Below are 72,089 nucleotides of genomic sequence, written 5' to 3' on the forward strand. Positions count from 1 at the left end.
CCCCACCCCCATTACCCGGTGGGCAGCTAACCTTAACCTCCCACCCCCTTACAGCAGAAGAGCACCCGCTATAATACTGGGTGCAGGGGCTACCAGTCATGAGAACTGCAGCTACAAATAGCGGGTATATGAGCTATTTGTAGCCGCAGTTCTCATAGCGACCAGCCCTTGTGCCATATTATAGCGGACGCCCTTTTAAACGGGACGCCGCCTGAGTTCTTTTCAACTGCTCCGATATTGAGACCATGTAGTGAAATATCTTAATAGTTTAATTTCATAGCTTTATAGCCCAATTTCCAATTTATTACAAATTGCTATACAACAGATCAACCACTATAATAGTCTTGTTATAGGGTTTATTACGGGCATTTCTGCAACTGACAGCACACACTTTTAAGGCCCTGTAAAATAAAAATATATGGAATAAATGACAGCATTCATACAGATTCTGTGCAAGGCAAAAAGACTTATGAAGAACTATTAAAAGTACACCTGAAGTGACAGGGACGTGGAGTCTGCCATATTTATGTCCTTTTCCACAATACCAGATTCCTGTCATCCTGCTGATTTCTTTGGCTGCAGTAGTGTCTGAATCACACACCTAAAACAAGTAGCAGGCTAATCTAGTCAAATTTCAGTCAGAAAATCTGATCTGCATGCTTGTTCAGGGTCTATGGATGAAAAGGCAGAGGACCAGAAGTCCAGCCTGCCAAGGTTCATTGTTTAACTGCTTCCGGACCATGGTCATTGAAATCTATGCGGTTTATGGCAGCTTATTCCTGCTAGGGTGTAGATTTCAATTACCTCACCGCACATACCCGCCAATCTCCCGTCGCTGCAGGGCACTAGCTCTGCCATTGCTATAAACAGCAGAGCTCTGTAGACCAGTCAGGAGCAGATTTCATTGGCTCCTGACCCTGTGATCACTGTGAGCCAATCTCATTGTTGTCAGTAGGCCTCATTTTTTGGTACCAGCAGACTCTGGTCCTCAACGGTATAGGCATAAGGGTAAAGTACAAGTGGTTAAAGGGACTCCAAGCTCTAAAAATAAAACGAAGTTGGTACTTACCTGGGGCTTTCTCCAGCCCACCGTAGGTCGGGAGGTCCCCAATGACCTCCTGGCTCCTCTCCCGGTCCGCCACAAACCGCACAGACGACACCCGAGGCGGGTGTCTGGCTTTCACTTCCTTAACGGTGACGCTCTTAGTCATCACGGCCAGCATGACATTACTGCGCATGCGCGGTTTAATTGCATGCGCAGTACTGTCACGCTGGCCACCGTGATGACATGCAGTGATGACGAAGAGGGTCACCATTAAGGAAGTGGGAGACGAACACCGGCCCGGGTGTCGTCGGTGCGGTATGCGGCGGACCGGGAGAGGAGACAGGACGTCGGGGGACCTCCCGACCTACAGTGGGCTGGAGAAAACCCCAAGGAAGTACCAACTTTGTTTATTTTTAGAGCTCATGGTCCCTTTAAAGATAATTAAATGTCAGCCTCTATAGCCCTCTTACTTCAGGTTCCTTGAAGTTCTGCCAGAAACTTTTTTTGATACACCTTAACCCTCCTGGCGGTTTGCAAAAAAAATCGCCAGGGGGCAGCAAATCTTTTTTTTTAAATTTTTTTTTTTTTTTTTCATGTAGCGAGACAAAGTCTCGCTACATGATAGCCGCTGCTCAGCGGCATCCCCCAAGCCCCTCCGATCGCCGCCGGCGATCGGAGATCCGGAGATCCCGTTCAAAGAACGGGATCTCCTGGAGGGCTTCCCCCGTCGCCATGACGTCACCGACGTCATCGACGTCGTGACGTCAGAGGGGACTCCGATCTGCCCCATAGCGCTGCCTGGCACTGATTGGCCAGGCAGCGCACGGGGTCTGGGGGGGGGGGGCGGCCGCGGCGAGAGGAATTGCGGCGGATCGGCGGGTAGCGGCGGCGATCGGGCACTGCACGCAGCTAGCAAAGTGCTAGCTGCGTGCAGCAAAAAAAAAATTATGCAAATCGGCCCAGCGGGGCCTGAGCGGTGCCTTCCGGCGGCATAGCCCGAACTCAGTTCGGGCTTACCGCCAGGAAGGTTAACCAGCCTGGCGTTCTATTAAGAAGTTGGCTGCAAGAAAGCCCACTAGAGGGCGCTCCTAATGCGTACTTCTGATCGCCTCCGGCGATCAGAAGTAACAAGGAAGGCCGCGATGAGTGGCCCTTCTTGTTTTGCTTTCCTCGTCGCCATGGCGACGAGCGAAATGACGTTATGGACGTCAGCCGACGTCCTGACGTCAGCCGCCTCCGATCCAGTAGAGATGCGAAGTTCGGATCTTTTCAATGATTCGGATGATTCGAATCGGATCATTGAAAAGATCCGGATCTTTGATCCAAATCTCGGATCATTTTACTATGGAAGCATTCGGGGGGTGAAATGACTAGCAGGACAGGACTTTCCCTGCAGTTGACAGACAAAGAAGGGGAGGGTGGTGGACGGACGGACAGAGAAGGGGAGGGGGGTGGACAGATAGAGAAGGGGGGATGGTGGACAGAGACGGGCAGGGAGTGAACAGAAGGGAGGAGGTGAACGAAGAGGGGTGAGCAGAGAGCAGAAATGTTTTTTTGCACACAATACCCAATTGCAATCATATGCTTTACATATATTTCACCTATATGTTCATCTGTATACTCTGAATGCAAATGTCTCACAGTGAAAGAAAGCATTCCCCTTTTCTCACCTCGAACACATCATAAATTTATGGAGAAGATAAGTGCAGCTGTTTAGAGCAGTGCAGGAGGATCATATTGCACAGCAATCACAGTGCCTGTGTTCCAAGCTGTCTGCAGAGTTACTGAGTTGTGCTTCTCAGCCAAAAGTTTACCATTTGTTCACAACTACAACAGACAGCCTATAATCAGCACCACATTGCAGCCAGCAGTGTGCTCCACACATATCTGGCAGTGGCACCCATGTCCCCTTTCTCTCATCTACCTGTCCCTGCAAGGCTGGCTCCCCTTCAACAGAGCGATCCATCTCCGCTCTGCTTCCAGGACCCCGCTGCGAGAGGGGGCGTGCCGCTCCTAGCTTCACCCCTTTTGATCCGAATCTGTTCATTTTGATGATTTGGATGATTCGACTCACAAAAAAGATTCGGATCAAAGATCCGAATCGTTCATGATCCGGACAACACTACGATCCAGCCCTTAGCGCTGGCCGGAACTGTTTGGTCAGGCTGCGCTGGGCTCGGGCGGCTAGGGGGACCCTCTTTCGCCCGCTGCGATCAGTTAGCACACGTGGCTGGCAAAGTGCCGGCTGCGTATGCTCCTTTTTATTTGATGAGCACAGACTAACCAGCAAGCTCATGGTGACCCAGAACTCATTGGAGTGTGTAAGGGACTACAATGGTCCTAAAAGCCCCCTTACTAAGATGTTAAGAAAAACAAAAGTTTGCTTTCCTAAAACAGAAAATTTGCGATAATTGAGGTTGGAGTGAGCTTGAGATGTCTCCCAGAGCACCACTGCTGAATATATGCAAATTAACTATTGTACCCTTAGAAGCTGAACACACCTCCAGAACCGCTGGAATGCAATGATGTCAGCTTGTTAATTTGTACAGAGTTGGATTATTATGGCTCTGTACAAATTAACAAGCTGACACATTGCATTCCAGCGGTTCTGGAGGTGTGTTCAGCTTCTAAGGGTACAATGGTTAATTTGCATATCTTCAGCAGTGGTGCTCTGGGAGACATCTCAAGCTCACTCCAACCTCAATCGCAAATTCTTTCTGTTTTAGGAAAGCAAACTTTTGTTTTATTTGATGAGCGGCAGCCTCCGGCGGTAATGGACGTGCTGAGCTCGTCCATACCGCCAGGCTGGTTGATTATCAGTGAGGTTTTTCTTCTGAGCTGATGCAAATGTGGCTGAAATTGTAATGATTTTTATAACCAATGTGATTTGGTAATGTTGATTTGTGCCCCATGGTTTCATATTAAAGTTCACTTGGACACCAGAAGTCATACAATAAAACCATTTTAGTCAGAATAAAAGAAACAAGTCAGACAAGTGTGATATAAGAACTTTACTAACGGACGCACATTGGCAACCACAATACTCCAAGCGAGGACAGCGATTACTGATTTAGACATCTCTTTTATAATTTTTATATCCATTATAAATTTACGATAAAAGACTCTGGCGCCTTCGGGTGGCGCAAGGGGTGTGGTCAGGATCTGGCAGACACCATTTTACTCAGGCCGGAGAAGTAGGATTTCTCACGTTCGCTCATCACCTCGAAGTGCAGTGGCTGGCGGCAGAAGTTACACTCGCCGGTGGAGTGCGGCTTTAGCTCCAGGTCCACCTCCTTCCAGGTCTGCAGAAGTTTCTCTGTGAGGGGAGCACATGGATTAGTAATAAGCAATATACAGTTAAGAGAACAATCCTTTCCATTTAGCAGAGTACAGTATCTCATGGAAAGCAGAGCAGATAACCTCGTTAAAGAGAATCCATAACATTAAATAATAATAATAATAATAATTATTAACCATTTAATGACACCCTAACGTAATAAAATGTCATGCTTTACCCTATTAACAGCAACATGACGTTTTAATACGTTGCGCGTTCCCGCCGCCGATTCCGCCGGGATCCCGTGCTAAGTGATTGGGGAAGAGGACCGAACGGTCCTCTACCCAATTGCAGTGCCTGGAGTAAATGGACGTGATCGCGAACAGCGGCTACGTCCATTCACAAAAACAGGAAATTGTTACTTTTCAATAAAGTGTAAGAAAAAAAAAAAAAAAAAAGTGATCACTTCCTATAACGTTCACTAAAAAGTATATTAGACATACAAAGTACATACATACACAATTACATACACATCATTAATAAAATTACACTTACAACCCTCCCACCCAAAAAAAAAAAAAAAAACACTTGTAAAAAAAATTCAGCTTAAAATAAATAAATAGTTTCCTTATGGACTCAGCTTTTTTAATCTAAATTTTATGGGGGAAAATTAATTTTAATTTATTACATAGGGGCTTGTAATTATGGCCAGAACAAAAAAAAAACAAAACAAAAATAACACTTATATTTCAGAATAATATACTGTCGCCATACATTGTGATAGGGACATAATTTAAATGATTTAATAATCGGGACAGCTGGGCAAATAATATGTGTTTGTTTTATCCACAGGAGAATGTTTAATTTTAAAACTATAATGGCTAAAACCTGAGAAATAATGATTTTTTTTTCTTTTCTTTTGTTTCTCATTAAAAACGCATTTAGAATAAAAATATTCTTAGCAAAATGTACTACCCACAGAAAGCCTAATTGGTGGCGAAAAAAACGAGGTATAGATAATTTTCTTGTGATAAATAGTAATAAAGTTATTAGGGAATAAAAGGGGGGAGCACTGACAAGTGAAAATAGCTTTGGTCCGTTAGAGTAAAAACCCTTGGGGGTGAACTGGTTAAAATAAAAATAAAAAACCTGATACCTCGGGAAGGGGGAAGCCTCTGGATCCTAGTGAGGTCCCCCCTCATCGTCCTCAGCCAGCCTCATCCAGTGCGCAGACCCCCGAACTGACAATATCATTCGCAGCTGCGCGCAGAGCTCTGGTGGAAATAGCCAAGTCCAATCTAGTCTGCTCTAGTGCGAAAATGGCTTGCACCTGCGCAGTAGAGCGGATCCCTTAAGGCTCGACTATTTCTGCCGGAGCCCAATCAGAAAGCCGTTAGTGCGCCTGGAGCCTCCAGAGCTGGAGCCTCTCTACTGAGGAAGACAGGGGACGCCTCTTTAGGATCCAGAGACTTCCCCCTCCTGAGCAGAGTACCCATTAGTGCCACTTTTTTTCCCCTTCATTTTGTGAATACAGATTCTCTTTAATGTGAAACTGAAGTATAAACAAACATCCCTGCCTGTTGGGGTCATCTCCTAGCCCCCTCTGTAATATTTTTGCTGCTCTCCACTGCAATAAAGAGGGTAAAAAAAACTGTTTTATAAACGGTTTTGTAAACAAAAGATGACCACCAAAACAGGAAGTACATCAGCAGAGCAGTGAACTCCGTTAATACTCAGTAAGTACACAGAATTCAGTGAGTTACACATTGAATTCAGTCTCCAGAGGTTATGTGCAAGTTTTGAAAGAGCTCTGTGTCAATGAAGCATTACAAGCGGTGTCTTTAGAGCCTGTAGTCTCGGGCCTGCACTCGTGTCAGCCTGAAAGGCAGCTTCCTCCTCAGCCAGCTATTCTTTGTTCAGTTTATCAGTCTGTGTTTATCAGCCTCACAGATAGCAGACATGCTGACAGTCAGAGCAGGCACATTGTCTGTGAGGAATAATCATCACAGGAGCACTGGAGGGGCTTGGAAGGAGTTAACTTGTTCACATTACTGAAGAGTTGGCAGCCTTCCAGACACAGGCGACAAATCCGACAGGGGAAAGAGAAGTTGATTTATTACAGAGACTGTGCAAGTAGAAAGTGCTGCAGTAAGCCAGAGCACAATGGAACAGCCTTAGGAACTTGTAGGATAGGACAAATACTGCTAAAATTTTTGTTACAGAGTCTCTTTAAGGTGAAAATGACACTGGTGCGCAACTGAAACCTCTACTGAATCCTTAGTAGTATCACTTGTTATACCCAGATGTTTAGTTTGGCCACACCCACAGTGGGATGTTCCCTAAACATGGCTTGGAGGAATCAAAGATCCCCTATATTAGCCACTAGGAGTAGTCCATCATTACACAAGTATATTCCAGGCCGCAGTGATCATATGCTTGGCATGGAATATACTCAAACTGGTATGATGTTCGAATACTCCTAGTGACTAATCTTGGATTCCCCCAAGTCAAAAAGAAGTTTATTAATATTTATGCACCCTGTATGTATTTGAAGAGTTTGGCCTGTGTAATTCCCCCTCATTTGTGTCTAACCACAAGCTGTAATTTGATCCACCCCTGTGTCACATGACTGCCTATGGCAGATAAGCCCATTTGAAAGCACAGACTGTAAACAATATGTCCGCTTCCATGAATCAGGAAGTAGAAACTGTGCAGATTTTAGGATTTGTATCAGCTGTAACAAAGAATTTTTTTTGTTTAAAAGTTATTATGCTGTTGTGTATCTTTTAGAACAGAAAGGAGTTTTGAGTTCAGGTCCAGTTTAACAATTCACATGGTCTCATTTTGAAAAAAAAATGATGTGGAGCTTAGCCTGGCTCTTCCTGGTATCCACCAGGTAATGTCATTACTTTATTGGCTTGTGAATGATGATTGTGAATGATCACAGTGGTCTTATTGGCAGTTTGTTTTCTGCCTTTGGTTTATGGACAGCAGGAATACTGTTAAACAGACTCTTCAGCTTGCTGCTGGTACTGGGTGCTCCCTAGGTACACAGGAAAGGGTGTAGAATGTAATGTAGGTGCCTGCAGTCATTTTATGGTACCTTCTTTTATAGCAGAAGTATGGAAAAAGGCAAATGCAAGAATATAGGCTTGGGGCTAGTGTACTTGGAGTTCTGAGATCGAGGACCAAGGGGGGGAAATCTGTGTGTGACACAGTCTGTAGTGTAAGACTGTTAGTGATGCAAGGATTGGCGGGCGATAATGGTAATAACACACTTGCTCGCCCTTTAATAATGAATGTCAAAAACTCTGCCTTGGCTGGCCGAATCACTGTGGCCACCCCCACTGCCACATCCCAAATCACTGTGGCCACCCCCACCTGCGCTGCCACATCCCAAATCACTAAGGCCACCCCCACCTGCGCTGCCACATCCCAAATCACTAAGGCCACCCCCACCTACGCTGCCACGTCCCAAACCACTGTGGCCACCTCCACCTGCGCTGCCACGTCCCAAACCACTGTGGCCACCTCCACCTGCGCTGCCACGTCCCAAACCACTGTGGCCACCTCCACCTGCGCTGCCACGTCTCAAATCACTGTGGCCACCTCCACCTGTGCTGCCATGTCCCAAATCACTGTGGCCACCTCCACCTGTGCTGCCATGTCCCAAATCACTGTGGCCACCTCCACCTGCACTGCCACATCCCAAATCACTAAGGCCACCCCAACCTGCGCTGCCAAATCCCTAAGGCCACCCCCACCTGCGCTGCACACATGCCAAATCACTGTGGCCACCCCCACCTGCGCTGCCACGTCCCAAATCACTGTGGCCACCCCCACCTGCGCTGCCACGTCCCAAATCACTGTGGCCACTCCCACCTGCGTTGCCACGTCCCAGATCACTGTGCCCCCCCCCCCCCTGCGTTGCCATGTCCCAAATCACTGTGGCAACCTCCACCTGCGCTGCCACGTCCCAAATCACTGTGGCCACCTGCGCTGCCACGTCCCAAATCACTGTGGCCACCTGCGCTGCCACGTCCCAAATCACTGTGGCCACCTGCGCTGCCACGTCCCAAATCACTGTGGCCACCTGCGCTGCCACGTCCCAAATCACTGTGGCCACCTGCGCTGCCACGTCCCAAATCACCGTGGCCACCCCCACCTGCGCTGCCCGCCCCCAGCTCGGTAGCCACCAATAAGACTGCAGCTGCTGAGCTAGTGGCGGGCTGTGCTTCAGAATACTTAGGAAACCAGTGATTTTTGTGGGGCGGAGCTTCACACATCTAATGAATTATGGTTGAGCGGGTGGGTTATTAACACTAACACCCGTCGATCCTGGTAGCACAGACACAAAGCTGTACATGAACTCGTACATGACATGAGTTCATGTCCCGGCTAACCGATTTCATGGGAAACTGGAGGCTGGATGTGAGACTCGTGGGTCTAGATGTCGCCAGTTAACTGTATTGTGGTGAAAGTAGGGGTAAAGCTCCCTATGACATGATCAGGGAAGTAACAGGTCTTCATCATGACATTGGGGGTAATGATAAGAGAAAGACAATAAGAGAAAGTGAAATCTCACCAAGGAAGTAGCTCATCATCTGCGGTGTATGGTGTGGGGTGGGGGCAATCCTCAGCATCTCTTCTCCACGTGGCACAGTGGGGTAATTTATAGCTTGTACATAGATATTGTGACGGCTCATCATTCTATCGCAGATCTCTGTGTTCTTGGCGGCGTCTGAAACCTGAGGAACAAAAACCGTAAATGACTGCACAGAACACCTATATATGAACTACAGTCAAATGAGGCAAATATACAGCAGAATCCCTTTATAGTAAACGCCAAGGAACCGGGAAAAGTGGTTTACTATATCCGAAACTGTCATACCCAAGCACATAAAGCATACTGTAGTACTGTATTTTAATTAAGTCAATAATTGGGGGACATTTCTTTCTTGTGAATGCTTCAGCAAGTTAGCAGAGATAACGTTTAAAGGTAACCTAAACTGAGAGGGATAGGGATGTTTCCTTTTAAACAATACCAGTTGCCTGGCAGTCCTGCTGATCTCTTTGGCTGCAGTAGTGGCTAAATCACACACATGAAACAAGCATGCAGCTAATCCAGTCTGACTTCAGTCAGAGCACCTAATCTGCATTCTTGTTGAGGGGCTGTGGCTAAAAGTATTAAGGCCCATACACACGTCGGATTTTAGCGAACGACTCGTCGTTTGAACGTTCCGTCGTTCGCTAAAATCCGACGTGTGTATGGGCCTTTAGAGACACAGGATCTGCAGGAGTCAGGCAACTGGTATTATTTTAAAAGGAAAAATCCATATCCTTCTCAGTTTAGGTTCCCTTTAAGCTAGATCAAAATACACAGTGCTCATTATGCAAGGATTTATACACAATAATCACACAGCTTGCACAGGAAGCACAGGTCTCACTAGTTAATGCTGGTACAGTACTGATAGTGTGCTCCTCTGTCCACAATTCTGTGCAGCCTGGATGATACTGTAGTGTTGCAGACATGCACAAGCAAGTTACAGATGACAGGCAATTCCCTCAGTAGTCAGGCAAGCAGCTTGCAGAGGAAGCAGTTCTCACTAGTTAACCTTCCTGGCGGTAAGCCCGAGCTGAGCTCAGGCTATGCCGCGCAGGAGGATTTCTCAGGTCCTGTTGGGTCAATCTGCATCATTTTTTTTTTTTTTTGAAACACGCAGCTAGCACTTTGCTAGCTGCGGTGCATTCCGAATGTCGCCGCTCCGCGCAAGACCGCCGCTAATTGCCATGCTGTGCCGCCCCCCCTTCCCCCCAGACCCCGTGCGCTGCCTGGCCAATCAGTGCCAGGCAGCGCTGAGGGGTGGATCGGGACTCCCTTAGACGTCACGACGTCCATGACGTCATCCCGCCCCGTTTCCCTTCAGGAAATTCCGTTCTTTGAACGGGATTTCCTGATCAAAGATCGCCGGAGGCGATCAAAGCGGGCGGGGGGATGCCGCTGTACAGCAGCTATCATGTAGCGAGCCCTAGGCTTGCTACATGATTTAAAAAAAAAAAAAAATTTTTAAAAAAATAGTGCTGCGCTGCCCCCTGGCGGTTTCTAATAGACCGCCAGGAGGGTTAATGCTGGTACAGTACTGATAGTGTGCTCCTCTGTCCACATTTCTGTGCAGCTTTGATGATGCTGTAGGGTTGTTTGATTAGAAGCCACCAAGCATAATTAAGCTGCTGGTGATTTGCATTCTCTCCGCTGACTGTTTGAAGAGGGATAATGACTATATGCTGTGACTGGTGTGGCTGCAGAACATGAAGAGTCAGCCAGGAACACGTAACGTAATATACTGGGAAGGCATTGTTACACAACATATGTAAGGCAAGTCAGGCCCACACCTGGGGCTTACAATAGGCCAGAACTGAAATGCTCACATTAAGGAAACAGGCACATAATACATACATTTATTTATGTTTAATAAAATATATGCTTGCTAATCACTTTATTAGGAACACCTGGACTCCTGCTCTTTCATGCAATATTCTTATTAGCCAATCAGGTGGCACAGTGCATAAAATCATGAAGATGCAGGTCATGAACTTCCATCAATATTCACATGAAAAAGTGGAGTAAGGAGTGTATATATGCAATTTTAATGGTTTTAACTCCTGGCATGATTGCTGGTGTCAATTAGCCCTAGTTGAGCATTTGTGTAACAGCTGATCTCCTGCACTGCGTTCTCTAGAGTTTACTTAAAAGGAACCCGACGTGAGAGGAATATGGAGGCTGCCGTATTTACTACCTTTTAAACAATACCAGTTGCCTGGCAGTCCTGCTGATATCTTTGATTGCAGTAGTGTCTCAATTACACACCTAAAACAAGCATGCAGCTAAAATCCGGCCTGCATGCTGGTTCAGGGTCTACGGTTAAAAGTATTAGAGGCAGATAATCAGCAGGACATTCAGATAATTTGCATTGTTTAAAAGGAACAACTATGACAGCCTCCATATCCCTCTGACTTCAGATTTGCTTTAAAGTGGTGCAACACGGTGGCGTACTTGGAGAGTGGCGTAGTGGTTAGCACTCTCGCCTTGCAGCGCTGGCTCCCCGGTTTGAATCCCAGCCAGGTTAACATCCAACGCGTTTGTATGTTCTCCCTGTGTCTGAGTGGGTTTCCACCGGGCACTCCGGTTTCCTCCCATGTCCCAAAAACATACATACATACATACATGTTAATTGCCTTCCCCCTAAATTGTCCCTAGACTATGACACATGCACTACACGATACATACATAGACATATGACTATGGTAGGGACTAGAGTGTGAGCCCCTCTGAGGGACAGTTAAGGGACAAGACAATATACTTTGTACAGCGCTGCCTTATAAGTTGGTGCTATATAAATACTTAAATAAATAAAAATGAAAAACTAAGTTGTGTCAGTTCTGTAGACAGAAATACCTTGCTGATCAGGTCAGAGTGGTTAGAGAATGGCGAGACTAGTTTGAACTGACAGAAAACCTACTACAGCGCACCCCGATATTAAAGAGACACTGAAGCGAAAAAAAAAATATGATATAGTGAATTGGTTGTGTACTATGAATAATTACTAGAAGATTAGCAGCAAAGAAAATATTCTCATACTTTTATTTTCAGGTATATAGTGTTTTTTCTAACATTGCATCATTCTATAATATGTACAGATTACACAACACTCAGCATTCAAAATGAGTCTTTCAGAGCAGTCTGTGAAGTAATGACCTCTCCTCTAGCAAAGGAAAAGTAAATAGTCCAGGAACAGTTGAGATAATAAAAGTCAGATAACAGCCCTCTCCACGACTAACTTAGTCAGAGAGCTTAATGGCTTGTTTGCATAGAGAACAACTGGAGTTTCTCAACTCTTCCTGTACTGGAAACAATTACACTGATGTATCTGATCTTAATGTTTTATTTCTTAGCTGTGCTACACATACAAATCATAATATCATCTTTTTTTTTTCGCTTCAGTGTCTCTTTAAAGCCAGAATCCTTTTTTATTTTATCACATTTTTTCCATCATATGTCGTCAATGGTTTCAGGGCCTCAGTATGGTCCCTTTCTGAAGCAAAAAGGATATAAAAGAAATTTGTAATTCCCATCTGCAGCACTTTACAGAGGATACTGAATAATTCATTTCATTGTCCCTTTGAAAGGCACTCACAATGTACTGGTAATATCCCTACCAGAGTCAGTATAAAACCTCATAAACAGTAGCTGTAGCTTAGCAGAGTTTGGGGCCAGATTCACCGAGTGACGGTGTGGATCCAAGACTGTAGAGACGCGTCCCACCCACGTAAAAAGGAGAGGGTAAACTTGGACATGGGGTTAAGCTGAGTGACAATGCTCCCTGCACTGTTTCCCTACCCAATCTCAAATTCTCTCCTACTGTAAACCCCATTCTTGTAGTCCCTTCTTTCTGTCATTTGGTGTCCAGCTATTGTGGCCTATGGCGGTGCCAAATTACCTGCATCGCTAGACTCCAGGAGAGTTGGTGGCCAAGGCACCAAGGGAAGTTGGATGCCTCCTCACCGAGAACTAGCTAGCGTGTGTACAAGTTTACAGAGCTCTGCTACAATCTACAGCGTATTTTGGGTAAGCCATGATTTATTGAGCGCCCTCCCAAAAAAATCTACTTTAAAAAGATAGCTGAGAATGCAATTCACTTAAGGGGCCCATACACTGGTCGATTTCAGCCATCGATCGATCAGAAATCTATTCTATCAAATCTATCGATCAATCTGTGACCAATTTTCGATCAATTTGATCTGACAGGATGGAAAATCTAAGTCGATCTGCTGCTGGCAGCAGATCAATGGCCCATAGAGTTGCATTGGATCTAATGGTCAAATAATGCATTTAGATTGATTTCCAATAGATTTCATTCTGAAATCTATTGGAAATCTGTTCCTAGTGTGGCACACATCAGATAGATTGCTGTCAGATTCCGACTTGACAGGCATCCGACAGAAATCTGATGGTCGAATCTGCTGCAAATCTACAAGTGTATGGCCTCCATACTACTCTGCTTCTACAGCCTACTAGAGCAGTGGAGCTGCTATGGGTTACAGCACTTGAGTCTGGCACTTACCCTGATGGGGATGATGTGGCTTGGGCAGTGTACAACCGGAAGCCCAGCATCCATCAGCATCTGTCTCAGGAGCTTGACGTTGCGCTGGTGCTGGCGCCGCAGAGCCTGTCCCTCTTCACTCTTCAGGACCTGCACAGACGCCAAGGCTCCAGACAGCAACATGGGAGGTAAAGATGTTGTGAAGATGAAGCCGGCTGCATAGGAGCGAACTGTGTCGATTAGAGCACTGGTGCTGGCAATATAACCCCCAACACAGCCAAACGCCTTCCCTGTGGAAGAGAGAAATCACAAAGCTCAGGAAAACACTCAGACAGAAAGTGGGCAAGTGGGACTTCAACACTGTCAACCAGGCACAGTGAGACATACCAAGTGTTCCAGAGATGATGTCCATTTTATGCATGACTCCATCACGGTCTCCTATTCCTCCGCCTCGTGCGCCATACAATCCCACTGCATGTACTTCATCTACAAATGTTATCGCTCCATATTCATGAGCAACGTCACACATCTCCTCCAGGGGGCACACCGCTCCTGCAAAACACCAGTTACCTCATTAAACCAATTAGCATTTCAAAAGAACACCATTTAAAGGGGACCTGAACTCTTGCACTGGACAGAAGTAAAAACATAGTGAAATGCACCTTGTGTGTATTTAGAGAGTTTAGCCTGTTCTCATCTGTGTCTAATCACAAGTTGTAATTTGATCCCTCAGCTGTGTCAGCTGACTGTCACGTCAGAAAGGCTAATTGGACTTAACAATAGGTCTGCTTCCATGAAAGCAGGAAGTAGACAGACTGCACATTTATTGCAGGATTTGAATCAGCTGTAACAAATAAATCCATTTTGTTTAAAGGGAACCTAACTTGAGAAGGATATTGATTTTTCCTTTTAAAATAATACCAGTTGCCTGACTCTCCTGCTGCCCTGTGTCTCTAATTCTTTTAGCCACAGCCCCTGAATAAGCATGCAGATCAGGTGCTCTGACTGAAGTCAGATTGGATTAGCTGCATGCTTGTTTCAGGTGTGTGATTCAGCCACTTCTGCAGCCAAAGAGATCAGCAGGACTGCCAGGCAACTGGTATTGTTTAAAAGAAAACATCCATATCCCTCTCAGTTAAGGTTCCCTTTAAAAGGTCATTATGCTGTTGTATATCTTTTAGAGCAGAGAGGAAGTTCTAAGTTCCAACAGGTTAGAGCAACGATTTTTGTTTAACTGCTTTGAAATGGTCAGTCTAGCCAAAAATGATATTTTTCAGTTTACTGGGGACATTGTTGACTTTGGGGTGCCGCCTATAACAGGGTGGGCACCACACAAGAGCACTTCCACATTTTGTATTTAAAAAGGTTAAAAATGTAGGTTTAAAGTTTTGAATGCCTTAGGTACACAGGACGATACTTTTAATGTCATGCAACCAAAACTTTCTTTATCTGCTACCTACACTCAAAAGTTTTTCTTAATGACAGAAGTTTTATGACCCGTAATTATTTATTAGTGAGAGTTGTGCTCCAGTCCTGACTGCAGAAAGTGTGAATTAGTGCTCTGAATTCTTAACACTTACAGCGAGGAACAAAAGGGGTTGGGACTGCACATACGTGTTTCAGTATGTTATAGGACACATCATGTACCCTATAAGCTGGCCTGAGACCTACTGCTTTGCAGCCAATAGACCTACAAGCGCCTATAGTCAAGCCTGACCATCCTATATCCAGTGGAACAGACTATAAACATTGCAGGACAGTGTCTGCTGAAACAGTGCACAGGTAGTCCCCAACTTACAAACACCCGACTTACGAAGGGGCTGCCGATACGAACGGCATGGATTCTCTTTCCATGGGAACAAGCCCCCCCAAAAAAAATATAAATAAATTTCAAATCGGAAAAAAAAAAAAAAAAAAAAAAAAAAAAATGGCTTTTAAACTTGTATAAACAGGTACAAAGGGCAGAGGTGACCCAGAATAGGACACTGAAGGCACAGGACGGCACAAAGGAGGTACAGGGGACAGAGATGGCACAGTGTTCCGACTCAAGAACAGATTCAGAACGAACCTACAGTCCCTATCTCGTTCGTTAACCGAGGACTACCTGTACTAACGTACACCCTATTAGCCCCATTTCAGCTGACAAGCTTATGACAAAAATGTACCAATGCAGCTGTGAAGGACTTGGCCAATGCAACACCGGTCCAAAACTAGGCCTGAGAGAAACCATCCCACCGGAACACATTTTTAGGTAAGTAATCTCTTTTCAGGTAAGCAAGTTCTTTCTTTTCCAGACTGTTCCTGTACACGGTGAGTGTTCCCCCTTCTCCTTTGGTATGTTATTGATATACCAGTTTTGGAGGAACTAATGGGTTGAAGGAAAGCACGACTAGACCGAAAAAGCTGGAGATTCTACTCACCATCCATGGAATGGACCGTCTCAAAAGCTACAATCTTTGGGGTGGATGGGTCAGAATTCTTCAGCAGTTCTCGTAGATGGGCGACATCATTGTGACGGAAGACATACTTCGGCACCCTACTGTTCCGAATCCCCTGAATCATTGAGGCATGGTTTCCTGCATCAGAGTAGATTTCGCAGCCTGCAGAAAAACAATATATTCATTTTACTTGAGCTGAGCTTGTGAGATGGAGGAATTGGGACCATTTCTCTTTTGGATGATCCCAAAGGAGAAAGCTCCAATAGTTCAGCTGTTGTATAAAATTACAAGTCACAGCAACTGCAACAACCTTAACCACTTCAGCCTTCAATGTTTTTTCATCTTATGCATCGAAACAATTTTTCACCTCCCATGACTGATATTGTGGCGAAACGCCTCCCACAAGAAGCCCTGAGGACCGGGGTACTTTTGACAGTTTGCCACAATGTAACAAGGTTCACAGACAGGAAATAGCTGTTTACAGCTGCCTCCAACGGCCAAAACAGCTAGCAGCAGCTACATAACCTGCCCACAGTAAAAATGTCACCATGTGATAAATGTCAGAATGTAAATCGGGGAGAGGAAAGATTTTACAATGAGCAAACACTGACTAAATAATTTTTACATACAATGTATGGCGCCAATATTTGGCAAATAAAGGTGCATTTTATTCAGTTTTGCGTCTATCACTATTTACAAGCTTATAATTAAAAAAAAAAAAAAAAAATTAAAAAAAAAATAAATAGTAATATACCCTCTTGACATGCATATTAAAAAAAAAGTTCAGACCCATAGGTAGCCATTTTTTTATTGTAATTTTTTCTCCTTATGTGGGTATTTTGGGGAGTGTGTGGGAGGTAAACAATTAATTTTAAATGTAAGTGTGGGTCTGTTCATAAAAAAAAAAAAATAAAAAAAAAATGTAGAAGTAGTTTTACTATTTGGCCACAAGATGTAATTTTTTTATTTTTTTTATTTATTTATTTATTTTACGCATCCTGTACGACTATGCTTATAGGAACTGATTAGCGGCTGTGGAGATAAAACGATCACGGCTTCTCATAGAAAAACTCAGTTCGTAGGCAGGGGAGGGTGGAAATCACTTGTGTGCTGACCTGTACGGCTCTGCAGCGAGCAGAGCCCTAATCAGTAAAAATAAACTGGTCACTAGGGGGTGTGTAAGCCTATGTTCCTGAAGTGGTTAAATGGTTAAACAACAATTTAAGTTTAAAGGGAACCTGAAATAAGAGGAATACAGAGGCTGCCATCTTCATTCCCTTATAAACAATTCTAGTTGCCTGGCTGTCTTTATGCAGCCAGTGGAGTCAGAACAGAGTCAAAACATCTGATCTGCATGCTCATTCTGGGCAGTGACTTCTAGTTCTAGAGATTAGAGATGGCCCGAACTGTTCACAGGGGAAATTCTATGGGGGCCGTACTACTTCCGGGTCGCTATGACCCGGAGTAGTATGGCTGCGCTGGCCCGGCGGTGCGCGTCTGATCGCGCTACTGTTGCCGGGCACTCTCTGCGCATGAGCGTGAGGTCACTCATGACGTCATGCACATGCGCAGAAAGTGCCCGGCAACAGGAGCGCGATCTAGGACTACTCTGGGTCATATCGACCCAGAAGTAGTACAAGTGAGGAGTTTGACATCTCTGCTAGAGATGAGACAGAGCATCAGCCTGTCAGTCAGGCAACTGACATTGTTACGTGAATGAAGATGGCAGCCTCAGTTTTCCTCTCACTTCAGGTTCCCTTTAAAAATATTTTCCTGATCTCTGACCTGGAGAGTTCATACAACCAAATTTGGCATGACTTTAATACAATTGAAGAAATCAAATAATAAAAAAAAAAAAAATCAATTAGGCTTTTTTGCAATGTGTAACATAGAATTTGAATGTTCACAAACATTATACAAGGCAAATAAAATCAGTGGGGGTATTTTTGCAATATATAAAATGCAATTTGCACGTTTCCAAACATTATGCAATCCTGTTCAATTGTGAGCAGGATTATCTTAAACATATGTTACGGCCAGAACCCGAAGTCTGGTCACTTTGTGTTCTGGCCGGCCAAAATGCAAAGTGGCCATCTCACTGCGGCCAATGTGAGAAATGAATGCCTTCCTGGCGGCCAATGTGAGGAATGAATGCATTCCCCTGTCAGCGTATCGCTCCCCAGCGCTGTGTCCTCTCTTCCCCTCGGGCAGTGCTTGAGCGACGGATGCTGTGAACCAGGCATAAAAGAAACCTGAAGTTAGAGGGACATTTTAATTGTCCTGCTGATTCTCTGCCTCTAATACTTTTAGCCATAGACCCTGAACAAGCATGCAATTCAGTTTGCAATTAATTAGCGGTGTGCTTGTTTTAGACACAACTAATGCCAGAAAGATAAAGAGGACTAGCAGGTAATGTTTAAAATAAAAAAAAAAAAAAAAAAATAGGCAGCTACCATATCTCACTCACTTCATGTTTTCTGACAGACTAAATTCAGTCAAATAGTGAATAGACTGTGTAGGCAATAAGCAAGCAACAAAAATTGCCAGTGGAAAGGAAATATTAGAGGAAACAAACTGCAGTAAGCCTGCCTGTTCCTTCAAGATGCAGAAAGAATCACATTTTTTCCTTTCACTTATATACTCGCGTATAAGCCTCATTTTTTAGCACAAGAAATGTGCTGAAAAGTTACCCCCTCAGCTTACATACGAGTCAGTGGATGAGAATGGACAGTGGAGCAGCTTTTGTTACTGGCAGAGAAGCGCAAGGATCGTGCACTAGTGATCCTGCTGTGTCCGTGACCCCCAATCCCTGCTGGTGCAGAGGTGTGCAAGCAAAGCGTCAGCAGTGCAATGATCAGGGTTTCTTCATGTGTCGCAATCGCTGTGTCTCATATCTATGGTGCCATCTAGTGGGGTCTTGAGACACAAATGTATCATCTTTAGGGCACATCTGGCTATGGGGAAGGGTCTTATTTGCGAGTCAATTTTTCTTGAGGTAAAAGTGGGTACCTCTTCTTATATGCGAGTATATAAGGGTATGTATGAAGTACAAGTTATGGGAAAGGGATTATAACTTTCAGGTTTTATTGCCATGTGTGTCCCAGAAGAGATACATTTCTTACTTCTTGACTAGATACCCAAAGCTCTGAATCCTTGGCACCACCAGACATAACAAAGGAGAGGATTTGGTCACTGGAAATGCAGACAGCAATAAAAAAAAAAACTTGACAGGTCCAAAATGTAAAGCTTACTTATAGACAAAGAATTTGTACTGTACTTTGTCCACAACTGGAATTACCTTTTGTTTAAGAAGTTAAAATCTACAGTAGTTTGAGTATCATGACTTACCAGGCAACATTTTCGCCAGAGTGAATAGTGTGGAGTCATTGGCCACGAAGCAGGAGGAAAAGAGCAATGCCCCATCTTTGTTGTGGAGGTCTGCCAACTCGTGTTCCAGATCCACGTGAAATTTACTGGTGCCCGAGATGTTTCTGGTCCCGCCTGCCCCGGCACCATGTTGTTTTAGTGTCTCCCTGCAAATACATAAAAAGCCAAATATTTATTTTTCAAGAAAGCCCTGACAAGTAATAACCAAAATTGCAGTTATGTGGGGGGAAAAAAACATGTATAACTTCACTGATCAGTGTGGAACAAAGCTGTACTAAAGTAAACCAGCGAATGGTGCCTGAGGATGCTAAAAAACTTTCACTGATAAACTGCTGCCACGGCCCCTGAAAAGCATAATATGCAATGATCTGCACATTTAGAAAATAATAGATACATTTGTACTACCAACACAAAATAACCTGATGTACTAGTACAACACATCTAAGCCAAATCTCGGTAATCCTCACATTTATCTTAAAGAGACACTGAAGTCTCTTTTTACTTGTTTTTCTGCTTAAGTCCTCTTTAGCATTGAATGAGTGATTTATAGCAAAGAAATAGCACAACAAAGTTCCTGGGCTCGCACATTCCTTTCTTCCGGGTAGAGGCAGAGCTGTATACAGTAGCTCTGCCTCCTCTCCAGTCAATCTCAGCCTCTCCCTGCCCATCTCAGTCTTCTGTCACTGAGAGGGGCGGGGAGATGTGGAGATTGACTGGATAGGAGGCAGAGCTACTGAGCAAAGCTCTGCCTCCCCTGGGCAGAAAAATCTGCAACCTGCAAAGTTATGCAACTTTGCAGATCTATTTCTTTGCTATAAAATCACTCATTCTGCTTTGGGAATGTGGTGAATCTGCTTAGAATTTAATGCTGAAGAGGACTTAAAGGGAACCTAAACAGAGGGATATGGATGTTTCCTTTTAAACAATACCAGTTGCCTGGCAGTCCTGCTGATCTTTGGGTGTAGTAGTGGCTGAATCACAGACCTGAAAAAAGCATGCAGCTAATCCAGTCTGACTTCAGTCAGAGCACCTGATCTGCATGCTTGTTGAGGGGCTGTGGCTGAAGGCATTAGAGAAACAGGATCAGCAGGAGAGTCAGGTAACTGGTATTATTTTAAAAGGAAAAATCCACATCCTTCTCAGTTTAGGTTCCCTTTAAGCAGAAAATCAGGTATTTAAAAAAAAAAAAAAAAGATAGATAGATGTCGAAAATAGATGTATGAGCACCTTAAAATTGGCCATACACCAGAGAATCTTGATTGTACAACCTCATCATATTTTACTAAATGTTGGTAGTATAAGGGCATAATGGCTCAATATTCTTTGACAAGGTTCCTCGTATGGGCCCACACATCACAGAGATGTGGTAAAACTGGACAAAATGTACAATCAAGATTGTAAGATGAATGGTCTCATGCCATGTCATCGATTGGCTTCTGTACCAATGGGGCAGAGCGGATGCCACAGTGTCCCAGTGGAACCCTAGCCATGTTCTGTAAGGCTGACCTCACCTCAGTGAGTTAGGCTTGTGTAGAATATACATGTTATGCAACCAACTGTACACATAGTTTAGAATTTGACGTTATTGAGGAAGTGGTAAAATAAATTTTTCCCAGCACATAGGCCACTGTTTGCCTAATTTGACATAAATAGATTTCTAAATATCCCCCTTCCTGCTTGAGGTGAAGTAATTAAACTTCTGCCCCAGCCTGTTCCCCTTCCTTGGCCGGTAACTCTAGTAAAGTGCCTCGCAAACCTGTGAAACGTAATAGCCTCATGAAATCCCCATTGTGTTACAACATTGAACATACTTCCTTGTTTGTACAAGATGCAGTTAGTCAATTCTGAGGTTTTATGCTTCAACAGTATTTCCACTGCAGTGCTGTTTAACAAGTGCACAGAAAGCAGAGGTCTTAGCCTTACTAGTTGCCTGATCTCCCAAGTTCAGAGGGGATTGTAGGATTTGTATCAGCTGTAACAAAGAAGTGTTTTTCTTTAAAGGGACTCTGAATACCTCTCATGGGTATGCCTTTAAGACTCCGACTAGTACTGCAAAGTACTTAAAGATGTATACCTTTCTGTAGCTTGTGCCCTTTCATTTGATGCCTGAATCGCCATTCTACACCAAATAGTTTTCGTTCGATTTCAATAAAAAAAATAAATTGCGGCTGCCATCTTGGCTATGTTAAAACTTCCGGGTCACCCCTGTCTTCTCTGTTAGAGAAGTGCATCACTGAATGAAGCAGCAAGAGGAAGGGACACGCATGGCCATTGCAAGAGGCTCCTCCAGAGGGGTCATAGCACAACTTTCTTGGAAGTCGTCTTGCTTAAAGGCATGCCCATGAGAGGTGCTCTGAGTCCCTTTAAGGGCCCTGGGGCTGTGCGGTGCAGTAAACTTACCGCACCCCACTGCAGCCTAATGAAAGTCTATGGCATAGTTCATACTACCCACGTTGTGGCACGCTGCGCCGGAAGTGCCGTATCTAACGCGGACAATCTGCATTGTTAAGAAGGCCTAAAGGTTATGCTGTTGAGTATCTTTTACAGCAGAGAGGAAGTTCTGAGTTCAGGTCCGCTTTAAAGGAGCCATTATGTGATTTAACGCCTCAGCATCCAAACACTGCAGTATTAGTTGTGGGCGAAGATACCCCTTTACAGAATGCAGCAGGAAGTCCTTAAGAGTAGCTTCTAACTGAACAACATTATCTCGAGTTATTTTCAGACATGGGAAAATGGATTAGAAGCTTTTGTGCATCCATTTAATATGTGCTCTATGTGAACTGATCTTTTAAATAAGGGTTTTAGTACATCATTAGCCTCTGACAGGTCGTGATCACCCTGAGCGTTTGCTAATGCCTGCCCAGCTGTGTAACACAAGACACTGACCGCGTATTACTCATAAAAGATGGTTATCTAACCGTTCAATTTCCTGCACTGGGCTCTTCGAGAAAATGACTCGAACAAAAGATTAACCTAGTTCCAGCAAATACGCCTGGAACTTGAGGCCCCCTATATTATTTCTCTAGTGTGCTACAGCCTCATCTCCAGAGAAGATTTAGGTCACTTCATAACCAAGTAGTTACATCTTAATGCCGCCTACCTCATAAGACCATAATGCTAAAAAAGATAACAGGAAGGCTCTTTGGCTGCAAACATTTCAGTCCCGGAAATTAACTTCCTGTGCTTTTGGGATATAACTAAAGCTTCGTACACATGCTAGATAAAACTTGGCTAAATCGGCCGATAACGACCATTTCTGCTGAGAAACCAGTGTTTGTATGGCAGCTGCTGAACCCTCTTGGATCGCTTTGACCGATGGGTCTCCCAACTTACCCCCGCCCACTGCGTGACATCATTCTTGCCCCTGTGTCTTCTGTGAAATAACAGCCGTGTGCGCCAGGTTAGTTGAAGCATGTGTGACTTTGCCACTTTTAAATTCAGCTCTAAAACCCAATAAGCAGAATATCACTAAAATGCATACACCACAGTGTTCTCACCAGAATTTTTCCAGCTGGGTGTCATGAAAAAGAGGCCGGGTGGGGCACAACAGGACAATGCAGGGTCGGCGCAACTGTGTTTACAGCATAGGAGGAAGATGAGGAGGTGAGCTGATGACAGCCGGGTGCTCACCAAAATTAGCTGGGTGGAGCACCCGGATAAAACATCCTGGGTCGAAAACTGCAACGATACTCTTCTGTTTTGGCTATGCAATGCTGTCTGTCAGTGAATTCAGCACATCTTCTTCAATGATTTGCCCTTAACCCTAGCCAATGCCCTTTCCCACATCTCACCCAAACCTCCCTACCATAACTACTAAAACCAACCTCTCCCTACCCTATGCAGTTATCCCAGCCCACCCAATACATGCTCAATCATGACCGATAAAAACAGATACTCACTAGTGGTGGTCATGTCTAGGACAACTCATGGAGAAGAATGTGGTTGGTTTGATCAGCTGATTTGCTGTGATCACATCCTGCTTTAGCAACATGATCATGACTACCCAAATCAGAGACGTGCATATCTATCACGTGACCAAACTGATCACATGCTTCTCCATGAGTTCTCCTAGACATCACCGCCATTAATACTCACCTTTTGTCAATCTTAATGGTAAGTGTTGAGTGTGGAAAATCTAAATGCCTAGTTCCAACATGAACCCCTCACCCCAAAAACAAAATAGCTAAATGCACCAAAGCTAACCCCTGCTGCCAAAACCAAAATTAACCAATGCCACTCTGTTGATTGAGCCGCTAAATTATTCTGGTAACTGGGTGTGTTGCAGGTGAACAGCTCAGAGTGCATGAAATTGGGTGTTTTGGGTGTGCCATTCACCTGTGTACTGTTGTCCTGGTTAAGCAAGTATCAGCTGGCAAATCATCTGCCATGTTGGAAAATCATGGCTAGCTGCAGGCCATTGTTACTTGCCCAGGTAGGTACACAATACTCTGCTCCTGTACTTTACACACCTTTCCTAATTAGAATTAGCTGGCATTTAAAGTGTACCTGAACTCTTGCACAGGACACAAGGAAAATTTAGAGAAATGCACCCTGTATGTATTTAGAGAGTTTAGCCGGTTTAATTCCACTTCATTCGTGTTTGATCACAAGTTGTAATTTGATCTCTCCCCATGTCACATGACTGCCACAGCAGAGATGGCAGATAAGCTTATTTGAAAGCACAGGAGGTTAACAATATGTCTGCCTCCCTGAATCAGTAAGCAGAAACAGTGCAGATTCATTTTAGGATTTGTATCAGCTGTAACAAAGAAATGTTTTTGCTTAAATTTTATGCTGTTGCTTATCCTTTAGAGCACAGAGAAAGTTCTGAGTTCAGGTCCACTTAAAAAAAAAAAAAAAAAAAAAAAAAAAAACTTATTTGCAGTCAGGCGAGGAAAATGCAATCAGAAATGGTATGGGAAGCCGAGGAGCAGGTTAGTCTACTTACTGGGCTGACTGACAGAGCAAAGTACAGGGAGTCTCTGACGTATGAGCACCTGGCGTACGAACGACTCACCAATATGAACAGTCCACCAATCGGTCACAACGCCGTTATCCTGCCACACACTATGCTGGGGACTCCATGTTCAGTGTGCCCCACCCTTGTTCACCTTGCAGAGTATGCGCAGTGTAAGCAGCCTTACACCTGCCCGGGCACCTACAGTGATGAGGGTCCCTGAACACTCACTCTAGTGCCAACTTCTCCTGCATGCCGCGTGCAATTACAATGAGGAAGCAGTAAGAGGTGGTCGCTCATCGCTGGAGGCGCCTGGAGCAGGTGAGAGAAGAACTGCTGATGACACTGCTCATACTCTGCACAGGAGGGGAATGGGGACAGAAGGAGGCACAAGGGGACAGAACAAGGCACAAAGGGGGACAGAAAGACACAGGGGGGCAGAGGTGGCACAGAGGTCACATTGTTTCGACTTATGGTAAGATTCAGGGTAACAACGGACCTACAGTCCCCAGCTCGTTTGTCAGCCGGGGCCTACCTGTATTTAGAAGGTCATTTTACAAAATAGCTTCCATGTCCATTATGTAGGTTACACCAATGTTTAGGAAAGTTTAGCTTTCCTTTAAAAAGCAGAGAATCGGTACTACAACTAAAGAACACTCACACGACTGCGCCGACCACCTTAGGATGGCGGCTCATTCCCAGGTAATCATTGCTGCACCAAACGGACACGGACTTCTTGCTGATCATCGAATCAGAATAATCATCCGCCATGGGGAACACTTGAGCGCGCCGGTTGACAGTTTTGAAGACGCGGTAAGTGTGGTCGTTCTTCTTTTCTTCAATCTTCTTCTCAAAGAATTTGTCATACTGGAAGGTGCGCACAGCTTCAATAATAAAAAAAATAAACAGATATTACACAAGAGCCGAATCATTTCAGGCCAATTACACTACATGTCCAGGGAATGTAGCAATGTTGCAATAGACAGCGACACAGGAAAGGACATCAAATAGTTTTATCACAGAATAAATATGACCTGAGTCACATAAACTATAGCAGTGTCACACCTCTGTGTTCATAATCTGGCCTGGTTTCTAAATGATTTACTCTACCTAATCTTATTTCAGATGTTTTATTAATTGTTTAATAAGCTTACTATTGCAATGCAGAGCAGAAATATAAGACTTTATATATAGTTATCCAAGGCTACTTGTACACGCGCTTGATGAAACTAGGCCAAGGCGGCCATTAATGATCCCTTCTGTTGCTGAGCGCATTCTCTGTACTCATCCTGCGGGCTACTGATGTCTGTACAGACTTGGCCCCACAGGTTACAGTCTTGATGCTTGCCGGGTGACAAACCTTGTGTGTACAAAGCTTTAGACAGACTTTTAATGTAGTTAAAAGGGAACCCTTACGTGACCCAAAGGCTGTCAGTTTAATCTCACCTGAAGCTTCTTCAGCCCCCTGTAGTCCATCAGGTCCCTCGCTGTCCTCCCAGTTTGTGTTCCGCTGCTGTGCCCTTCTGAAAACTGCCCCCCTGTAGTGGGCTACCACACATGCACAGCCAATCGCGCTCCCCTGTCCAGGTGTGTTCTGTGCAGTTTAAAAAAAAAAAAAAAACTTGCAAATGCTCGAGCACAACTCTCCCTGCCACATGGCGGCGCATACTCAGGGGGCTGGAGGAAGCTCCAGGTAAGTTAAACTGAGTGCTTTTGAGTCGCATAGGGTTCCCTTTAAGGAGAATTGTCCAAGCTTTGTTTACTGGTGTAAATAACTCTGTTCATTAGTGAATCTTATGTCCAATAGTAAATTACATAGAAAGTTAAAAACGATAGTTCAAGCTAAATGCATATTAAAAAATTATTTTTTTTTTTAAATTAAAACCCGCTCTTAAAGCAAACCTGAACTGGAAATAAAAAAAGTCTAGAGATATACATTTAAAATGTTCAGCATGTAGCTCTTCATGATTTACTTGTCTGAGAAACACCCTCAGGCCTGGAAACCACTAGAGCGTTTTTTTTTTTAGTTTAGGGAGTGCTTTCAATGGCTAAACACTCTGCCAATGTAAATGGATGGGACAGATTCCATTACAGCGATTGTGATTAAGGAAATCGCAGGACATGCAGCATTTTGGGAGAGTTTCCATTCTAATGAATTGTATAGGAGCAAAATGCCATCATAAATCACTAGCGATTGAGATAGCGCTTTGCGCTTTCCAGTGGGTTCCAGGCCTCAGTGCTTCAGCACATGACAATCGAAACTGAGTAAAAAAGGGCGCAAGAGCCCATACGGAAAAAACGGTGGCGCGCTGGCGCCTACTGTTGAAGCCCCAATTTGCGGTGAAGGAAATTTGGGAGCACATCTACTGAACATTACTGATATTTTACTATGGACTCCAGCAGTAGTAGATCACTAATTGTAGCGATATTCTACTAGCGGCAATCCCCTGCGCCCTTTTTTCCTGTATGCTATCACAAGTGCCTACCACCTAGGATATCAGAGCGCTTACCAGCTTATATGTGACCTGGGGTACAAGGTCTCAGGAGTATAGAAGAACTGTTGTTAAGGAGTAATCATTAGGCTGTACTTCTCTTAGGACTTTGTTACATTTATATGAATTGGTTGTGCTGATTCTTTGTGCGTTTTAAACTCCAGCGATAATTAAGTTTATGTGTAGTAGCAGCAAATAGAACGTTCCTGTTGTATCATATTATTTAAACTGTAATGAGTTAAATTTTATCTTAGAATTGTGCACAGCAGCCATATCAGTGTGATGTAAAATCTTTTTAATACAGCTTCCAACAAATAGAAAAACAGCTTTCATGCTTTTCAGAACTCTGACAGTTTTTTTTACCATTGACTATGATGACCACCCAACAGGGCACGCAGACAGGACTTCTGCTTAGTCTCATTGAAGAACATAAACTAGATTTACCTTTTGGCATGTTATCTTGGAGCAGATGGGACACCAGCTCAGGCTTCTGGTGACGGACTTGGTCCTGAAGTTTCTGCAGCACCCCAATCTTCTTTGGAGGAACGGCGTTTTCCACCGCTGGCTCAGTTGCTGGCGAGCTGCTCAAATCTGAGAACACAAATAGCATCACATGATCCCTCCTGCACACAGGAACCAACGTATGGCGACAAACTGCTTTCTGACTGGAGTTTTATTCACCACAGTGAATGTTGCTTCTGACACCTCTCCTTAAAAGAGAGTAAGTCTGTATTAAAAAAAAAATAAATGCCCCTCGGTATGGAAAAGCCTCTGGATCCTATTGAGGCTTCCCCGACCTTCTTCGTCCCATGGTGATCTCTGTCTGCCCCTCAGAAGGCACAGCAGACAATTTGTCAGGCTGTTCAATATTTACCTTCCCTGGCTCCAGCGGGTCACGCTGTTACGGCTGTCCACTCGGAAAAGGAGAGCGGACCGACTGGGATCGGCTATTACCGCCTATTTCAGAGCAGAGAGCCGCTACTGTGCCTTTGCTGGAGCCGGGAAGGTAAAGGTAAATATTTACACCCCTGCAGTTCGGGGAGCTGTATCGCCGCTGTTGTGAGAGAGGAGGACAGGGGAAGCCTCAAAGGATCCAGAGGCTTCCACCTCCCAAGGCGAGTACCCCCCAGGGGTATTTTTCTTAATACAGATTTTCTTAAAGAACAAGGAAATCCTGAACTCCTGGTGACCAAGACAGAAACCCAACATCATCCATAATATAGTAACATAACTAGTTCATAGCCACTAGCCCTTGAATCTTTTCTCAAGGGAGTATGGAGACAAACTTGACCACCTATGGAGGGAATCTCTACAAGAGAACCATAAAGGCAGTAGCGTAGCTTAGGAGCTCTGGGCCCCAGTGCAATTTTACATTGGGCCCCCTCAAGCACTCTATACATAACAATTGATATGGAGAACCAAAACCTTCCAAGGACAGCTACAGTGCCAGAGAGGTGTAGGCTGGGAAAGAGAGAAGTCTTTATAGGGTTACAACTAGTCAAAGCACATATAGAGGTGATCCTTACCAGCTTAGCACCAATAAAGAGCTACTAAAGCAGCTGAAGGAGGGCCCCTACTAGGGATCTCTGGTCCAGGAGCCCTGGTATGGTTGCAACTTCTGCATCACCCATTGCTACTCCACTCCATAAAGGGCAATATAAATCAGACAAAGCCTGTGATACTTCAGCACAATACTAAATAGGTCACCTATGGGATCAGGTCTAATCAGTAACAGGAAGGAAAGGAAGGAAGGGAAAGAAACTCACAAAAACATACAGGAAGTACTAAGAACAAAGTTGTAATAATTTTTAGTTCTAAATATTGGCTAGAATTTTCCTTTCGTCTTTCTTCTGACTTTTTCTAAGGGTACATTTCTACTAAAAGACAAAGACAAACACAAACACTTATATAGCGCTTTTCTCCTGGCGGACTAAAAGCGCCAGAGCTGCAGCCACTAGGATGTGCTCTATAGGCAGTAGGAGACTTGCCTAAGGTCTCCTGCTGAATAGGTGCTGGCTTAATGAACAGGCAGAGCTGAGATTCGAACCCTGGTCTCCTGTGTCAGAGGCAGAGCCCTTAAAGGAGAACTGTAGTGAGAGGGATATGGAGGCTGCCATGTTTATTTCCTTTTAAGCAATACCAGTTGCCTGGCAGCCCTGCTGGTGTATTTGGCTGAAGAAGTGTCTGAATCACACCAGAAACAAGCATGCAGCTAATCTTGTCATATCTGTCTAATTTGTCAGAAACACCTGATCTGCTGCATGCTTGTTTAGGGCCTATGGCTGAAAGTATTAGAGGCAGAGGATTAGCTGAATAGCCAGGCAACTGGTATTGCTTAAAAGGAAATAAATATGGCAGCCTCCATATCCCCCTCACTACAGTTCTCCTTTAACCATTACACTATCCAGCCAGCCAGCACTAGAAGCATGCGATTCGCAAGTAATTTTTTGGATGCGAAATTCGCATATGCATCCGTTTTTTTTGTATGTGCAAATTTATTTAAAAAGTACAGGGTCTAATTAAAATTAATGTGAAGGGCCTTTTCCCCAGCCGACTCTGGATCACCCAGCTTCCCTTTCTTCACTTGCGATGAAGCAAAAAACACAGCATGCAACACTGTATGTCCCAACTGCACCGCAATCACACCCCTGTAACAAGGAGGCTTGCACCATTCCTCCTCCAAGCACTGAGCTACAAGGGACACATAGAATTATACAAGCATGTTTCATCAGACCACATACACCCTAGAAAATATGTGTAAGGGCTGGAACCCACTAGAGGCATTTTATTGAGCGTTTAGGGAGCGTTTCAAAATGCTAGCGATTTCCCTAAATGCTCAGCTAATGTTAATGAATGGCCAAATTCCACTGGAGCGATTGCGATTAGCAAAATAGCAAACGCAGGACATGCAGCATTTTTGAGCATTTGCGTTTCTGCAATGTAAAGTATATAAACGCTGGCATAATCACTCATGAAACTCTATACAGAGCGATTTTTAATTACTGCATACTGTAAAAAAAAAATTAAAATTAACTGAAAGGACCAATCAGAGTTAAAATTGCAAATCGCTACACAATCACTGGCAAAACACTTATTTACACTTTTTAAAATCACTACCAAAATCGCCAGAAAATGCTCATGAAACCGCTTACAAAACGCTCATTAAAGGTTTGTGGTGGGTTCCAGGCCTGATAATGGTTCCACAATAAACTCAATAAAGGCTGCACTTCAAATCTCCTTGAATGATGCCATACTGTCCTCTGGCTTCAGCAGGGTCATACACCTGGAAAAAGCACACAGCTGGCAGACAGAGATCACAGATCTGAATACTTGATCTGGGTAGAGGACAACACACTGAAAATGAATCCAGCATACATGCAAACTTAAAGGGACACTGTGGGGGAGGGGGGGGAAGTCAGGGGAAGAGGAGTTGAACTTACCCGGGGCTTCTAACGATCCCCCGCAGACATCCTGTGCCCGCGCAGCCACTCACCGATGCTCCGGCCCCGCCTCCAGTTCACTTCTGGAATTTCAGACTTTAAAGTCTGAAAACTACTGCGCCTGCGTTGCTGTGTCCTCGATCCCGCTGATGTCACCAGGAGCGTACTGCGCAGGCCCAGTATGGTCTGTGTCTGCGCAGTACGCTCCTGGTGATATCAGTGGGACGGAGTACACGGCAACACAGGTGCAGTGGTTTTCAGACTTTAAAGTCTGAAATTCCAGAAGTGAACCGGAGGCGGGGCCGGAGCATCGGTGAGTGGCTGCGTGGGCACAGGATGTCTGCGGGGGATCGTTAGAAGCCCCGGGTAAGTTCAACTCATTTTTCCCCGACCCCCCTACAGTATCCCTTTAATGCCTCCTTCCATCTGAGTACATTTGAAATCGGCGCCGGTAGCCTTGGGCGCAGTATACAGCGGTATATGGCTGATCCTGCTTCTGCACAAGTCCGGGCCGTTTTAATTACTATTCCCCCTCCAGGCCGCCATGGATAGTGGGGGAATGAAATAAATTCGGCTTCCAGGGATTGCTGGAGGCCGAATTATTGTGTTTTTTAAGCAACTTCGGCTCCGTCTTCTGACGGAGCCGACGTTACTCACTGAGCGCCGCTATAGACTGATTCCCATTACAGTCTATGGCTGCGCCCAAATCTAGCAGCGCTGAAAAGCACTGCTCCGTTCCATCTTGCTAGCGGGTAAGATAAGGACACTATGAGCAGAAGGTAATTTGAAGAGTTTACACAGTGATGCAAGACTGTTGCCTAGGGTGATATTTGCTTTGGGAGGGATAGTAATAATGAGACAACACTAGGAAAACACTGAGCTGGCTTTTTTTATATACATCATATTTCTCCTAAATCTGACTGGAATCACTAAAACAACAGGATAGATGAGCAAAATAAGTAATTTCTTTTTAGTTAATATGGAATTTCAACCCACTTTAATTCCGGTCTAGGTTTGAACTGACATTCAAATCCTTGCACAATCTGGGCCATTGATACCTGAAAGACTTGTAACTGCATCACCCCCCCCCCCCCCCCCCCCACACACACAATCTTAGATCAAAAGGATGTAATAACTGGGTCACCCCCAGATCCACCTCAAAACCTTTAGTAACAGAGCCTTCTGTCATGCTGCCCCTACACTTTGGAACTCCCTGCCACACCCAATCAGGAAAAGCGCCATCCCTGGAAGCATTTAAGTCCCAAATTAAAATCCACCTGCTTAGTCTGGCATTTATGAGCATCTGACTATTCCCTCTGTAACAGTCCAGCCTGCAACCCTGCATTGATCCCAGACATATTTATGCACTTTGAGTCATATGGGAGAAATATCGCTTTACAAATGTTATTGTATTGTATACTAATGTTCTCCGAGCTCAGTGAATGAATCTGTGGCTGACTCAGTGCTCAGGAATCTGAGGCTGCTCTTCCCTCAGATAATAGAATGAAGTCCTCTATCAGCCTGAATATCAGAACAGCTGCCTTTGATTGTTGTATTTAGTGTTCTCTTCAGAAGCTGGAATGCATGTGGAATGTGAAAACGATGTCACTGTCAGCGGCTGGCAGAAGCAGGACTCACCTTTTCTCAGGCTTTGCATCTCCTGCACGTCCTCCTGTAACGCAAGACTGGCCATGCGGAATACGCTGCTGCTCTCCTGGGTCAGCTGGGCCGCCAGGAAGGGACACTTGGAGGCGCTTTGATTGCTGGTGACTCCTGCATGGTCTGCGGGAAGCTGGGGGGCTGAGTCCTTCACAATCTGATCACCTGAAGCAGAAACACAGAAATGACAGGTTCATTCTATCGTGACACAAACAGTAAGTCAGGATTGGCAGCGCTTGACATTTATACAAAAAATAAATAAAATATGAAGCTGTTCCAAGCAGTAGATTTTTTACATGTCCCCATCTCAGAACACCTAATATTACCTGGCTGGCCACTTTGGGCAATACACAGTTTTATTTGCTCCAGTTCTTCAAGGGTTACTCCACCTAAACCTGATATTTCAGTATGATAGGGATAAATAGGGACACCCAGATGTGAATAAAACTGAGTTATAAACACTTATAAAAACAAAAAAGATTTAGCACAGACAACGGGTTTTAAGGGTCACAGCCCGGTTCCTCAGGCGCCAGCAAAAGTGCCAAACAAGGTGCCTAATGCTCCTGGCTGTTCCTGGTTTGGCACTTTTATTGGCCTGAGGAAGCGGGCTGTCACCCGTGAAACAGGTTGCCAGTGCTAAATAAATTTGTTTTTGTCATATGAGACTATCCTCATTGAGGTAAGCCACCTCACCTTTTTTTTCGTTTTCATTATTATTGTTTTATTCACATCTGGGCACCCCTCTTTATACCTATTGTGCTTTTGTACCCTCCACGCCGCCAAGGTTGGAGGGGTTCCTCTCAGGCTCCCCGTGGCTCACACCTCATTAGAGTCAGTCAGTCTTTTCTACCAAGGACCGCACCTAATCCAGTTTGGACACCCCAAGTGGAGTGTTTTACTGTCCACACCTGCTTCGAGTGGTTGGTTGCCCCTACTGCAACCTACCTTTGTGAGTAGCCCCTTTTGTCTATTATTTCTCCTCAATTTCTAATAACATACTACGCTATCTGGGCTCTCGTTGTCTCTGTATCTTTTATTCCTATAGGGTGTCAAGACACCCCACCTTCATACTGATATTTCAGTGTTGCTGCTGGAGGGTTCAATAACAACTCAGGGATGGGCTAAAAAAAAAACCTAGTTAGATGATATCACTAAGCAGCATAGAGGTGTAGAGACTAGCAGCCTCTCCTTGCAGTGCTGGAGTTTAAAGGGTATAAACTCAGCCAGAACAGTATCTGTATGGAGTTTGTATGTCCCCCCCCGTGTGTGTTTGGCTGTCCTCTGGCCATTCTGGTTTCCTCCCACATTCCAAAAACACACTGGTATGTTAATGGTTTCCCAAGAATCAGCTCTTAGGCCTGGTGCACACCAAAAACCGCTAGCAGATCCGCAAAATGCTAGCAGATTTTGAAACGCTTTTTGTTATTTTTCTGTAGCGTTTCAGCTAGCGTTTTGCGGTTTTGTGAAGCGTTTTTGGTGTAGTAGATTTCATGTATTGTTACAGTAAAGCTGTTACTGAACAGCTACTGTAACAAAAACACCTGCAAAACCGCTCTGAACTGGCGTTTTTCAGAGCGGTTTGCGTTTTTCCTATACTTAACATTGAGGCAGAAACGCATCCACAATCCAAAAAATGCCTCACCCCGGGAGTATGCGTTTCTGCAAAACGCCTCCCGCTCTGGTGTGAACCACCCCATTGAGTTAGGCCCAGTGCACACCGAGCGGTTTTTGGAGCGATCCGCCGGCCGCATCCGCCTCTAAAAACGCTTGTCTAATGTATTGCAATGGGATGGTGCACACCGGCGGTTTGCGGTTTTTGCCAAGCCGCAAACGCGCCTCCTGTTGCGCGTTTGCGGTTTTCGGAAGCGTTTCGTCCTCAATGTAAAGTATAGGAAAAACGCAAACCGCTCTGAAAAACGCTAGTTCAGAGCGGTTTGCCAGGCATTTTTGTTACAGTAGCTGTTCAGTAACAGCTTTTACTGTAACAATATGTGTAATCTGCTACACAAAAACGCACGCAAAACCGCTAGGTATGTTTAGAAAACCTCTCTAAACATACCTAGAATCGCTCTGAAATCATCTCCCAAAACCGCTAGCGTATTGCGGATCTGCTAGCGGTTTTGGTGTGCACTGGGCCATACATTGACCAAGCGGATCCGGAGCCGCAAGCGGCTGCAGAAACGCTGAAAAAGCCGCTCTGGTGTGCACCAGCCCTCAAAGCACACCTACAACAAAAATTAAAAGAAAAAAATACCTCAGTGGCAGGGAGCCCCTAGTCCAGAGGCTTCACCAGTTTTCTTATAGCTCGCGGCTCCAGGGCTGGGTCTCTTTATATTTGACAAGAGCTTGGCGAGTACATTTCTTTTGACCACACTCCTATGTACAAGAGCATTCAGAGTGGGCATGTGCGAGTAAGGTCCGCACGTGCCCAGTAGAACAAAGCTGCTTGTGCATGCTCCCCCCTCCCAAAGTCACAGGTTTGCTTTATAAACCATGGCAGGAACACTTGCATATGACTATAGTAGGGAATAAGCCTGGTACTAGATTAAAGGCTGCTGATAATGACTTCCTCAGCCAATAATGCAGTGTGTGTATAGCAGCCCCCGACCGCCGCTTGGCTAGTGTTCTGCCAGGTGGATCAACTTGGTCGAGTGACGGTCGCTAGCTCTATTCTCGCTGCTTACCCTGCCTACCATGTGGCGTCACATAGGCACCACACTCCATCATCCCTCCGCCCCCCACATTGCAACAGAACGTGTAGTTAGCATGTTAGCCAACTATGGGCTAGATTCACAAAGTGGTGCTAAACCAGTTAGAGACTTTAGGCGGGATAACCATTGCACCACGCTGGTGAAAAGCCAGTTTAGGCGTGATAAGTTTAGATAAGTTTAGATAAGTTTAGATCGCTCGCAAAGTCCCGCACGCAAAGCAGCGCCATTAAACTCTATGCGAAGTGCACCAGACTTTGGTAGCGCAAAAAACTTTTGATCAGCTGTGCACTGCGGTGCTAACACAGTTGGTGCTATAGTTATCACGCCTAAACTTATCACACCTAGGGCCTGATTCACAAAGTGGTGCTAACAGTTAGCACGCTGGTGAAAAGCCCTTTATCATGCCTAAACTCAGTTTAGGCATGATAAGTTTAGGTGTGATAAGTTTAGGCATGTTAAGTTTAGGTGTGATAAGTTTTTAGGCATGATAAGCTTAAGCACCAACTGGGTTAGAACCGCAGTGCACAGCTGATCAAAAGTTTTGCGCTAGCAAAGTTTGTTGCACTTTGCATAGAGTTTAATGGCGCTGCTTTGCGTGCGGGACTTTGCGTGCGATCTAAACTTAGCATGCCTAAACTTATCACGCCTAAACTGGCTTTTCACCAGCGTGGTGCAATGGTTATCACGCCTAAAGTCTCTAACTGGGTTAGCACCGCTTTGTGAATCGAGCCCCTAAACTGAGTTTAGGCGTGATAAAGGGCTTTTCACCAGCGTGCTAACTGTTAGCACCGCTTTCTGAATCAAGCCTTATGTGTCTGTACAGCATCAGCCCAGAGATGTTGTCTGAGGGATTGGGTCTCAATCCCCATCGGGCGACATCAATGGAGAGATGGCACAGGCCTTTAGAGTGTGAATGCCAGTGAGGGACAGGAATATGTAGTAAAATGCAGTGGACAATGTCAGCACTATACAGGTGAATAAATATACAGGTGAAAAATAATAAGGATAACAATTAACACCATCAAGCCAGTAATGTAATTACTTCCTCCTGCTCCCAACAACCCAGCAATTACAGTGTGATCTTCAGAGATAGCCTCCTTAAATATCCTGAATTAGATGGGAGGAAGTTAAGTTTGGGCGGCAGCTCTCCATAGCCTGCCAAGGACACCCGTGATGTCATTCGCAAAATACAAGAAGCAACATATCCAAACTGAAATGAAGGTTATTAGGAATTTTTTAGACTGTTACACTGTTATGTAAATCAAACTGTCCATATGCTTCAAAGGACCCTGAACTGAGAGGGATAAGGAGGCTGACATATTTATTTCCTCTTAAACAATACAGATTGCCTGGATGTCCTGCTGAGCTTCTGTCTAGCAATAGTCCCTGAACAAGCATGTAGATCAGAGAGTTGGAAACAGCTGTTTTCCCCACAATGTAACAAGGCTCCCAGTAGGAGGTCAGTACCTCAGTGCTGGGAGGCACTGACTTCACACTGATGATCCGTATGAAAAAGGGAATGAAGTTCTCCTGTGAAAGGGGTATCAGCTACTGATTGAGACGAAGTTCAATTCTTGGTTACGGTTTCTCTTTGAGACTGAGATGGTTGTTAACAACAGACTATAATCCGGTGTGTGCACAGCAGCCCCCAACGAATGGCCATCGCTTGGCTACCGATCAACTCAGTGGATTAACTCAGCCAAGCAACAGCCAATTGCTTTGTCCGTGCTGCTTGCCCCACCCGTCGTGTGGGATCACGAGTGTGCACTCCGTCGTCCCTCCTCCTTCCTGTACAGGAGCAGGACCTGTTAACTGTACAGCTGCTATGCGTCTGTATAGTCTGGCCCATCGATGTTGCCCCCGAGATCATCTCACGATCCCCAACGGGTAACATCACTCATCCTGTGTGTACGAGCCTTTAGAATACATGCAGGCTTCATACACAACCATGTAGCGAATTTCTATACAGCAGGAGGAGATGGCAGCACTTCACAAGAGAGGCTGCATCATGACCAACTGCATGGCTGTGCAGAGCCTAAATATAAATATAGGCAGGTTACACAACTTGCATTCAAAACAGATTCAACAAAATGGAGGATTGCGCAAAAGGTGGATCGGCGCATCACCAGGCCGCGTCCGAATGGCCTCGAATCAGAGGTGCGCTGAGCCCCCCCCCCCCAGATAACTGCAAACGCCTGCAAATGGAGGATGTTGGCTTCCAAAACAGTTTGCATGCAGAGTGTTCTGTATTAGACTCTTCCACAGCGTTGAGGGATTCTCATGGAAGAGACCCTAACCTCTAACAAAAAACCATTGTGTGAAACTAGGGGCAGCTGGCCATAAAATGGTTTACACATTAGGCTGGCCTCTAGGAGGCTTTGCACACCTTTGTTGGGAGTCATTTCAGGTGCAGCCTGGTGAAAAGCGCTGCCAATTTCTCTCCGTTCCCATGTAGTAAATTTGTTTTTGTGGATATTGAGGTGGTGCGGGGGGGGGGGGGGGGCACATTCATTATGAACTAATAGAGAATTTATATAATCCAGACTTCCGCAGAGGAAGCCTAGTCCTGTTTTCGCTGGTTTACTGACACAGGAAAATAATGACAGTCAAGGAAGATGTACATGGCACTGTGTCAGCAATTTAAAGAGAAACTCCGACCAATAATTGAACTTCATCCCGATCAGTAGCTGATACCTTTTTTTTTACATGAGAAATCTATTCCTTTTCACAAACGGATCATCAGGGGGCTCTGCATGGCTGATATTGTGGTGAAACCCCACCCACCAGAAACTCTGAGGACCATGGTACCCCTGGCAGTTTCCTGTCTGTGAACCCTGTTACATTGTGGGAAATAGCTGTTTACAGCTGTTTCCAACTGCCAAAAAAGCAAGCAGCAGCTACATCACTGCCAGCAGTAAAAATATCACCATGTGATAAATGTCAGAATGTAAATAAGGGATTTAAAATATTTTACAATGGGCAAACACTGACTAAATCATTTATACATAATTATTGTAAAAATGAAGCACTTTTTTTATTACATTATTTTCACCGGAGTTCCTCTTTAAGGGTGCTGACTGGAATTTAAACATAATCCAGCATGGAAAAAAAAAAAAAAAAAAAAAAAAAAAAAGCACATACCAACAAAAGATCCCTTGGCACACAAATCTGAGCTCTACACTCGCCTCTTTATTAAACTAGCATCACCCCCAGTGACTCAGCAATTATCAAACACAAGAAAGGGTTCAGGAAAGTTTCATAAGAAATAAATAAATAAAAAAAAGTCTGGCACTAATATCTGAAGAGTAAACTGAGCTGAACTGCCTGGGATTGATCTCGGTTTACATCATAATGCGCAGATTGCACAGACAGTGGCCTTGAGCGGTTTTCAGAGATAAGGATTAGTGGAAATGTGACTGAGGGAACACAGTGTAGACACCACCCAGCAGCGTGATCTCACCTCTCCCCGAGTCACTCAGGTAATTCAGGTGCAACCAGCAAAACTCACCTAACCTAGGATAGCAATGCCAGGCCCACACTAGTGTGGAAATAGCAGGCCATGAGAAGTGTGCTTTGTGAGGTGGGGGGGGGGATTCATACCCCGGCTGAGGTGGGGGGGGATTCATACCCCGGCTGAGGTGGGGGGGATTCATACCCCGGCTGAGGTGGGGGGGGGGGGGGGGATTCATACCCCGGCTGAGGTGGTTCATACCCCGGCTGAGGTGGGGGGGGGGGGGGGATTCATACCCCGGCTGAGGTGGGGGGGGGGGGGGATTCATACCCCGGCTGAGGTGGGGGGGGGGGGATTCATACCCCGGCTGAGGTGGGGGGGGGGGATTCATACCCCGGCTGAGGTGGGGGGGGGGATTCATACCCCGGCTGAGGTGGGGGGGGGGGGGGATTCATACCCCGGCTGAGGTGGGGGGGGGGGGGATTCATACCCCGGCTGAGGTGTGGGGGGGGATTCATACCCCGGCTGAGGTGGGGGGGGGATTCATACCCCGGCTGAGGTGGGGGGGGGATTCATACCCCGGCTGAGGTGGGGGGGGGGATTCATACCCCGGCTGAGGTGGGGGGGGGGGGGATTCATACCCCGGCTGAGGTGGGGGGGGGATTCATACCCCGGCTGAGGTGGGGGGGGGGGATTCATACCCCGGCTGAGGTGGGGGGGGGATTCATACCCCGGCTGAGGTGGGGGGGGGATTCATACCCCGGCTGAGGTGGGGGGATTCATACCCCGGCTGAGGTGGGGGGGATTCATACCCTGGCTGAGGTGGGGGGATTCATACCCTGGCTGAGGTGGGGGATTCATACCCTGGCTGAGGTGGGGGATTCATACCCTGGCTGAGGTGGGGGATTCATACCCTGGCTGAGGTGGGGGATTCATACCCTGGCTGAGGTGGGGGATTCATACCCTGGCTGAGGTGGGGGATTCATACCCTGGCTGAGGTGGGGGATTCATACCCTGGCTGAGGTGGGGGATTCATACCCTGGCTGAGGTGGGGGGTGGGGGATCTTACCCTGGCTGAGGTGGGGGGGGGGGGGGTCTTACCCTGGCTGAGGTGGGGGAATCATACCATGACTGAGGTGGTCAATCAGGGCTGTCCCAGCGAGGAATCTAGAGTGTGCAGCTGCCCTGGTGCCACTCAAAGATCCAGGCTACCAGATCATCTCCTCCGAGTGCAGCCCAAAACCATAGTTCTCCTACTTACCCCTCCTACTCTGTCATGCACTATGCCATCAACCCTCCACACACCCCCCCCCCCCCCCCCCAGCATCAGAACACATTGCTACACCACAGTCTAGTGACATGTGTACAGTACACAGTCTTAAAGGACAACTGAACCATATGGAGACTGTCATATTTATTTCCTATTAAACAATACCTGTTGCCTGGTGGCCCTGCTGATCTTTTTGGCTACTGGAGTGTCTGAATCACAGCAAAAAACAGCATGCAGCTAATCTCGTCACATTTGACAATGTAAGAAACGCCTGATCTGCTGCCTGCTTGTTCAGGGGCTGTGGCTAAAAGTATTAAAGGCAGAGAGAGGATCAGCACGATAGCCAAGTAACTGGCATTACTAAAAAGGAAATAACTATGGCAGCTTCTATATCCCTCTCGCTTTAGTTGTCCTTTAAACTGTCACCGGAGGCATGGAGTTCCTATACACACATGCAAGTTGACCAACTGAGATTGAAGTTTTTGCTCATTGACACCCCCCCCCCCCCAAAAAAAAACAAACAAACAAAAAAAACACCTACAACAAAAAAAAAAACGCATTACTTGAAGCAATTCATTTTTGGAAGTAACATTTATTCACTAAATATAAGCAACAACGGGCTGACACAGACAGACTTTTCAACCCAAATAACTGTAACAGAGTAAACCTGTGTTCAACTGATTATAGGAGTGCGACTCAGGCTTGTAAATTGTGCCCGCCCCTTCCCTTATTGGGCACAGATCTAGTGATAGATGGCCAATGGGAGAAGCACAGTGAAGCAGGAGAGTTCGGGCACAATTTACGACCCAGGCTGGAGTCTCCCTGAATAAACAGTTGGACACAAGTCCACTTTAAGGGTGTGTACACACATTCAATTTTGATTGGCCTATGATTATACAATTTTACCTCTTTCATGTAATGTGAGAGCTTACCTACACAACCTGTTCAAAGTATTCAAACTCTGTTAGCCCTTGTAGCAGATGGAAGTGGTAAAATTGCCTAGGGATTGGCCAATCTAAATTGGATGTGTATATGAACCTTCAAATCCTTTCACTGAGGTTTAAGATAATAATCATTGAATCTCCACACTCTCTGTTACCAAGCGTCCTCTCTTCAAAGCTATTTGTACTTTGTAATTATGGTAACTGTGCGAGCCCTAAACCAAGTTCCCGATACAAGTTCCATTTCAGCTGACAAGAATAGAAGGAAGGGAGTCCTGTTTCCTGCTGCAAAATTTGTAATCAGAATTTTATCAGTCTCAGAGTTCTCCCCAGAATTTTTTTCCAGCCGGGTTGCATGAAAAAGTAGCCGGGTGGGGCGAGATGAAAGAATGCAGGGCCATGCTTCTCTGCACATTTCTGCTTACAGCAGAGGTGGAGTTGAGCCGATGACAGCCGGGTGGAGCACCCGGCTAAAAGAGCCTGGGGAGAACACTTAGTCTGTTACCACTTAAAGGGACTCCGAGCTCACGAAAAAAAGAAAAGTTGTACTCACCAGGGGCTTTCTCCAGCCCAGTGCTGGTCGGGAGGTCCCACGCCGGCGTCCTGGCTCCTCTCCTTCTCCCCGCTCCGGTATAGCTGACAGGCCGCAGCCCGGGCGACACTCGGTGGAGTGTCGGGCTGCAGCTTCCGCGTATGACGCGGATTACGTCACACGCCGGCCGCCTCGCGTCATCACGGCGGCCGGCGTGAAAGTACTGCGCATGCGCGCTTTAATCGCGCATGCGCAGTACTTTCACGCCGGCCGCCATGATGACGCGAGGCGGCCGGCGTGTGACGTAATCCGCGTCATACGCGGAAGCTGCAGCCCGACACTCCACCGAGTGTCGCCCGGGCTGCGGCCTGTCAGCTATACCGGAGCGGGGAGAAGGAGAGGAGCCAGGACGCCGGCGTGGGACCTCCCGACCAGCACTGGGCTGGAGAAAGCCCCTGGTGAGTACAACTTTTCTTTTTTTCGTGAGCTCGGAGTCCCTTTAAAGGGAACCTAAACTTAGAGGGATATGGATGTTTCCTTTTAAACAATACCAGTTGCCTGGCTTCCTGCTGCTCTCTTTGGTTGTAGTAGTGGCTGAGCCACACACCTGAAACAAGCATACAGCTAATCCAGTCTGACTTCAGTCAGAGCACCTGATCTGCATGCTTGTTCAGGGGCTGTGGCAAAAAGTATTAGAGACACAAGATCAGCAGGAGAGTCAGGCAACTGGTATTATTTTAAAATAAAAAATACATATCCTTTTCAGTTTAGGTTCCCTTTAAGGACCAGGGCTTTCTGCAGTGATCGGTGCTGTGTGGGCTCTCCAGCCCGCAGCACCGATCAGGATTAAGCCTTGGCGACCACACTTCCCCCCCCCCCCCCCTTTTTTCCCCACTAGGGGGATGTCCTGCTGGGGGAGTCTGATCACCGCCGGCTGTTTGTGATCTGCGGGGGGGCTCTTCAAAGCCCCCCTCCGCAGCGTTTTCCACGCTCCCTGCCTTCCCGTCCCTCCCTCTATGGGCTGCGCAGGACGGATATCCATCCTGCGTATTGAAGGATAGGCATCAGCCTATCATATGCCGGCGATCCCCAGCCAATCAGAGGCCGGGGATCGCCGATCTACGTCACGGCGCTGCTACGCAGCAGCGCCGTATGATGTAAACAGCAGGGATTTCTTCCCCGCGTGTTTACATTTTGCCGGCGAGCCGCGATCGGCGGCTCTCCGGCTGTTCACGGAGACACCCTCCGTGAACTGACATGGAAAGGCCGCTCGATCGAGCGGCCGGTTCCATGGTAACCCACTTAAGACCTGCTGACGCCTATGGACGCTAGCTGGTCCTTAAGTTAACTCTCTGCTGAATATTATTATATTTTGTCAATATTAACATGTGGTCCATGAACAACTGTGCAAAAGGCTTCACTGAATCAATTTTCTAAAAATATACAGGCATTTCCTTCCCAGTTCAACACATAAGTTGTAAAGCATTGTGGACACTCTGCTACAACAAGTTCTCAGGAAGTTTAGGGAGGCCAGTATTGGCTTCCTGACATTCCATCAGTAGCGGGAATCTGTGTTTGGGTAACACTTGTTTTCCTGAGAGCAAGTCACTAAGATCTGCTTAAAAGGAAACAGAGGGATATGGATGTTTCCTTTTAAACAATACCAGTTGCCTGGCAGTCCTGCTGATCTCTTTAGCTGAAGTAGTGGCTGAATCAGACCTGAAACAAGCATGCAGCTAATTCAGTCTGACTTCAGTCAGAGCACCTGATCTGCATGCTTGTTGAGGGACTGTGGCTAAAAGTATTAGAGACACAGGATCAGCAGGAGAGTCAGGCAACTGGTATTATCTTAAAAGGAAAAATCCATTACCTTCTCAGTTTAGGTTCCCTTTAAAGTGGACCTCTAGCCAAAACCCACTGTGTGTTGCAAATGGTGCAGATAGGCCATGTTTACATCATGAAACGCGGATGGCCATCTGCGTTTCTATGCATTGCGTGGCTGATCCCATTCCCTGAAAGTGAATGGGTCAGCCGCGCGTTTTGGTAAAAAATGCGTGCAGCATGCGTTCCTGGATTGCACTGGTCCGGAGCGCATGCAGTGTGAACATCAGACAGTGCAGTCTATGCACTTTCTGATGTCGGGCGTGTCTGCCTCCTGCACGCGTTGCTGAAATCCGGTTGGCAACACGTGCAGAGTGAACGGGGCCTTAGAAGAAATAAACTGGAAATTGGTGACAGATCAATTCTGACAGCTGTCACCAGAACAGGGGACCCCATGAGTGGATTCATCCTTCATGCTTGTTCCAATGACAACTGTGAAGAATATAGACACTAAGGCCTTGTTCACATTGCGTTCGGCTCGCGTGTCCATCTGCGTTGCCCTTTTTTTTTTTCTGCGTGGTCGCTTGTTTTTTGGGCATTTTGTAAGCACTTTTGAAGAGCGCTTCCGTCTTTTGATCCAGAAAAAAATCCGGAAATACATACTATTTTTTAAACGCTCACGTAAACGATTGCTAAAGCGATTTTGTGAGCGTTTTGCGTTTTCCAATACCTTCCATTGAGGCAAATCGCCTCAAAAATGGCCCAAGCACCTCTTTTCAAAGCAGATCGCAACAAACCGCTCTGATATGAGCTCATAGAGAATCGTTGCACAAGCACTTTCAGGGCGCTTAAAATTTTACAAAAACATGTATAATGTGAACAAGGCATCAAGGTAGCTACACACCACACAATAAAATGATCCAATTTTACAGCAATTCGATAAAAAAAGATTGGTTGTACAGAAAAATTTAAAGCTTCTCATTCGTTCAAGAAATCTGATCAAATGTTATTTAAAGGGGAACTGAAGAGAGAGGTATATGGAGGCTGTCATGTTTATTTCCTTTTAATCAATACCAGTTGCCTGGCAGCCCTGCTGGTCTATTTCTCTGCAGTAGTATCTGATTAAAACCAGAAACAAGCATGCAGCTAGTCTTGTCAGATCAGACTTATAAGTCTGAACCACTGAAACACCTGATCTGCTGCATACTTGTTCAGGGGCTATGGCTAATAGTATTAGAGGCAGAGGATCAGCAGGGCTGCCAGGCAACTGGTATTGTCTAAAAGGAAATAAACATGACAGCCTCCATATACCTCTCTCTTCAGTTCCCCTTTAATAGAAGATCGGAAGTGTTGGATTTTTCTGATCAATTTATATGAAAATTGAATGGTTTACAGTAGATTGACAACTTCTTGATGTACAGATCCAAGCAATTTTTTTTCTGAGTTCTCAATCATTTTGTTTTTTATAATTGTGAAAAATTGAACAGGTGTGTGGGACATTGGTCAGATTTTTTAAATGTTACAATCAGTCAAAAAAAAATAATAAAAAAAATGGATTGCAATTCTTGAACGAAAAAAAGATTAAAAAAAAAAAAAAATGTATGGTGTGTGAACACCTTAATGTGGACCTGAACTCTTGCACAGGACAGAAGGAAAACAGAGAAATGCACCCTGTATGTATTTAGAGAGTTTAGCCTGTCTAATTCCCCCTCATCTGTGACTAATCACAAGCTGTAATTTTTCCCCTTTGTCAGTAGACTGTCATGGCAGATAAGCTCATTTGAAAGCACAGGATGTTAATATGCCTGCTTCTATGAAAGCAGGAAGTAGAAACACTGCGGATTTATTGCAGGATTTGTATCAGATGTAACAAATAAATGTTTTATTTAAAAAGGTTATTATGCTGTTGCTTATCTTTTAGAGCTGAGATGAAGAGGATAACAAGGCAAATCTAAGGCAAATCTGAACTAGAACATTCTTCAGGTTGAAGGGCACCATCGCTGGCCATGAACCTCGATACAGAGCTATTGCAAAGTCTGAAGGTTAACCAGTCACATGACCAAGGCCAGAGAGGCACAAAACAGGTTCCACGCACAAGAAGCATTCCTGAATAGCTTATGGTCTAATGCCTCTAACATGGCTGGGAGAACAAGGCTCAAGGCACAGGTTTACACTGCCGATCATAGCCTGGCAAAAGCACGAAACACACAGCTATCCTCCAGTGTTACTGGTTGGACAGTTTTCTAACATTGTTCCAGCTCAGCGTCCCTCTCCTAAACGATAAAAAGGTAAACAGACCATATCTGAAGAAAAGACACACAAACAACAAATGTCTGTTATTTGTGAATCCAGCAAACAATGGAACGGTTCCTGAATCCTGATTAGCATTCGATCGAATTTGGATAATTTATCAATCAAACTCTCTGCTGAGCTTGTGCGGGAAGGGGTAGAGGGGGGACTCATAGCTGCTGGTGCCAGAAGTTTGCTGAATACTAAAAAGTGAAACTTCAGTGATACTGGTGAGATAAACAGTTGTATTGATCCTCCTACTCCTAAAAAACTACTTTTTAAGGTAGCCATACATCTAGCGATGTATGGGCAGATTCGACCACGAGACAAATCTCTCAAATAGAATCTGATAAGCGGAGGCCGCAGCCAGGGTCCATACTCATGAAAAATGTCATTTTTCATGAGGGGGGACAACGCCGGGGGTTTTGTCGATCGTCACGAAATGACATGCCGTTCCTGCCGTGCACCCGATCGAACAAGCCGGCCCAACATCTTGCAGCATGCGATCGAGAATACAATCAATTTTCTCCCCAAAATTGGTTGCATTGTCAGTCGGGCACGCACTTGGTCGCACCAGATTCATAGCTGAACTCAAGCAGAGAAAGAAGAAAAGCAACACTGCATATTTACTCATGTACTATGCACTGTACATACATGTCTATCTCGTCATGTCACATGTTGATCTCTTTAAAATAACTAGATTTCTGTTGATTTTGTTTTCGATAGATATTAGGATCTAGATCAGGGGTCCCCAAACGTTTTGGGTTGAGGGCCGGGTCAACGTACTTCAGACTGCTGGGGGGCCAGAGTATACATAAAATGATGTAGAAGTCTTTACGGGCCAGACAGAGAAGCATACCCAGGTGACAACCTGCAGTCCAATTGGACACCAGTGTCACCTGATGTGGAATTTGATTGGAAACCAGAAAATTACTGCTTTCTGGCTTCATTCTATATGCGGACCACCAATATTTAAAGATGTAGCTGACCGCATCTATAATATATTTTGTGTGTGGGGCCGGTAAAAAAGCCTCAGGGGGCCACATTCGGCCCGCGGGCCTTAGTTTGAGGACCACTGATCTAGATTAAAACTATTATTATTTTATAACCGACTAAAGACTAACATTACAGATCTGTCTTTAAAGCGATTTTAGCCCTTATGCTGGGTACACACGATGAGATTTCCCGTTCGATTCCCGGATCGATTCGATTAAATCAAACATGTTCGATTGGATTTCGATCGTTTTTTCCGTCGATTTTGCATACCTATCACGAAAAAAATCGATCGAAATCCAATCGAACATGTTTGATTTAATCGAATCGATCCGGGAATCGAACGGGAAATCTCATCGTGTGTACCCAGCATTAGAGGGGTTCTGTGGTGGTATAAAAAAACAAAACAAAAAAGTGTCACTTACCTTGGGCTTCTAACGGGCACCCTGCAGATATCCTGTCCCGGGCCGTCACTCAAGAATCTTCCGATCCCCGCCGCGGGTCACCTTGCAATTATTCGTCTAACTAGACAAATGTCACCACGGCTGTGCCTGCGCAGTAAGCTCCCGGACGTGCGCGGCTACGGCCAATCAGCCGCAGCGACATTCAGTGACAGTGGGGATTCCTGAGTGACAGCTCGGGACAGGATATCTGCAGGGTGCCCGTTAGAAGCCCAAGGTAAGTGACACTTTTTTGTTTTGTTTTTTTATACCACCACAGAGCCCCTTTAATATCAATCACAAAGTTGATGGCAAATGTTTAAATCCACTTAATCTTATAATCAATTAGACTTTTCTTTTCCTCACCGAATGTTTAATTGAGCAAATAAATAAATAAATAGTACAGTATATGGTCTGCTTAATAGCTATGTCGGCCCATCATAATCATGATGATTGGGCCCTAACTTTTAATTGATTTTTGTTAGACTCTATGGCTTAATTCAATTGATTGTTTAATGAAATCAAAATGTTGCCTAATGTATGCCTAGCTTGCCCATGCACACTTCGATATTCTTGTTCAATTCCCAGCAAATCTGATTACTCAAATCATATAAATTGGAAGGAATTAATTCCCTTAATGTCCGTTAAGATTGAATTTTGAACGATTTTGACCAAAAAGTATTCATTGGACAGGATGGATTGGGAAAGGGGACAGGAGCAGCAGGAGGATTGAACTTCAAACGGACTTTAACTCAGACCTTCCTCTCTGCTAAATATATACATGCAACAGCATAATGACCTTTAAAGAAAAACATTCCTTTGTTGGCGCTTGTGCCATGCTATCCTATGCACAAGTTCAGATTAGGGCGATCCCTCCGCTTTCCGCTCAGAGAAGCGCTGCATGAACCATTTTCGGAGCGATTTTGCTACAATGGAAGGTATAGGAAAATCATTGTATTTATTCTTTTCCAGATCAAAGAGTTCTCTTTCTGACTGACGTCAGGAAGTGAAAAAAAACGGAATCGCTTTGCAAAAATGCTCACCAAGGACGTCCAACTAGCAGAAATTGCCGGGAAGGGGGAAAAAAAAATTGCTGACAAAAAACGTCAAACACGAACGCTAACGTGATCAGAACGCAATGTGAAGGAGGCTTTACAGCTGATACAATATTGTTAACATCCTGTTCTTTCACATGAGTTTATCTGCCTTATCTGCTGTGGCAGTCAGCTGACGGGGAGAAATCAAATTACAACTTGTGATTAAACACAAATGAAAGGGAAATAGACAAGCTAAACTCGCTAAATACTTACAGGGTGCATTTCTCTATTTTCCTTCCGTCCTGTGCAGGAGTTCAGGTCCACTTTAATTCCTATCAGTAGCTGATACCCCCTTTGCCATGAGAAATCTTTACTTTTTCTCGAATAGATCATCAGGTACATCTGTACATCTATGTGGCTGAAACCCCTACCATAGAGTGACAGTTTGCTGTCTTTGAACCTCTTGCACTGTAAAGGCTTTTTCCAACTGCCAAGCAAGCAGTATCTCCCTCTGTGCATAGAACTCTCAGTAACGAACATTCCAAACAGATCATCTGGCAGGACTAAAGAGGTCACCACCGATGATAAATTTATGAATGTAAATCAGGGAGAGGAAACATTTTACAATGGGCAAACACTGACTAAATAATCTATAAATGAGTATTGTAAACAATAAGCAATGTTATTCAATATGTTATTTTCATTACAGTTCCTCTTTAAGTGACGGAAATCCACTTGCTGGTGTACAGAGACATTCCTAGTGGTTGTAAATAAACTGTAAGAAAGTACTTCAGCTCATGGAAAGAACAACACAGCTAATGGATGCCATTAGCATCATCTCCAGTGAAACATTACACAGATGACTGGACTCACCCTTGTCGCCGTGCGAGGTCTCTCTAGTCTCCTGATGGTGCACAGCAGACGTGCTCAGCTGGGCACTCGCCAGAGGCCGCGGGGCCATCATCACAGGGCAGTTCTGTGCATAGGTGATCAGAGACTTCCCAGCTTTCTGCAGGAAGGTCTGAGAGACCCGAGAAAGGAAAGGGCAGCGGCGGACGATTGCCTCCATTGTGGTGTGTGTGTCTGTAAAGGGGGAGAACACAGAGTCATATTCACCCTCAGCGAACTGAGCGTACGGATTCCAATCAAATACATGTCTAGACTGTAAACTAGAGTCAAGAACGCTGGACCAAGTACCAGCCCCAGTACCAGCTTCCTGCCTCTACCTAAAAGGACTATAAGACTCAGGACCACATTCCCTGCTCCTATGGGTGAACTACAAGTCCCAGCACCTTTTCCAGCTCCCACAAGAAAACTACAAATCACTACAGAAGAAAACAGTTACCCTCATCAACACTCCCATTCTTCCATAATAGAATTACTACTTCCAGCAACCCACCACTTCATATAACATTCCATGTCTCTATTAGGGGGGGGGGGGGGGGGGGGACACGTACCCCCTTTCAGTCTTTTTTTTTTCTTTTTTACTAGTAAAAAGGGATTTTACTGCTTTTGTACATTTAGGGCTCGTTTCCACTATCGCGAATCCGCATGCGTCCAATGCATGCAGATTCGCACATGGTATACAAGTGGATGGGCCTGTTTTCACTGTTGCATTGGTGATGTGCGTTTTTTGAGCGGTGAAAAAATGCACAAAAGAGCCAACGAATTCGCCTGGGAGTGGAATGCATGCGAATCGCATGCAATGTATCTAATAGGGAAATCGCATGCGTTTTTTACGCGATTACGCGTGCGATTACGCATAGGAACCAATGTAAATTAACACAGGCAGTGACATGGTTAAAAACGCATATAGCCTAACCTATGCGAAATCGCATGCGTAATCGCGTAAAATAACGCGTAAAAAAACGCACCTGCATGCGATTTCATCAGCGGTGGAATCCAGGCGATTCCGCACCGCAATAGTGGAAACGAGCCCTTACTTTTGTCTCTGTACCAGCCCTAAAGATACATACACACAAGCAATAACCATTGGTCTAAACTGCCGATAACAACCGTTGTCGCCGACTATTTTTATGTGTGTACAGCAGCCGTCTTCTCCTCCCCCCCCCCCCCCCTCCTGGGACAGATAGATGCTGCTCTGGCATGCACTGACTGTTGTCGTCCCTCTGCCCCCTCAAATTTCTGATGGGCAACAATTATTGGATGTGTGTACTTTAGACCAGGCCCGGATTTACCTCACAGGAGCCTATAGGCACAGATGTCCTGCTGGCACCTTAGATTTCACCCCCCATGAACCTACAAAACCCCAAAGCACACTGCAAGTGTGCTGTCTGTCCCAGCTGTCACTTCTCCCTTACCCGCCATAGGTAGCTACAAGTGCCCTTTAGTATTCGGAAGCCAGAAGTACCTTCAATATTAAGTAGCTAGAGGTGCCCCTGACAGAATTGAGATCTTCTCAGTGAAATGGGTGAGTACCTCTCATTTACTCTTCTCAAGACTCTGCATAGGGAAGGAGGGAAGTGCTCGGGGATGGGAGTGAGCCGCCTTTCCACCATCAGGCGCCTGTAGGCATGTGCCTACAGTGCCTTATGGTAAATCCAGACATAACAAATAATTCAAATTTTCCCCTAGTCTACAGCAGGAAGTGGGAATATCTGAAGGATACCTCATAGAGACAAAAAGTAAAATCTAATTCTGTTTGAAAGAAAACGTACAGAACTCAACAAAATGCAGTATATAATAGTTATTTATAATAATAAAAAAAGTATTAAGTGCACTATGCTGTATGAGAGAAATACCTCAGCAGCCTCCTTCCCAACTTCTATAACAACCACCATAGAAGCACTTCACAGCCCACCATTCTCAGCACCCCCTCCCATTGCTTCCATAAGAGAACTAGAAGTTTCAGATTAGACTCAACCTCTACTGAAACACTCCCCCCCCCCCCCCAGCCAGTACAGGGGGCAATTCAGTTCATGCCAGCACACCTTACACCCCAAGTCTGTAAAGGGGCAACACAGCCGACAGCATACCTTACCCCCGGCCTGTACAGGGGCAACACCAATCATGCCAGCATCCCTTACCCCGCGCCTGTACAGGGGCAACACAGCCGCCAGCATACCTTACCACCAGCCAGTACAGGGGCAACACAGATACCAGCATACCTTACCACCGGCCTGTACAGGAGCAACACCAATCATGCCAGCATCCCTTACCCCGCACCTGTATAGGGGCAACACAGTCGCCAGCATACCTTACCACCGGCCTATACAGGGGCAACACAGACACCAGCATACCTTAACCCCAGCCTGTACAAGGGCAAACCGATCATGCCAGCATACTTTCTCCCCGCCTGTACATGGGCAACACCGATCATGCCAGCACACTTTCCCCCGCTTGTACAGGGGCAACACAGCCACCAGCATATCTTACCCCCAGCCTGTATAGGGGTATCACAGATACCCCCACCCTGTACAGGGGCAACACCGATGCCATTATACCTTATCCCTAGCCTGTACAGAGGCAATGCAAAGTCAGCATATCCTACCCCTAGCCTGTATAAGGGCAACACCAATGCCAGCATACCCTACCCCAAGCCTGTACAGGGGCAACACCGAAAGAAGCATACCCTACCCCCAGCCTGTACAGGGGCAACACAGATAACAGCAGGGCTGTGTCGAAATGTTTATAAACCGAGGAGTAGGAGTTAGAAGATTTTTATACAGACTCCACAACCCTGGATGACAGCATGCCTTTGCCTGTACAGAGGCAACCCTGATGCCTGCACACCCTACCTTAACACATCCTGTACAGGGGCAAAACACATCCAGTACAGGGGCAACGACGACGCCAGCATACCCTACACACAGCCTGTACAGAGGCAACATAGATGCCAGCATACCTTACCCCCCCCCCCCCCCAAATGTACAGGGGCGACAACAATGCCAGCATACCTTACCCCAATGGGCAACACAGATGCCAATATACCTCACCCCAACCTGTATAGAGGCAACACCGATGCCAGCATACCCTACTTTAACACATCCTATACATGGGCAACAAGGAAGCCAGTATACCCTACCCCCAGCCAGTACAGGGTCAACACAGATGCCAACTTACCCTACCCCCAGCCTGTACAAGGGCAGCACCGATGCCAGCATACCCTACCCCCAGCCTGTACAGGGGCTACACCAATGCCAACATAACCTACCCCCCAGCCAGTACAGGGGCACCAACGATACCAGCATACCTTACCCTCCAGCCTGTACAGGGGCATCACAGGTGTCAGCATACCCTACCCCCCAGCCTGTACACTGGCAACACCGATGTCAGCATACCCTACCCCCCAGCCTGTACAGGGGCAACACCAACGCTAGCATACCCTACCCCCAGCCTGTACAGGGGCAACACCAACGCTAGCATACCCTACCCCCAGCTTTTACAGGGGCAACAATACCGACGCTAGCATACCCTACTCCCAGCTTGTACAGGGGCAACAATACCGACGCTAGCATACCCTACCCCCAGCTTGTACAGGGGCAACACCAATGCCAACATACCCTACCCCCCAGCCAGTACAGGGGCACCAACGATACCAGCATACCCTACCCCCCAGCCTGTACACTGGCAACACCGATGTCAGCATACCCTACCCCCCAGCCTGTACAGGGGCAACACCAACGCTAGCATACCCTACCCCCAGCCTGTACAGGGGCAACACCAACGCTAGCATACCCTACCCCCAGCTTTTACAGGGGCAACAATACCGACGCTAGCATACCCTACTCCCAGCTTGTACAGGGGCAACAATACCGACGCTAGCATACCCTACTCCCAGCTTGTACAGGGGCAACAATACCGACGCTAGCATACCCTACCCCCAGCTTGTACAGGGGCAACACCAATGCCAACATAACCTACCCCTCAGCCTGTACAGGGGCAACACCAATGCCAACATACCCTACCCTCAGCCTGTACAGGGGCAACACCAATGATAGCATACCCTACCCCCAGCCTGTACAGGGGCAACACCAATGCCAACATACTCTACCCCCAGCCTGTACAGGGGCAACACCAATGCCAACATACTCTACCCCTAGCCTGTACAGGGGCAACACCAATGCCAACATACTCTACCCCTAGCCTGTACAGGGGCAACACCGATGCCAGAATACCCTACCCCCAGCCTGTACAGGGGCAACACCGATGCCAGCATACCCTACCCCCAGCCGGTACAGGGGCAACCCCAATACCAGCATACCCTACCCCTCAGCCTGTACAGGGGCAGCACCGATACCAGCATACCCTACCCCCAGCCTGTACAGGGGCAACACCAATGCCAACATACTCTACCCCCAGCCTGTACAGGAGCAACACCGATGCCAGCATACCCTACCCCCAGCCTGTACAGGGGCAACACCAATACCAACATACCCTATCCCCGCCTGTAAAGGTACTCAACAGGTCCTAAGCACCCCGTCTCTGCTCCTCTACAGGAGCACTACGTGTACCAGGACGACCACCCAATCTGTACAGCAGAATTACACTTACTAATAACACCCTATAAGCGCACTACAAGTGCCAGCACTGCTAAGTCCTGATAATTACTTACCTAAGTTACCTTCTCTCAATGAGCTCCGTTCAATCTAATGTCCGTTCAGTCCAGGCTCCCCAATGTCATCCGCAAATGAGCCTCCTTCACCCCGCCCTCTCAGCGAGCCTGAGCCCAGCCCCTCTCTGTAGCCAATTACCTCCATCCCCATAGCTGCTAGACGTTCCCTCCATCCAATCGCAGTCCTCTGCCTGCTCTGTCGTGATGCGCAATGACGTCAGTGGCCTCGCCACGCCTTTCTCATTCAGTCTACTTGTACTTAGTCTAGAATAGATAGAAGACACTAGGGCAGCACACAGCACACGAGAATATCACAAGACCTCCTCATGTGTGTCCTACTCCTGGGGGATGGGTGGCTTCACCTATTTACCTTTACAGCCAATATGTGGAACTGAAGCCATTACACAAGATGCCTGCTAGGAAATTACATTTAGTGGTATAGCTACAGATTCATGGACCCTAGTAGAAGTGTTACATTTAGGCCTCCCACAACAGTTAATATTGGGGTGCCCCACCACTGGTCTTCAGCTAATTTTAAGCTATGTGCCCACTGATCTACTATTTGTATTGTTCAGTATTTATATAGCCACTGACATCTTCCACAGCGCTGTACAGAGTATATTGTCTTGTCGCTTAACTGTCCCACATCCCAAAAACATACAAATAAGTTAATTGGATCCCCCCGAAAATTGGCACTACTAGACTACAATACATACACTACAGGATATAGACATAGGACTATTGTAGGGTTTAGATGAGAGCCAGTCTGAGGAACAGTTAGTGACAAGACTATATACTCTGTACAGCATTGGGGAAGATGTCGTGCTATCCTATATAATAATAGCAAGGAGTTTTGAATCATAATGATACCATTTATAGGCAACTGTCCCTGTGTACAGCAAGGACAGTTGTCTCTGTGTAGCTTAGTCCGTGCTTTTTGCTACTGTGCATTTGCGCAGCACGGACCCAGTTTCACACAGACAGGGCAGGGCCAGGAGGCCGGGTGTGCGCGTGTCGGGCACACGCGAGTGCGCAGTACATGTGGCGGCGAAAAACACAGACCCTAGAGCCCGTTTTTAAACGGGCTTGGGTCTGCTAGTATAAATAATAAGTGTCCCTCACAGGGGCTCACAATCGAATCCCTACCATAGTCATGTCTATGTATGTATCATGTAGCGTAAGTATTGTAGTCTAGGGCCAATTTTAGGGAGAAGCCAATTAACTAATTTGTATGTTTTTGGGATGTGGGAGGAAACAAGTGCTCAGAGGAAACCCACACAGACACGGAGAACATACAAACTCCTTGCAGATGTTGACCTGTCTGGGATTTGAATTGGGAACAAGGAAACAAGGCGAGAGCGCTAACCGCTATGCCCAAGATAGATCGTGCAAATCACCCGACGAATGATCATTACACGATCTATCACAATATCTATGATATATGAAGGATATAATGTGTTGAAGGGCGATACGGTAAACGATCTGATCTTTAAACGTAATCTTAAATCTTTAAATGCAGAATGTGCAACAAACGCTGTAGATTTTGCAGACATGTTTATTGTTCATAACTCTGTACATCCTGCTGACTTTGAACGATTATCTGCTGATGTGATCCTTTATGACATAGTTCAAAATGCACAAGAATCGCCATAGATCGGAGATATTGGAACAATCCATTGTTCGTTCTATCCTGTTCATGCATGTGATTTATGGATGCTGGGGACCATTAACCGCCATCAGACCATGTATGTGTGCAGTGGTCCAAAAACCTAAACTCAGACCTGCACTAAAAACGCCACAATCATTTATCTGATCTTTATAAACCCCACTGCAGATAATAGTACATTAAAAATGTGACAGACCCCATATTTATATTACAGTACAATATAAGTCAAAACATCTGGTTCCAACATAGGTCAGATGCAGTAAAATCTCTCGTCAAGCCAAATAACGTGTAGGCGAGATAAACATATGCGCAAGTAAAACAGTGATGAATCACTGAATACGCAGAAAGGCATGGCAAACAAACATAAGTGGTTTAGAGCAAACAGGATTAGGAGCAAATGTAATTCCGTATAATAAATAGAACCATAGTGTTTACTAAAAAAATGTCCAAAAGTGTAGAAATAATATGCATTAGAAGTTCCACAAACAAACCAAATAAAACAAAGAGTTGAAAAAGGGTTGGCCAAAGCCACTGTAGGGCAGTCATTTATTCACTAAAAGTGTCTGTCACAGCAGCCTGACATGGCGTGGGCATTACCTGCTTTTGTCAGGCTGCTGTACCAGGCCCCCTCTCTGTTTTTTGGTTCCAACTACTCTTGACTTTTCACTGAACATTCAATAAAGTGCAGTTTTTATATACCTCCTCCTTCAGTGAATGTCAGCTATAGATATTGCATCCTATCTGGTGGCCACACCACCAGGGAACACCAGGTCAATTATTTAAGATTGGGATGGCCCATCAGGCTACTAAATTCGGTTATTATTAATTCTGTAAATACACTGTGCTCCTCACCGTGCCTTCAGTGTCCCCATTTACACCATCTCTGTTCCCCAGTTAACCCCCCTGTGCCACCTTCCGTGACCCTGTGCCTCTTTCTGTTCCCATCTGTGCCTCCTTTATTCCCCCAGTGCCATCTTCTATCTGCCTGTGCCTCTACCTACCCCCCCCCCCCCCCCCCCGTGCCTCATTCCATCACCTTGTGCCACTTTCTGTCCCCCTCTGCGCCTCCTTCTGCCCCCCATACCTTTCTCTCACCGCCAACGATGTCTGAAGCCACTCACAGATTCTCCACGCGGTCTTTAAACCTGTTGCATGCATCACAGAAGTGACATAATTGGGTCCGGCGCAGTGGGACACAGAGGGGGACAATATCAGTTCATAGGGACACAAAAGGCACAGAGGGGAGCAGTGACTGCATATGAGGTCAGTAAAAGCACAGATGGGGACCCATGTGGTACAATGGGAGGCATAAAGGGGGCACAGTGGAGGCACGAAGTATGCTGAAGGCACAGGGCCGCACAATGGAAGCAGGGGGGACACTGGAGACAGATGAGGGCACAGTGTTTGAAAGTACATACAAATTCAACATAAAAACAAACCTAGTTTCTGTCTTGTTCATTTGGGACTAGCTGTATTCTAAAAATAAGCCATTTTTATCAAGTTACATATTGTAAAGTTAATTTTTAATTCTGTCATCTGTGGTCATATTAGGCTAACTAATTTTGATATCTGATTGGGTCATGGCTTCCTAATTCTGGCATCTGGGGGTACATGACTTCTTAATTCTGATATCTGGTGGGACACCAGGCTACTTAGGTAATTCTGGTATCTGGGGACACCAGGTTACCTGATTCTGGTATCGGGGGGTAGAGGGAGGGGGGGGGAGGGGAGCATATGGCTACTTATTTTTGAATTTTTGATTTCTGTAAGTAAATGACTAAAGCAAGGTACACACATGCGTTCACTGTCACTGGCAAGGGATTGGGAATTGATCGACAGACACGCTGGCCTGCAGGCTAGAGACATGTTCTGTTACTATGGAGGCTGCCTAATACTGGGGCTAAATATGGCTATCTAAATTGGGAAGGGAGGCTACCTAATACTGGGAGCTCATCTGGCTGTCTAAACTGGGGAAGGTGGCTACCTAATAGTGGGGAAGGGGGAGGGTGAACCAACCTAATACTGGGACTACATCTGCTACCTATACTTGGGTGAGAATACAGAGTGGGTCCGCACCGCCAATAGTGAATTATAGCTCTTTTATTGACAAGGCAGCAATGACAGACTGCTGTTTTTGGCAATCCTGCCCTTTATCAAATTGAAAAATCGCCGTGACAAAGTAAAATACCATACACACATCTTTAACCACTTTACCCCCAGCGGTGCGGATTTCTCCGTCCCTTTTTCCACCCTGTTAACACCAAGAAACGGAGAAATCCGCACCTGACGCCGCTCCCGCCGCTGTCCGCGCTCCTGCTTGCTCGTCCGCACGCCCCCACGCTCGTGCACGCCGCCGCCCGCTTGCCCGGAGATCAATGAACGGGAAAAAACTTTCCCGTTCGTTGATCCAAGCCCCCGCAATGATTAGCTGCTTCTACGAGAAGCAGCGTGATCATTGTGAAAAAAAAAAGTTTCCCAGCCTCATAACACTTCCTGCAAGCATCCTTCCGGACGCTTGCAGGCCGCATAAACAAAAAGTTACTGTGGCCATCTTGTGGCCAAGTGATAAAACTACACCCTAAAGCATTTTTCATATACAAATACGTTATACACAAAAAATTAACTCGTTACCTCCCACACTCCCTAATTTTATTTTCTTTGGTAATTAAAAAAAAAATTACAATTAAAAAAAATACATAAATAGTTACCTAAGGGACTGAACTTTTTAAATATTTATGTCAAGAGGGTATAACACTGTTACTTTATAAACTATGGGCTTGTAATTAGGGATGGACGCAAAACTGAAAAAAATGCACCTTTATTTCCAAATAAAATATTGGCGCCAAACATTGTGATAGGGACATAATTTAAACGGTTTTATAACCGGGACAAATGGGCAAATAAATTTCATGGGTTTTAATTACAGTAGCATGCATTATTTAAAAACTATAAAGGCTGAAAACTGAAAAATAATAAATTTTTCCCACATTTTTTCCTATTTTCCCATTAAAACAAATTTAGAATAAAATAATTCTTGGCATAATGTCCCACCTAAAGAAAGCCTAATTGGTGGCGAAAAAAACAAGATATAGTTCATTTCATTGTGATAAGTAATGATAAAGTTATAGACGAATGAATGTAAGGAGCGCTGAAAGGTGAAAATTGCTCTGGTGCTCAAGCGGTAAAACCCCTCAGTTGTGAAGTGGTTAAATACACATCCCCACGAGATTGCACCAATCAACAGTCTCATGGACGGGACCGAGTAGAGAACCTGATGGGGAACAAATCTGTATACAAACAACGCGCTGATGCATGCTGACACTCACCCATGCTGGGTTAGCTAGAAGCCATCCTCTCCTTCGCACTTTGTCATGGCTATTTTGCAATTTGATAAAGGGCAGGATTGCCCGAAACAGCTGTCTGTCATTGCTGCCTTGCCAATAAAAGACCTATAACTCACTATTGGCGGTGCAGACCCACTTTGTATTCTTACTCCCCTGGAGGTGCTGGGGTAAGGGTTCAGACACGCCGCCCTACTTATTAGGTGCTCCTTCATCATTTGATTGTGTTACCTATACTTGGGTGAGCACAATTTTTTTCTTGGGGGGGGAGCACACATAGGTATCTCTGTTTCCAGTGCTGCTGATATGCCCACATAGGGCTTGATTCACAAAAGAGTGCTAACTGTTAGCACGGCCGTTTTCGCGTGAATTTTCGCATTGCGCGCGATCGCGAATTTTCGTGCGAAACGATAACGGTTTCGCGTGCAAACGCGAATTTTCGCGCGAAAACGATATCGATTTCGCGGTAAAATTCGCGTTTGCGCGCGAAAACGTTATCGTTTCGCGCGAAAATTCGCGATCGCGCGCAATGCGAAAATTCGCGTGAAAACGGCCGTGCTAAGAGTTAGCACCGCTTTGTGAATCAAGCCCATAGGGTGCAGTTCTTCAAATGACTTACTGCTGCAGTGGAGAGCAATGCGGGTACCATGTGTTGTTGCATACTGCTCAGCTACTTGCATTGCCTACTGCCCATGAGACCTAAAAGCACCTTTTCACCATATGAAAACTGAGTTTCTTGAATTTTTTGAGCTGTGGATTTAAGGAAAGGATGTGAATGATTAGTTCCCATTACCTATCCGTACACCAAATAAATGCCAATGCATGGTTGGACAGGATTTCATAGACAGGTAGTTCCCGACTTATGAACGACTCGACGATACGAATGCCATGGAATCTGTGTTTCCATGGGAACAAGTCAAAACAAAAATTTCAAATTGGACTTGTATTTTTTGAGAAAATTGATTTAAAAAAAATTCAAAGAAAAAATGGCTTTTAAACTTGTATAAGCAGGTACAGAGGGCAGAGGTGACACAGAGGGGGGTACTGGAGGCACAGGGGGACACAGAGGAGGTACAGGGGACAGAGATGGCACAATGTTCCGACTTAAAGAGAACCCGAGGTGGGTTTGAAGAATATTATCTGCATACAGAGGCTGGATCTGCCTATACAGCCCAGCCTCTGTTGCTATCCCAAACCCCCCTAAGGTCCCCCTGCACTCTGCAATCCCTCATAAATCACAGCCACGCTGCTGACAAACAGCTTGTCAGAGCTGGCTGTGTTTATCTCTATAGTGTCAGTCTGCTGCTCTCCCCGCCTCCTGCAGAACTCCAGTCCCCGCCTGCATCCCTTCCCTCCCTGCTGATTGGAGGGAAGGGACGGGGGCAGGGACCGGAGCTATGCAGGAGGCGGGGGAGCAGCTGAGACTGACACTACAGATGTAAACACAGCCTCACAGCACGGCTGTGATTTATGAGGGATTGCAGAGTGCAGGGGGACCTTAGTGGGGTTTGGGATAGCAACAGAGGCTGGGCTGTATAGGCAGATCATCCAGCCTCTGTATGCAGATAACATTCTTTAAACACACCTTGGGTTCTCTTTAAGAACAGATTCAGGTTAAGAACAAACCTACAGTCCCTATCTTGTTCGTTAACCGGGGACTACCTGTACACAACTCGCAAGAGGTAAAAAATGTACCGTCTGTGGTTTAAGCTGCTGGAGTGAAGGCACAGTGCTTTTCACATATTCTAGCTGTAAGTTGGTCAGCTGTGTGATTATAATATAAGAGCAGTCTTACATTTCTGCATTCCACAGAGTAATTAAGGTAGTGGAGCTATAATGGAGTGTTATTATAGTGCAAGATTGCTCTGGGTGATTAGAAGGCTTCAGATATCAGAGCTCAGGTCAGCTTACATAAAGCATGCAGTGTTCATAATACACAAGAAAGAAATAATGATCAGTAATCAGTCTTATTAGAGGCTTCTACGGGGAGAACAGGGCTGCGATCAGTCACGCCAACAACAAAAGGAGATTTTCCATTTCTGGAAGCTTAAAAAAAAATGCTTCTACTGCATGTTCTAGTAATATAATTACTTGGTTTATTCTAACTGCTTATCATTGATTCTGGGATTTTTCCTTTAAAAACACCTGAAATGAGAGGAATTCTGAGGCTGCCATATTTATTTACTATTAACCCATTCAGGGTCCGTGGTTTTCACGTGAGAAATGTTTACCTCCCATTCATTAGCCTATAACTTTATCACTACTTATCACAATGAACTGATCTATATCTTGTTTTTTCCGCCACCAATTAGGCTTTCTTTGGGGGGTACATTTTGCTAAGAGCCACTTTACTGTAAACGCATTTTAACAGGAAGAATAAGAAAAAAATGGAAAAATTCATTATTTCTCAGGTTCAGCCATTATAGTTTTAAAATAATACATGCCTCCATAATTAAAACTCACGTATTGTATTTGCCCATATGTCCCGGTTATTACACCGTTAAAATTATGTCCCTATCACAATGTATGGCGACAATATTTTATTTGTAAATAAAGGTGCATTTTTTCCATTTTGCATCTATCACTTTTAACAAGTTTAAAATAAAAAAAAAAATATAGAAATATTTCATCTTTACATTGATATTTAAAAAGTTTAGACCCTTAGGTAAATATTTACATGTTTGTTTGTTTTTATTGTAATGGTTTTTGTTTTTTTATAGTAAACATTTTATTTGGGTAGTTTTGGGAGGGTGGGAGGTAAACAATAGATTTATAATGTAAATGTGTGTTCATTTTAATTTATTTTTATTTTTAGTTGTAGTATTACTTTTTTTGAGTTTGTTTACATGACGTCACTCTAAGCATAACAAACGCTTAGAGTGGCGCATCGGGGAGGGAACGGCCAGGAAAAGCGCAGCTTCCGAGAGAAGCTGTCACTTTTTCAGCGGGGGAGAGGAATCAGTGATCGGGCACCATAGCTCGATACATTGATTCCCTGGCTACCGAATCCGCGGCCGGGAGTGCGCTTGCACGCGCTCGATCGGCCGCGGTAGCGCGCATGGTTCCTGGACGTAGTTTCTACATCCAGGAACCAAAATAGGTTAAACAATACCAGTTGTTGGCAGTCCTGCTGATCTTTCTGGATCTCAGCTAATCTTTTCAGACTTCAATCTAAACATCTGCAAGCTTGTTCAAGGTCTATGGCTAATATTAGAGGCAGTGGACAACAGGGCAACCAGGCAATTTGCATTGTTTAAAAGGAAATAAATATGTCAGCCCCCATATCCCTCTCACGTCAGGTGTCCTTTAGAATGTAGATGATGACTACTTTACCCTCCACACTTGGAATCCAGCACTCATGGCGTTACTGAAAGCGCAAATACAAGAAAAATGGACTTGTGCAAGATATTCTAATTTTTCGAGTTTCACCTGTATATACAGTATGTGTTGGAAAGGAACTTGGTTTAAACTGGATGTGCATTGTTTATATGGAGGATGCAAGGAAGAAAATGGTACACAGAGGGATCCATAACACGTAAATAGGGAGGTATAGCAGTGGTCTAAACATTAAGGCTGTACACTGTAGAATTTTGCTACCTGGAAAACTAAACATGATAATTTTGGGTGATATTCTACCATGTGTACAGGCGTCACCCAATGTTGGCCATTTCTGCAGTTTGGAGAATCCTCAGCTAACTAACACTTCCTACTCTTTCCATAGGACAGATCAGGCTACTCAGCCTGAAATCACACAGCAGGTCTGTGCAATGGTCTCTCTTAAAGGGGAACTGAAGAGAGAGGTATATGGAGGCTGTCATGTTTATTTCCTTTTAATCAATACCAGTTGCCTGGCAGCCCTGCTGGTCTATTTCTCTGCAGTAGTATCTGATTAAAACCAGAAACAAGCATGCAGCTAGTCTTGTCAGATCAGACTTATAAGTCTGAACCACTGAAACACCTGATCTGCTGCATGCTTGTTCAGGGGCTATGGCTAATAGTATTAGAGGCAGAGGATCAGCAGGGCTGCCAGGCAACTGGTATTGTCTAAAAGGAAATAAACATGACAGCCTCCATACACCTCTCTCTTCAGTTCCCCTTTAACCCCTTCCCGACCGCCTAACACAATTAGACATCAGGAAGGTGGCAGCCCCAGGGCCGCATAATGGCTAAAGGCGTCAAGAGCGGTAGGCAGATATTAGTGGGGATCATGCGCGCACTGATGCATGCGCATCCCCGCTTGAATGTTGAAGCTCCGCTCCATTAACAGTCTGCCAACGGCGATCGCCGCTATCAGACTGTTGGCGAAACTGCCATCTATTTACATTGTACAGCACTGCGATCTACTGCAGCGCTATACTGGGGACAGCTCTGTCATTCGGCTGTCCCCTGGGGTGGCCCACAGAGCGATCGCTCTCATAGGCTGATGCCTATGAGAGACGATCACGGTGATTGGCTGGCGGAGGGAGGGAGGGTGAAAAAAAAATAACAATTAAATTCATTTAAAAAAAAAAAAAAAAGCCAGCAGCGATCAGAGTCCACCAACAGAAAGCTCTGTTGGAGGGCAGAAAGGGGGGGGGGGGATTTGTGTGCTCAATTGTATGGCTCTGTGTTATAGTTTAAGTAGGCCTCAGTTATTTGGACTGAGTTAGTTAAAAAGGCTTGGGGTGCAGACCTGCCCTTAAGGGCTCTTTCACATTAGGGCAGATTTTCTGCGTTTCAACGCAAAGGATAAAGTTTGCGTTACCCAAGGTGAAATGAAAGTCCATAGACTTTCATTTTAGCTTTCACATATAACGCAGCCTTTTTGTGCGTTGCGTTCCACTGCACCCAGGCGCAGTTTTTTGGCCAACGCTAGCTTTATGCGTTACAATGTTAGTCAATGTAAAACGCACACTATGCGCGTTTTTAATCCGTTAACGCAGGCAATCAGTCCCAGAATGCAACAGAGGAACAATGTAGAAAGTTGACAACTAAAAGAAAAAAAAATTACCTGCGTTTTTCTATGTGCAGTAACGCATTGAAAACGGATTAAAAACGCACACTCACTGCAGTGCAACGCATATCAAAACGCAGTAAAAGGCATACAACAAAACGTATGCTTTGAGCGTTCTCCAACGCAAGCTCTGATGTGAAAGAGCCCTTAAGGGGATTAGAGAGAAAATCTACAGTTCTGTCAGCAGAACTAGTACATACCAAGAAGCTGTTCTATGGACAAGGCCACAGGTCTCACTGACCTTAACATGTACACCACAAGAACAGTAAACATAGGCCATATTTACTAAATACCAAATTCTTGTAAGTAAGGGAAAAGTGACATTAAATATTAATCGAGTAGGTGTGTATTATGACACCACGAGGGGTCGAAGCCAATAGCTGGGTCTGGGAGATGGCTAAGATGAGGTCACATTTAACTCTTTCCTGGTCAGTATTAAAGGGCCGGGTGGGCGAATGGAGCTCACTCTGCTTCCTGCTTTCCTGCTATCTAGATGCTGACTGGAACCTCTAAGTATTTCCATTCTATATGTAATCCGATATGATGTATTCTGTACATAGGCAGTCTAGAAGATGTAACGTAGTCTAGAAAGAAGGTAACTGACTAACATTCAGGAGGAAGGTTAGTCAAGAGCTGGAACGCCAAGAACTTAAACAGAAGAAGTTGCTTTGCTAGGATATGATGAATTGTATCTATCTGTATTTCTGTTTCCTGAATAAATAACTTGTACATTGAAGAAGCCTGAGAACGGTCTATCTCCAATAATGCTTGCTGTGTTGAGAGTCAAGGTATCTCACAATCTGAGAAGTTGCTGGTGTCGAAACAGTTAAGGTGATTTATAACAGTTTATAACACTCTGCAACAAGCTATTATAGCTGCAGAGCACTAATTTGTAAAAAAAAATAGCCTGTTCACTAGGGGGGTGGTCCTTAAAAGAGTTATCAGGCAATAAAAGGTAAAGTAAGGGCTACTTACCCGGGGCTTCGTCCAGCCCCAAGCTCCCAGCATGTCCCTCGCCGCAGCTCTGCCCGCAGCCATTTACCGCCTCTGCTTCCCGGTCCGCGGTGATGACGTCAGGCCGACCTGGAGGTCGGCCTGCGCGAGCGGCGCTGTCGATCACCGCCAAGTGGACCGGAACATACTGTGCAGGGTAAGTAGCCCTTATTTTATCTTTTATTGCCTGATAACTCCTTTAAGTGGTTAAACGGTCACCTGAAACATTTACAAAATATAGATTTGCGTAACAGCAATTACTTGTGCATGTAGCTTCGGGCTGCTCCAGCGTAGCCTCACTGTCTGTTCTGATCAATGGCATAGCGAAAAAGCTATGGGCCCCGGTGCAAGTTTTACATGGGGCCCCTCAAGCACTCTATAGTAGGGATAGGAAACAGTTTGCTAATGATTACTGCTATTTAAAGCAGCTATAGAAGTGATTATTACCAACACAGGGCCAATAGAGAGCTAATATTGTGTTTGAGGGAGGGCCCCTCTGGGCCCCTCTGACCCAAGGGCCCGATGCAGTCGCTACCTCTGCAACCCCTCTTGCTACGCCACTGGTTCTGATATAGCATGGGGGTTCAATCCCACTTTTAAACCTGATTTGGGATTTCACTGCCGTCTGTGCCCAAATAATTTCCCCTTACTCTCCATACCTAGGACCTCCTTGGTTTTAATATGACAACTGCTGGTCATTAGGACAGGAAATTAGACACAACATAAACATATAATGGGGTTCAAAAGGGTGAAACACATTATAGAACAAGGTCAATATATGACCTGTTAGATTTGATATAAGCACTGAGCCCCCCAAAAATCTAGTGAAAAATAGATCCCCTTAATTGAGGCTCACTCAAGATATCAAGTGGGTTTTGATAGGAGGAGACGAGAGCGACAAGTACAAAGTTTGTGGCTGCAGTGGGGAGAGAAATATTAGGTAGAATCTTTGAGGAAATATAGGGCCTAGTGCAATTCAAGGTAATAAGTAGCTTGCCTTATGAGGATTACCAACAAATCCTATTTTCCGGTTTCACTCGTGTGATGTCTGATCATTAGAGAGCATTACTAGGGAGTGATGCTCCCTTATTCCGGGTGATGGGGAGTGAGGTTTTGTGCTTTGGTGTTGTCCTTCAGCACCACGGCACTGCTGCCTCGCTCCCCCAGGAGTTGTGTGCGCACCTATCATGAGAGCCTGCACTTACCCCAGGATCATCCTCCACCCCTCGCCACAACAACTCAATGTAATTGACTTTGAGGCCTGGCACAGCATCTTTGAAGCTCCTGCTGGGGCTCCCCATTGGTCCACGGTCTGGACCAATGAAAATCCTTATTGGTCCAGACCACATATCAATGGGGTGCCCTGGTGGGAGCTTCAAATATGCTTTGCTGGGTCTCAAAGTCAATTACAGCAGGTAGTTGCGGATGTTTGGCGGCGCTACAGGGTGAGTTGCTTGGGGCCAAGGGTGTCCAGTTCAGCTGCGGAGGGGGGGGGGGGGGATTGGCACTGTGCAGGCGGACCGATGGGGAACCCAGGGGGTCTCCTTATTAAAGGAGATTCCCAGATGCAGCAGCGGAAGAAATGCGTTAGTGTGTTTAGACCTGCAGGTCTAAGCTAACGCTCATGTCTCTCGGTATCGTAAAAAGTACAATAGGATAGGATGTAAAGAACTCGCTGGGCAATAAGATCGCTCAAGTGAGTTTTTTAATACCCTGCCTAGGGCTAAGTACAATTGATTTAGGTGACGTTATCGTCGCCTAATTATTGGACTCACCAGTTGCATCAGGCCCATAATCTAGTATCCAGTAGGGTGACATTGTAAAGTGGTTTATCGTTGGCATACACTGGCCACGTCTAGCCAGTGTATGCTGAGCTTAAAGAGAAACTCCGACCAAGAATTGAACTTTATCCCAATCAGTAGCTGATACCCCCTTTTACATGAGAAATCTATTCCTTTTCACAAACTGACCATCAGGGGGCGCTGTATGACTGATATTGTGGTGAAACCCCTCCCACAAGAAGCTCTGAGTACAGTTTACTTCTGGCAGTTTCCTGTCTGTGAACCCTGTTACATAGTGGGAAATAGCTGTTTACAGCTGTTTCCAACTGCCAAAACAGCAAGCAGCAGCTAAATCACTTGCCAGCAGTAAAAATGTCACCATGTTATAAATGCCAGAATATAAATCAGGGATTTAAAATATTTTACAACGGGCAAACACTGACTAAATCATTTATACATAATTATTGTAAAAATGAAGCACTTTTTTATTACATTATTTTCACTGGAGTTCATCTTTAAAGAGGAGCTGCCAGCTATGCTATCTCTGAAAAAAAAATCACATACAGTATATAAGTAGATAAATACTTGCTCTACTGAAATTACATATGCATTGCAATGTCCTTTTGATTTCAGTGATTTTTCTACAGTGAAAAAAGAGAAAATCCTTCATAGCATTTTCCATTTTAAGTGTGGCTATTTTGAAGCCAATCCTGATGTAATTTCCTCCCTTAGTCTTCTCTGCCTGATTGCCCACCCTCCACTATAGAAAGTGCATTGTCTTAGCATGAGAAATACTGGCCAATCAGAGAGGAACAGAGGTGTGAGAGGGGAAAACAGGAGGGAAAGAGGCTTCAGCTAATCAGGCTGCATTAGTTAAGTTTGAGGGGGAGGTATAGAAGCAAAAAAAGCCAACCCAGCATACCCTGCAACTTCTTTTTTGTGTACCAAATTTTGTGTGTACCAAATAAAGAAACCAAAGAAAGCAATCATAAAACCCCTCTTGAAGAAACCATCACTAGATCCTGATTCTGTAACCAACTAAAGACCTGTGGCGAACTTACCATTCCTATCAAAAGTTATCGAGAAAGCAGTCGCCAACTTGCTAGAAGCCAGGCTTACAGATAACAACATCTTTGATACTTTTCAGTCAGGATTCAGGAAAAGGCACAGCACTGAAACGGCATTAGTCCGAGTAATGAATTATCTACTTACTGCAAGGGACAAGGGTGATTGCTCAATTCTGATTCTTCTTGACTTGTCTGCAGCATTTGATACTGTGGATCATGAAATACTAATCCAGCGACTGAAGAATTAGGGCTCATTCACACTATGTGCTGCACTGTCAGTTTTGACGCAACGCACATAGTGTATGATCCACATGGCAACAGGAAAGTCCATAGACTTTCATGTTACCATTCACACTACATGTGTGCGTTCCCATGCGTTACGATGTAACGCTTCTGGGGACATAAAATCGCACGAGGCACACGTTTCCCGACGGTTACGGCTGCCGGCGTCTGCGCTCTAGCGCTCCCCGACGTGCATTCCGTGGTTGACCGTGCGATGGCAGCGCAAGCACGAAATCATGTTCGTACTTGCGTTGTGTAGTGTGAATGAGCCCTTACTGTGGCCTAAGGGGCACTGTTCTTAGCTGGTTTCAGACCTTCCTATCTGGCAGGACACAGCAAGTATGTCTGGGCACACACTACTCTAATCCAGTGCCACTTGCCTATGGAGGTCCACAAGGTTCTGTACTATCACCATTACTCTTTGCAGTCTACATGCTCCCACTGGGCAAAATAATTCAGAACTATGGCCTAGTATACCATTGTTATGCAGATGACACACAACTGTATCTGTCCTTCAAGCCTTGCACCCAAGACCCATCAGCATCCATAAATGTGTGTCTAGTGGATTTACAAAATTGGATGAACACCAGCTGGCTGAGGCTGAACGCTGACAAAACAGAGGTGTTGGTGGTAGGTGGTCCACACATGATGGATAAAGTTAGAGTGACCAGACGTCCCAGATTGCCCGTGACGCGTCCCGGATTCGGGGTCCGCTGTCCCAGGCTGCATGAGGTCCCGGAGAACGTCCCGCTTTCAGCAGCGGGACGTCCCGGCCTCGGGACTCTGGCCACTCCATCTTCATGAACTGGCAGCGGCGTCTATAGACGCCGTGCCAGTTCATTGCCTGCAGCCCCGCTCCAGCCTCCTTAGTCTTCCGGTGTTTTGACACCGGCAGGCGAGCAGGGCTACGGCAAGATGGCTGCCGAAGCCCTGTACTGGAGACTATTTGTGTCTCCAGTACAGGGCTTCGGGCGCCATCTTGCCGTAGCCCTGCTCTGCCTGTCAGCGCAGGAGACTTCAGGAGGAAGGTGGTCCCGGGAGCAGCGCGTCAGAGGCCGGAGACTTCTGCCAGGTGAGTAAATGCTTTCTTTTCCAGGTGAAATGTTTGCCCGCATTGCGTTTCTTTTCCAGGTGAAATGTTTGCCCGCATTGCGTTTCTTTTCCAGGTGAAATGTTTGCCCGCATTGCGTTTCTTTTCCAGGTGAAATGTTTTCCCGCATTGCGTTACTTTTCTGGTGAAATGTTTGCCCGCATTGCGTTTCTTTTCTGGTGAAATGTTTGCCCGCATTGCGTTTCTTTTCTGGTAAAATGTTTGCCCGCATTGCGTTTCTTTTCTGGTGAAATGTTTGCCCGCATTGCGTTTCTTTTCTGGGGAAATGTTTGCCCACATTGCGTTTCTTTTCTGGGGAAATGTTTGCCCGCATTGCGTTTCTTTTCTGGTAAAATGTTTGCCCGCATTGCGTTTCTTTTCTGGTGAAATGTTTGCCCGCATTGCGTTTCTTTTCTGGTGAAATGTTTGCCCGCATTGCGTTTCTTTTCTGGTGAAATGTTTGCCCGCATTGCGTTTCTTTTCTGGGGAAATGTTTGCCCGCATTGCATTTCTTTTCAGGGAAAATGTTTGCCCGCATTGCGTTTCTTTTCTGGGGAAATGTTTGCCCGCATTGCGTTTCTTTTCTGGTGAAATGTTTGCCCGCATTGCGTTTATTTTGTACTGACATGTTGCCCGCATTGCGTTTATTTTGTACTGACATGTTTGCCTGCATTGCGTTTATTTTCTGGTGAAATGTTTGCCCGCATTCTGTTTATCTTCTGGTGAAATGTTTGCCCACATTGCGTTAATTTTCTGGTGAAATGTTTGCCCGCATTGCGTTTATTTTGTACTGACATGTTGCCCGCATTGCGTTTATTTTGTACTGACATATTTGCCTGCATTGCGTTTATTTTGTACTGACATGTTGCCCGCATTGCATTTATTTTATACTGACATGTTGCCCGCATTGCGTTTATTTTGTGCTGACATGTTGCCCATTGCGTTTATTTTCTGGTGTCCGGGGTAACTGTTACTGCATTTATTATTTAATGGTCATAGATGGCTATGTTTGCTGCTTTGTGGTTACGGTATACTATTAGCATCACACAGTTTCTGCACACCCATGATGCAAAGTCTCGTTTGTCCACATCATGGCGTAAACACTGCTTTCTTATGCCTCGCTGTTACATCATTACATTAGCTCCGCCCATACAATGTCATGGCCACGCCCATTTTCCGCCGCGGCGCCCCCCCAGTCTTCGTCGCTGTGCGCTCCTCAGTCCTCCCCACTTTTCGCCCCCCGCGCCCCTCCTCCCCGTCCCAGGTTGGACCCACAGAAAATCTGGTCACTCTAATAAAGTTCAAAACGCTCACCACCTCAAACTAGCAATTGGGGGAGATACTGTACAGTATAGTATAAAGACTCTGTGCGAAACCTTGGGGTGATCCTGGATGGAAATCTAAAACTCAGACAGCAGGTATCAGCTGTCGTCAAGTCTTCCTTCTTCCATCTAAGAAATATAGCTAAAATCAAACACCTTATCCCAGCTGAAGACCTACCTGCCCTGGTTCATGCATTTGTATCCTCCCGCCTAGACTACTGCAACGCCCTGTTCATCGGATCTACAGATAAGGTTCTGCTGCGCCCCTTACAACTAGTACAGAATGCTGCAGCCAGACTCGTAGCCTATGCCCCCTGCAGCTCACACATCACCCCAGTACTGCAAACTCTTCACTGTTTGCCAGTAAAATAGAGAATCAATTTTAAGATCTGCCTGCTGACATTCAAGGCTCTAAACCACATGGGACCCAAATACATAGCGGATCTATTGGAACTTTATGCCCTTCCACGCACCCTCCGCTCTGTCAGTAAGATGAATCTGGTTATTCCCAGGATACACTTAACATTTGTGCTCCGGCCTTTTCCTATGCAGCCCCTACTCTATGGAACTCACTTCCACAATCAGTACGAGAGGCTCCTTCTCTGGACAGCTTTAAAAAAAGGCTAAAAACTCACCTCTTTTCCCTAGCCTTTGAGACTGCATAATGCAGGGTCACGGCGCTTTGAGTCCCCAGGGAGAAAAGCGCTATATAAATATTATTGTTATTGTTAAATAAGAGTCAGGTAAACTGGGGAATGATCATTTATCAACAAGAAAAGTAATAGTGATTTTAACTTTTTGATTGCCTGGTTAGCATCCTTATTACTTGTTTACCATTTAAAATAAAGAATTGATTTTTGATTTTATGCCCGACAGTTACACTTTAACACTTTCTACCTTCCCATTTCGTCAAGCGTGGGGGAAGAAATAAAATATATCTAGTCCTGGTACCCAATCATTTCCACAGTATTCAAAGAAGAGTAGCATAAGAAGGTACCTCGTGGGCTCAAATAATTACATAAACCTATAAAAAAAATCCTACTATGGCCTCAATTCATAATGCATTACTGCATTCGGTAATGCAGAAAACAGCTGACTTTACCGAGCACTTAAAGAAAACCTGAACTGAACATTAAAAGTCAAAATAAACATACACAAGTCATACATGTCTCCTGTGTAGTGTACTCATCAATCTATTTTTCCTCTCCTGCGTCCTGTTTGTCCACTGTGATCAATGCAATTCTCCGTCCTCCATTTTGAAAATGGCCATTACACCATAACAGCTTCCTGGTCAGCACACTGTTATACTGTAACATCATCCACTTGAGCCATAGGGAAACTTGGACACATCAGTTCTCCTCTCAGCTGTAACTGACAGCAACTGATATATAACTGACAGCAACTGATGTATTTCAGTTCTGACACAATGTTGTCAGAACTGGAAGGGATCACTGTAAGAAGAAAATGGTGCGCTTCTGAGAGGAACTGATGGCAAGGTAACTATGTAATGTTCATTTGAAGTTACCTCATGTGTTTATTTTAAATAATTTTACTCAGTACAGGTTCTCGTTAAGGTGGCCATACATCAGGCGACTTGGCGGGCGATCGCCCATCTAATTCGATTATTATAATTGAATTGGATGAAAATCGGTGCCGCCAAGTGCATGCTCGACCGACAAAACGACATATTTCGGGACGGAAATTGCTTGCATGGACGATCGCGCATGCCGCAAGATGTCGGGCCAAAGTTGGTTGGGTGTGCGGCGATATGGCGGCGATTTCCAGAACAAGCGAGGAGACGGCAAAACACCCGCCGCGATGCATAAATGAGCCCGGTGTGTGCATTTATACGTTACCTGTCCTGTCCCGTAACCTCCGAGCGTCTCTCCGTACATGCTACTGTCGCAAAGCATCTGACGTCAGTGGCGTGTATGGATAGCCGCCCGGAGGATTACGGACACCGCGCGGTGGCTGCTACGGGACAGGTAATGTATAAATGCACATGATACATTGGGGGCAGCGGCAGTGCGGACTCAGCCGATTCCCTGAAGATTTCATGCTGAAATCGGATGGGAATCGGTCTGTAGTGTATGGGCAGAATCAACAAAAAAACAAATTTATCTCTAATCAGATTCGATTAGAGATAAATGTGTCTCTTTGTCGAATCTACCCATACATTGCTAGATGTATGGCTACCTTTAGGAAAATGTCAATTCATAAAGGCTGTTATCGCATGGAAAGCTGAAATTACTGAGCAGTGAGGTGCGGTAAATACCTCAACAAATGTCAGTAAATGTCAATTAATAAAGACTTGAACATGCGGTAAAGCCCAGAAACATTACCGGCAGCTCTGATGTGGCGTAAACAGTGCGAAGACTGTGTGGAGCCTTGACTCACAGAAGCAGAGAGAGCTGTGACAGGAACAGAGAGCAAATAGAAACAGCCCCTGTCTCCTGCAAGTCCCACTGATTGGATGTTGATAGGTTGTGAAGGCTTCTCAAGAGGAACAAGCTTTTCTACCCTACACGCAGCAAGCAGAGAGACCACAACAAAAGAGGTTTCCCCTGCTGCCTTTCAGCCGTTTAGCCCTTTAGGTTCCTGGTTGAAGATGCTTAGGAGCTAGTGGGGAAATCACCTAAGCAGGGCATGTTTAAAGTTTTTTGGAGTTCATCTAAGCTGTGACAATAAAATAAAATGT

At 45.4% G+C, this 72,089-nt stretch overlaps 1 protein-coding gene across 2 annotated transcripts; it reads right to left on the reverse strand.

Annotated features, from left to right (window-relative positions):
* Nucleotides 1-4,041: 4,041 nt before the first annotated feature.
* ALAS1 (5'-aminolevulinate synthase 1) lies at nt 4,042-52,967 on the reverse strand. Of its 2 annotated transcripts, none has more exons than XM_068253149.1 (11): nt 52,866-52,967; nt 48,155-48,364; nt 31,776-31,961; nt 27,142-27,288; nt 24,867-25,089; nt 19,210-19,394; nt 15,844-16,023; nt 13,811-13,975; nt 13,445-13,713; nt 8,908-9,070; nt 4,042-4,361 (listed from the first exon to the last, which is right to left on the reverse strand). In XM_068253149.1, the coding sequence occupies exons 2-11, from the start codon at nt 48,348-48,350 to the stop codon at nt 4,201-4,203; spliced, it is 1,875 nt and encodes a 624-aa protein (XP_068109250.1). In that variant the 5' UTR covers nt 48,351-48,364; nt 52,866-52,967; the 3' UTR covers nt 4,042-4,200. The 2 variants fall into 2 exon arrangements, with proteins under 2 accessions (XP_068109250.1, XP_068109249.1); XM_068253148.1 differs by having other exon boundaries at nt 52,857-52,959.
* Nucleotides 52,968-72,089: the final 19,122 nt, after the last annotated feature.

This window comes from Hyperolius riggenbachi, chromosome 9, assembly GCF_040937935.1.
Source record: "Hyperolius riggenbachi isolate aHypRig1 chromosome 9, aHypRig1.pri, whole genome shotgun sequence".
Taxonomy (NCBI): domain Eukaryota; kingdom Metazoa; phylum Chordata; class Amphibia; order Anura; family Hyperoliidae; genus Hyperolius; species Hyperolius riggenbachi.

What these genes read in the sequence shown, in the direction of transcription:
- ALAS1 (XM_068253149.1), bottom strand. Translation starts at nt 48,350, where the DNA reads ATGGAGGCAATCGTCCGCCGCTGCCCTTTCCTTTCTCGGGTCTCTCAG. An exon ending in TCTGGCGAAAATGTTGCCTG is followed by an intron (nt 16,024 to 19,209) that starts GTAAGTCATGAT and finishes GTTTTTCTGCAG; the next exon opens with GCTGCGAAATCTACTCTGAT. An exon ending in CATCATCTCTGGAACACTTG is followed by an intron (nt 13,714 to 13,810) that starts GTATGTCTCACT and finishes TCTCTTCCACAG; the next exon opens with GGAAGGCGTTTGGCTGTGTT.